Raw genomic sequence first — 70234 nt, forward strand, 5'->3', positions numbered from 1 at the left:
AGAGGAACCAAAATGTTTAGCTTGTTGAAATTATAAACTGTGATGCTAAGCAGGAGTGAATTATATTTTTGTCAAATTTACAAATGAAATTGCAGTGTGTCTGAGAGAGTTATGTTGTTGTCTTATGTTGTATGTTATCTTAGACAAAGTTCTAAGAGCATGAACATAACTCAGTGAATCTTGGGTTTTGCAGTTTTATTTGTCACCACATGGTGTGCCAATAACTGTCACTGTTGCTGCTTTCTGGTGCTTGGTGTTGATGTTGTGCAAAAGGTCTCAACACATCCTGGTCTCTCTCTTCTGTCTCTACCTTGCCTCTCTCTTTCCCTTTTTCCTTCCCCTTTCTGTCCCCCACCTCTTGATTGTCTCCCACTTTTCCTTTCACCCCAACCGGTCGAGGCAGATGCTGCATATCTTTGAGTGATTCTGATGCCTATAGTGCTTACTTATTGCGTGAACTGTTGGGTTTCTCTTCTCTGTATAATATTGTAAAGGTGCTTGTCTTACTATGTGCACGACCTTGAGATAATATAGTGATTTGGTGGATATTTGATGGATTTTTAGGACAAAAACATCTTCCACAGTCTTAAGTATTTAATGTGACCTACTCTTATATTTGAAAAGGAGCATGAGCCTGGCTCTCTTAAGCCTGTGTTTGTCCTACTATTTCATATCAAAAAATATCTGGTCTATTAAGCAATGTTACATACACGTGTTAAACAGATTGAAAGTTTGCTAATGTGACGAGTCCATAAGACTGATTGGCTTTTAGACCAATGGGAAGTCACAGCAGGTGTAGAGAGAGGGTGGAGCAGCAGGAAGAACATGGCAGTGTGTAATTCTGGCATTACATATAAGCTACTGGTTACCGGAATTTTAACTCCATTTCAAGAAGAAAATAAACAAAACCATATTTTTCAGTAGTGCAAACATTGTTTAATACAAATAACAATGCAAACAGGAATGATTTCAAAACACAGAATAAAATATTGTTTAAGTTGTATTCAAATTTGAAAGTTGAACTCTCCCTGCAATTTGCCCTGTAGTTGTGATGTAGTCGTTTTAGTCAGTCTTCCTTCTTCTTCAGAACACCAGGTGATGAGATGATAATGCAGAATGAGACACAACAACAACCGTGACACAACACTTTTAATTTGCAATATTTACTCTTTTCAAAGGCAGTGGTGAACTGATTGTAACTTCACAATTCTGAATTAATAACCAAAGCCTTTGTCCAACCCCATAAACTCCCCTTTCAGTTATAACTTGCCCTTCACTGTTGGCCCAAAGGTCTTCTTCTTGGGTGCAGCAGGACGTTGGGCTTTGTTTTTAGACGCAGACGTGGGCTTTTTGGCTTTAGGCTGAAGGGAAGCGAGGCCCAGGATCTCACAGTACATGTTGCACTGATGCAAAGCTTTGAACTGGTCAATGAAGGAGGTGGAACAATTTCTCATGAAGCCCTTATATCTTCCCCAAAGTGGACCTTTTCAGTGAGGATGCTCACAGGATGGTTATCTCCAAAGTATTGGTCAGATAGGAAATCATCTTTGAACATCAGCCTGGAACAGAGGGCATCCTCTTCCTCACATCCCATCTCCACAGGAGCAGCTGGGAAATAGACAATATTTCATTAGGGTGTGAGACTGCAGACACTGGGTAGTGTTTTGGCAAACAAAGTTACACACTGGAGCTTGAAATATTAAAACTGCAGTACATTTAAATATAACTTTCAAACCATTGTAAGATGAGTTCACACAATACTGTTCCACAAATAATGTTACCTTGTTTCATTGTTCATCAGAACAAATAGAGGCAAACTAATTTGATTCTCCACATCTTATTCTAAGATTGCAACTCACATGGGATTGTGTTTGGAGATGGAGGAATGACGATCTCACTGAGCACTGTGAAAAGATACAGGTTTGTTATTTGATACCTTAAACTGAGTTGAACACACAGTTTCTAAATCCTTTTTTATAGTCAGCAATTGCTATTGTTTTTTTTTTTACCTTCATATGTTAGCAGGTAGTCCAGGGTGACTGATCCGTGTAAGCTGCTGAGGCAACACTGATACTTGCCCAAGTCTTTGTGAGAAGCGTTGGAAATGGTGAGTGACACCCTGCTCTCATCCCCTGTACTTCATAAAAAGACAGTGTCACAAAATGAATAATTCACCAACATGTGTGTCTTTTCAATTTCATTTAATTATTTACATCATGATATACAATTATTTATATAAATGTGCAAGCCAAAATTTGGTACATACTATTTTCATCGCTTCTGGCCAGAGGAAATGTTGTACAAATGTACTAATGAACATTTAGGGGGTCAATGAAGGAGGGGGGTACAGGGTATTCGGATACCAGAAGACCTTACCTTTTTCCTTCTGCTTCAAAACACAAAACACCTGCTGTGGCTGGTTTGTCTGAGCTGGCTGTTGTCTGAGGTACATCCAGTATGAAAGGCTTGTCCTAAGGCTATTGTTATATATGCAATAATGGTAAATGGTCTGTATTTATACAGTGCTTTTCTAGTCTTGATGACCACTCAAAGCTGCTTTACACTACAGTTTTGCCATTCACCCATTTGTGCAAAAGTCAATACCTTCTCTTGATGTCAGCGAGGACAGTGCCCTCTCTGCTCCAAGTTACAGTGTAGTCAGAGAAGACAGCAGCAAACTGACACCACAGGCACAGACTCTGGGGGTCTCCGTTCACCGGCACTGCCTGGATGAGCTGCACCACCTTAGGGTCTGCAGACATTATCATGTGCTTTTCTCATGTGCTGAAGTATTTGTGCGTTCATACTATAGTGTTGACTATGTTGATAGCATGCAGAAGATAACTTGCTCAATGCATGCGCCTTACCTTCCTTCGGTGGTATTTTCTGCTTGACTACTTCACTGTATGCCTTTTTCCGAGTTGCCTCATCCACCTTGGACTCCTCTGTCTTCCCCTTGATTTGAACATCTGGCTTTGGTAGTTTAGACTCCAAAACGTTAAGAATCTTCCCAAACTTCCCAAACTTGTCCTCTGAAATTCGTCGTCTTTTAATAATGTCATCTTTAAGAGGACTGGTAAAGTTTTTTGGCTGTTGGTCTTTATGATCAGTGTGATGCACAGGTTTTTCTGCCTGGGGAGCTTTAGCTTCTAGTTGCCTGTTTCCCCCCCCGGCCACATCTAACGGACTTCTGTCTTTTTGAGTTTTCTCAGCTTTAGAACCCAGTTTAGCCTCAAACATATCAATTCTTCCTTTTGCAGTCTTTGGTTTTGCTCCATTCTCTTCATCAACTAGTAGCGCCCCTACGTTCTTTTGGGCTGTTGCATCCTGCACATGTTTTTTTTTCTTTTTGCCATGAGTTTTGCTTGGAGCTTTCTCTGCTGGCTTACTGGTCTCAGCCCCAAATATAGCTGGAGGGTCTTCACATTCAGCTGGTACGTTCTCAATGACACACTTTTCACCAGTAATAGGAAAAACTTCTTGCTGTTTGCAGGTCTGCTTACCTGAAACATTACATACATTCTCCTGTTTCTTGGAGGCCTGTGCATTATGATGATGACCTGCTGATTTGTCCTTCTTGGAGCGTGTCTTGTTGTCCAAGGTGTGCTTGTGACTTTTGTGAGGCATCTTTTCGGCTATTGTCTGCTTTGGTTGAGGCTCCTCAGATGGAACAGCTGTGACAGGCTTTGCAGGCCTGGAGACAAATGGGTCATTTATGTCTAATGTGATGATTGCAATACGGCTTTTCTCCAAGATGATGGAATGATCAGCAGCAGCAACAGCCAAGTTTGAGATTCCTCTACTGAGAGCATTAATCTCCTCAATTATTGTTTTTCTCTCAGTCAGGAGACACTTTCTGCTCGTATTTCGCAGTAGAGTCTATTGTATTTTCTTTGTTTTGAATCGGCTCCTTGTAACCTTCCGAGGGTGGTTTATCATTAATTCCACCCGAGGTTGGCCAGAGAAGGCAGGGTCGTATGTGATCACAAGTTGGGCCTCTGTTGTCATTGAGAGACCTTTTAGCAAAAATTTGATCGCTTTCCAAACTGCTGCCTTTCTGACATCCAAGAGACGAGCTGGTACTGAGTGGAGCTATGGGCATAATAAACTTGGGACTCCCCCACTGTGGCTCCACCTGGCAAGTTCCATCAAGGTCTGTTAAAGTGTCAGGCAACTCGTGCTTGTGGACATCAACACGCAAGCCAGGTTGTGTGTCTACACCTTGCACGTGTAAGTTTGTCAGAGTGTGCGTGCTAAGGAAACGAGGGTCTGCTGAGGGTACGGTTGTTCCACCATCAACCCTGTTTGATCCACAGCTCCTTTTAGCCTTCTGCTTGTCCACTGAAGCTGGACTGTGTTCATTTGTCACTTCACACAGTCCATCTGCGGAGGTCTGATAATGAAAGAGACAGTTAATTACAGCTTTCAGAGACAATTCACGAACAAGAACTTTGAATGCTTGGATATCAGCCTATTCGAGTTTCAGACTGTAAATGATCTAATAATTCCATACTTACAATACTAATATAATCTACTGTTGTGTCGGTCATGAGTGATTCGTTCGAAAGCACTGAACGATTCGGTGAATGAATCTTTCGAACAAATCATTTAATGAACCGATTCTAGTGATTCAGTACACTCAAATGAACTGCCGATCTCATCACTAATATAATCAACACGAAAACACAACAATTTAAAAGAAATTGCAGTTACAATCCCATGCACTTTTTTAATCTGTCTGGTCAACACATACCTTTCTATACAGCCACGAATCAGATGCCTAAAAAACACCATGCCTCTGTGTCCAATCCCACAGTCCATATGTCCTGCATGCAAATGGCCCTTACAGTGCCACTGTAATAGACAGGATCTCCTGCTTTATTGCGTGCACCAACGCCTATCAAAAGTCATCTCTCTTGGCCTGTGGACCTGTCAGGATCCTGGTGTGGGGTTTTTAAAGGAGATGCAGTGGGGATGGGTGTGTTAAAGGGGGGTGTACAAAAAAAAGAGAGAGAGAGGGGTCATGTTTCAGTCCTCAGCTGTGCTGTCCTCTCACCCCACCACCCATGACATGCCACAGATGCATGCTATTATCATTGAACTCTCAGCTATAATTAGAAGCCATTTCTTTCCATCTGAAGTTCTCCTCTCATGCACCCCTGTTTTCTCCAGCTCACACAGCTGTCAGACTTTTGAGATGGGAGCCAAAGGACTTATCCAGTGATACAGAATCAAGCCTGAGTGGAAGTCCTTGGGTGCAAACTGAGTGGCTCCAATCCAATGCGAGGCGACAATACTCGTGAGTGTCACGTTGTGACTGACATCCCTGTATGTCAATGTACGATGTATTCCATGGACCTTCTGTCTGGCTGTAGGCATCACAACATTGGCAAGGGGAGGAGGAGGAATGTCTCATAACATCCTGGCTGTGTTTTCAAAGAGCTTGGCTCATTCATCTGTTGGTCAGCATCACTGATAAAGGGTGAATCTTCCCACTGCTCTTGTCCACACAAGCATGTAAGACAATGTGTTGTATGTTTTGGAGTGTGTGTGGCGAGGCACATGCAAATGTTAAAATGTTTTTTTTTTTAAAGTTTAAAAAAACATTCCCAAGATTAGTTATGAAATATCCTGCTATTTCAATGTTTTTCCTCACCAAACAGATCACAAGCATCTGCCAAAAGAGTTCATGCAGATGATCTTACCTCTCCTATCACGAGCCATACAGGTGCGTTTTGTTCCTCCAAATCTGAATCCTCTGTTATATTTAGTATGACTGGCTCTTCTTTACTCATGAAAATGTCTGTGTCCAAGTCAACATATCCATCAAAGTGGGGGAGATCTAAGTCAGTACTGTATCCTCCAGGAGATCCCACGGTAGCACTAGATGAACCCAAGGGTGACAGTGGGTGAATGGAATATGTCAAGGATCCAGACTGGCTGTTTTGGATTTCTTCTGCCTTCTTTTCTCCTTCTTGTAGGTGGTCACACAAAGCCTCTGTGCTGTGGGAGCTCACTGTGTCTTGAAGCTCAGGTCCTGTAGCTCTGAGGAGTGAAGAGAAACTGTCCTGTTCAGCGAGGATGGAGCTCTCAGTGACATTTTGTGCTTCTGGAGGCTGATCCAGAATGCCCATGGCGGACTGTGATTGTGACCACTTAGCTGTTTTCTGATTTCGTCCTTCTATAGATGTCTGCTTCTCTGTATCAGTGATAACCTCTGCTAGTGCCTGTGTCAATGCATCAATCTCAGTGCCAAGCTCTGCAAAAGCAGGTGTGATGTCTTCTGATGGAGCCACAATGATTGCGGTCCAGTCTGACAATGCACTTTTCCAGCTGTCCACTGATGGCAGCCTCTCAACCAGTGGCCCACAGCCTCTAGTGTATTCACAGGGCCAGCCAATCCCCTCACAACCTTCAGCTTTGCAACTTGACTCTTGTGTCTCTCCACAAAGGAAAGATAAGTCACTGGTTACTGAGAGTTCTCCTTGCGTCACAGAATGGCTCCTCCTGTCCAAAACATCCACATCTACTGTATCTTCACCTGCCAGATACTGACATGCATCCAGCCAAAGCTCCTCAGGGCTGTCACATGGTCGTACTTGGGGGGAGACAGCTCTGACCTCTGCTTTCCCTCCTCTCTCACCATTTACTGACATCAAGCGCTCACCACAGGCATTTGCAACAGGTGGTCCCAGCCCTGCGCGTTGTCTCAAGTCTGACTCATAGACCGTTGCTTGTTCCTCAGGAAAGTTGTGATGACTCTTTGTCAGGACGTCTGCTGAGTCACTCATCAGGACATTGTGTGAATCACTCTCATGACGTGTCTGTGTTGCTTCTATTTGTGACAATGACTGGAAATCTGGACGTTGAATCTCACGGGGGGCTACATCGAAGTCCTGTGTTTCACTTTCGAAGATGTAAAGGCTCGACACAGGTGCTATAGCTGTGTCACTCTCTGAACTATCTGGGTGAGGTGATGGTGGACGTTCCATTAAATCTGCAGAAATAGATGACTCAGCCCCAAGTGAAGTATTGTCTTGATTGAGAGGAAAGGACAGGGGGGACTTTTGTTTAATGTAAAACTCTGATAAAGTGTCAGCTGGTAGCAAGATAAGGTCATGAGGCTGATGAGGTAAAAGAGGCAATGCAGATTCTGTTGTGCCAGAGCAGGAATAAACACTAAGATTATTATCCGTTGACACAGATTCTGAGCTAAGTGACAAATAATATGACGCACTATGACTGGATGGTGAATGCCTTAAGCAGTCCAAGTTGGTGCTTTTCTCACAAGAGAGACATGTGGAACCATTTATTATAGTGGATTTATCAATGGGGTCTGAGAAAGCTGGCACAGTCCCTGCATCTGCACTGAGAGGAGATGGTATGGTTTCTGCAGGACTGTGTAACACGTGTGTTACACTGTGTGCACGAGTGTCTAGATTCTCTGTCTGACTCTCTGTGAGAGGTGCTGGTGACTGTTTTTGGTCATCTGTGCAAAAGAATGACTGGTCCATTGGGACTTCTTGTTGAAACTGCTCAAGCCAATAGTCAACAGGGTTGCTAAAGATTGTGACTCAGTGTATCTTGCTTCTCAGGTTCCATCACATTTGCTTAGGTGCAGCTGCATCCTGGTGTTTTTTCAGGTTAGTACCTGCAAAATAAAAACACAGTTATATGTTGTATATACGTGTGTGTGTGTGACTAATAAACTGTAAACATTGCCAAATAATCAAATAACCTCAATTCAGAATAAGCAACCTAAGTATTTTAAAGCCTTAAATTAGACCCACTATGCCCCTAGCTCTTACTTAGGTGAGGTTATTATCTTATCTGCGGGGGACGCCCATGTAAATGTCAATATTTACTGAAAAGCCTCCTGTTGTTACTTTACTTAACTGATAAAAGAAAGTCTGGTGTGTTTGATCATCCAAGTAACAGACTCCAGACTAACAGACTTTGGGGTCACTTAAAACTGTCCTTTATTTTATACTATATATAAGACTATAAAATTAAATTAATCAGAAATATACTGTATACATTGTTAATGTGGTAAACGACTATTCTAGCTGCAAACGTCTGGTTTTTAATGGAATATGTACATAGGTGTATAGAGGCCCATTTCCAGCAACCATCTCTCCAGTGTTCTAATGGTACATTGTGTTTGCTAATCGCGTTAGAAGGCTATTGGATGATTAGAAAACCCTTGAAAACCCTTGTGCAGTTATGTTAGCACAGCTGAAATTTTGAAATTATTTCTATATTTTCTATTCATTTTGCAACTCTTTTGATGACTAAAAGTGTGAATTTTAATGGAAAACACAAACAAATAGTATAGGTGACCCTGCATAGGTAACTTTTGAACAGTAGTTTATGCATTTTTTACATTGTCAATACACCGGTGCCTTCTTTCAGCTTTTACATTAACATGTAAACAAATCTGTAACTCGGCCTGAACAATCATTTTTTGTTTATACAATTAGTGATTTTTTATTTGATTTTTTCAAATCAGACTGTCTCAGCTGAAAAAAGGGACATAAGACACTCTTTATTGTAAGTAATGGAAAAAATCTGCCTAAATCCTCTCAGTTCTAAGGTTTACTATCAGCCAAACATTTAGGAAACAACAGTGAAGATGTTTGTATGTGTGTTCTACACACCTGCAAATGCTAATGTGGCTGTTATTGTTATTGTTGTTATTTGTCTTGTCCTCCTCGGACAACATGACATACAGTACTGTACGTACCGATGCCTGAGGTGATGAAGAGTGAGGTTCTAAAACATGCACCCTGATTTGGAAGATTGCAGGAGGGGAGCTGGTGGCACAGACACCGGAAAAATACCAGTTCTTCTTCACCCATGACCTGCATTTGTGACATTCCTGCTGCACTGAAGGACAAGCTGAGTCCACACGCCGGAGATGTTTACAATAGAGCACAGAGCTTTGGTCGTTTGACGAATATTATTAACACAAATATTAACACAATTTTCAAAAAATCCAAATGGAGTCATTACCAAAAAGGTTTTTGAACGTACTTGTATATCAGTTATATCATTTAGACGTTGCAAGCTGGATTCAAACCAGTCTCCTCAGTGTTGTTGATTAGTGAATTCAACCTTCATTTGTTCTGACGCTAAAAACAAAACAAAACAATAAAAGCTGTCAGCATCTGTATGTCCCACAGCAAGTACGTGTAATCTGATTTCATCTGGAATGTATGTGCCAAAATAGATGCATCCTTGGTCACACATTCTCACAAGCGACCGCAAAAATGTGACACTTCCACAACAATGGCGGGTTACAAATTAGACAGAGACTGAAAATTAAAAAATGATATTTAGAAAGCATATCGATTCTGAAGCTTTACATTTATGATGTGTACTACGTTGTTGTTATGTCACTTTAACCGGCACAACTGGCAGCATGAAGCGATCGCAGAGAAAGGTATAAATGAATCGTAATACAAGCTACTTCACTGCAGAGTTGATTTTGATTTACGTACCTTTTTCATAGCAGAGTAGTTGTAGTTGTAAACCTATGATGTAGAACTTCAACATGAGCTCAGGCAGAGCCGACAGTCTCAGGGGGTGTGCTTCTATTTTTCTTCTATCCAATATCTCTATTTACAGCCTCTTCCTGTGATGGCCTGCTGCACAGAATTCTTTTGGTGAAAATGTTTTTGGTGTAGCAGAAATGAGTGGCCTATTAAGAATGACAAGAATATCCAGAAGAATAATTATGGCTCAAATAAGTTTATAGAATATAAAATATTATTTGCGTGCGAATGAAACACACAAAATGTTTCCGAGTCTGATACGTTACATCATGTTGAGCATGTTGTTTTGTGTTGTGGATTGGCAGAGGCCCCCGTGGACCCATGTAGTCATGGAGAGACGTATCATCTTACCAAAGCACGATATATTTTTACACCATGTCGTTGTGCAGTCTGCCTCAGATTGGTACCAGGTGGAGAATGGTGCTGCGCATAAAAGAAGAGTGCGTCACAACCACGTGGTGTTTGTGTAAGCTGAGGAACGCTTATTCAAGGTCTACAGCAGGTGTGTCAGGGGAACACACCGCACATGAATGACGAGACTCATTTTTCCATATTCCGAAGCGCATGGCAGTCTAATTACAAAATAAACCATAATTCAAAGCAAATACTACGATTAGATTGTTGGACTCTTTATTTGATCAGAGACCTTTTAACACTCAAATTCTGTCGGTGAAAACTAAGAAAACTAAAACCCTGGGCAGGAGGATCTGCTGTTCAGGAGACGGGATCCTTACGTCACGACTCCATGCTTTTTCAGACCGCTTGCAGAGCCCAAGAATACAATTAGGGTGACCATATTTTGATTTCCAAAAAGAGGACACTCGGCCCCACCTTGAGACACAAATTCAGACAGGCTTCTCAGAGGTTTATGAACATGCTTTATTATGCCTCAATGGTGCAAAATGAACTTCTGTAATGAAATCAAATCAAATATGTAACTACCTGTAATAACCTGTAACAAAATTATAGCTCTCTTTTCAAATAAATAAATAATATGAAAATATGACCTCTTCTGTGTTAGAAAATCCAGCTTTAAATATCTCTTCAAGGTAATAAGATAAATAATAAATTAAAACAGTCTCACAAAGATACTAACCTAACTCAGTCAACTTTGCAGAAGAACTCTCACCTCGCACAGCTTTTTTATGTTTTTCAGTATCCATGTGAGCTTTGAGATCTCCAGAACCTTTATTAGAAACTGAAACATATGTGCCAGCTTTGCACACAGTGCACTCCCACCGGTCCCGACCGGGACGGTACGTGGGAAAGTTTTTTTGTAGTTCATCTGTGAAGCTGCACTTACGCTTCGGCATTTTGTGTGCAATGCTGCTCCGCTGTCTGCTCTGTTGCCGCTGTCTGTTCTGTTTCCTGTGCATGTGCACGTCGCGGAGCCGCCCACAAAGCAGCCTCTCGGGAATTACGTCACACAACAAAAGAGGTACCGTTGTATTTGTATGCAAAGCGCCGGTCAATTTAAGTACACGCTTGATGGTTCGATGAAAAACAGCGAACCCCGGACATTTTCATGAATTTATAAAACCCCCCCGGATGCCCCGGACAGGACGTAAAAAGTGGACATGTCCGGGCAAAAGAGGACGTTTGGTCACCCTAATACAATACAACCCAGTGTTCTTTAGGGCTTCATAAACAAGGTAATGGCGCAGATACACACCCAAAAAACAGTGTTAATTGGAACTTCCGGTCTATGGAGGAAGAAATGTGACAGAACCGGACTCAAAGATATCCATCCATCTGCCTCGACCGGTTGGGGTGTAAGGAAATATGGGGTAGAGGGAGATGAGGTAGAGACAGAAATAGGAAGGCAATTTATACAGTGTTGTGTAAGTTATTGAAACCCCATACTGCTGATATTGCTGGTCTGTTTAAACAAATAGACTGATATAATTAAATGCTGCCAATATTTTTTTCTGATGTCCACAGTATCTATTTAAAGTTGTATTTTAGGAAGTAGGGCTTCTCAACCAGCACAGTCAGCGCATAGCCAATCAACAGTGACGGCAGTAAGCGGCCAAAGTACAGGACCATCTACCAAGAGAGGATGGAGAAATTCATTAAAACACCACAGATGAACACACAAAATCACTTGATGTCATTGACTGTTTAAAGCACTTACGAAGTTAAAGACTGTGAAGTGAAATTGGGTTTCTTGCACTCCATTATGCACCATTATTAAAATAGGATGGAACAGATAGGCAGCAAAACTAACGTTGGAAATTGGAATCCAGAAACCCAGTGACAAGATGCTCTTGATTAAACCTGCAGCATAAAAATATGACAAAACAAAATTATATTAAACACAGACTTCTGAAATTGAGGATTTTTACCTCCAACACGAGTCACATAACTCTTCAGAAACGTGCATTCGTCCAATGTATTTGTTCTCATTTGTACCATTAAATTACATTACTACATTTGTATAGCTGAATACATTTTATTCAGTTATACAAATGTAGTAATGTAATGTTAAACAGCAAGTTGAGCTCAAAATTAAAATGCTACTTTGGTGTTTTATTCAATTGCATTTTGTGCATATGATATTTTATTATTTTTGACCTAGAAAGACCTCATTGGGGTTGAAAATGTCTTACAATAGGGCCAAGACAGGCAGCAGCAGTGTGCTGTGTAGACTCTGGAACATTTCTGTAATTTACCTCCATATCCCTCCTCACAGGCAACAATGATCCAGATGACAGCCAAAGCCCAGGCTGTTCTGTGCAGTCCCTGATACAGGGCATGCGGCACAGATGGGTAGTCTGGGGTCTCCTTGAGGACAAAGGCCAAACCAAACACCACTGCCATGATGAAAAAACTGCATAACCAACCAAGTGCTGCCTGCCACTGCCAGCAAAAGCAACAGTGAGTACATAAACATCATGTGTTCAATGTCTGGTTCAGATGTATGTTGAAAGACTTAGATGTACTGTATGATGTGATTCTTAGAAAGTCTGAAATCATTCTTACCTTTTTCTTTATGAGCTGATCTTTTTTTGTCACAAAGTGTATTCCAGTCAGGATCCCAAGTAAATATGGGCCATATCTTGTATAAGGTTTATCATAGTACTGCTTCGAATATAGAAACATCATTTGTGGTTTGCTCCTGCGAAAACATTTCATTGTATTTTAATATGCAGTGACAACATATCTATCTATCTATCTATCTATCTATCTATCTATCTATCTATCTATCTATCTATCTATCTATCTATCTATCTATCTATCTCTTCCCAAAATGTCTGTAATTGCACCAGACCACAATCCTTGAATCTTACGGTGGAGGTAGTGAATAGACCGGTAGTGAATAGACCGGCAGGTGCATTAGTGCTGTGAAAATAGCAGCAGCAGCAGTGGTGAGTAGCAACAAACCTCCTACCACAGCTGCAAACACACCTTTGTTCCTGATAAACACAAAGAAGATGTGTGAGATTACATGTGTACATTTGCCAGTGTGTGTAACTCTTTTATGATGGCACATTTAAATTAATTTTTGGAGCAATATGAAAGACATTGAACTTACAGTTTGTAAAGACAGAGCAATACAGGAGTGGTGGCATAAAACTGGAAGTCTAGACCCAAGTACCATGACCAAGATAAACACTGGAGAGAGAATTGGAAATCATACTTAGGTCGAATACAATAGGTCAATACATGTAGATATAGACTATGTCAAAAATATAGCCAGAACAACTATATCGTAGTAGTGAAACTTACCTTCTCATGAAAATGTATAAGATTGTTGAGCAACAGAACATTGGCCCACCAATTTCTCTTACAACTATTTACTTCTGCCCCAAATGTCGAGTAGGGTCCCATATTGACCGAAGAGTACACACCGACAAATAGACACAGACAGAACATATGTAGTGGCTGAACCCTGTTTGAAGTAAAGACAAAGAGAAAGTTTAGAATTTGCGCTGATAATGTGACTAGAACATCACATTTAGTTCCATTCAGATCTGGTATTAGCATCCATCCTGAGTGAAGTACAGATCTGTGTGTCTGTCAGGTACTGTAGATATTTTTGAAGTAATGAACATAAAACACCTCATAATCCTGTTGTAGAAGTAGCTGCCCACCAGAGAGACACTCAGTTTGCCCTCTGCCCTGTTGATGGAGCCTAACAGAGACTTGGCACTAAGCATACCGCTGAACACAAAAGTGCAAAGTTGCAAGTTAGATAACCATTAAAACAATAACAATAATAATCATCAATATTATTATGATACATGGTTTTACGCTCACCCAAGCACTAAGAAGGTGTCTACAGCCAGATAATATGGTCCACTCGTGATAATATGAAAAGGGCTGCTTATTATATATTCATACCATTCTTTAGCATTATCTGCAACACATATAACCACCTTAAATGAATAAAGAAGTAATGGAAATGACGTGCAGTCTAAATAAGCATTCATTAGTAAACCTTGACATACCCAAGATACTCATAGCAGTATATAGGCTATTGTGGCCACATATGATCCATAACAGGGAGAGAGCACGGATTCCATTCAGGGAGGAGTATCCTCCTCTTGATGAGACTGTGCTGAAGACACCACGGCAGGTATTCTGTAGAGAAAATGCCTGCAGCCACCGCTCCAGACAGCGTCGTGAAAAACAGACGGGTGTGTGTTTATCTATAAAGACACAATTCAAAAGAGCAAGCTCTTAGTGTAACGTGTTCCACTAAAAAAAGGTGTCACTACTGCAATAGAGAATTGTTGTACAATTGCCTTCATATCTGGTTTCAAAATGTAGCAACTGGTCTGTGCTTGTATTTAGAGTTAATTTTTGTACAATATCATGAATTCAAACCATTTTGCAGAGCAATCACTTGCACCAAACTTATAATAAATACTGTACGTACTAAACTCCTCTGAAGTATTTCGGTTCATTTCACTGCTGCAGGAGTCATTGGACTTCAAACCCCCATAAGGGTTTAGTCCAGTGTTTGTACAGCTTGCCTCTGGAGATGGACTGACATCCTTGTTCTTTTGCCACCTTATCAAAGCAGTGAACATGGTAGCTACTAGAGGAATTGCAACCATTAAGCAACACACAAACCTGCAAAAGAAGAGGTATAAGTACATCAGGAATGTATGTTTGGTGATTATCCAAGTGATCACATGTATGAATTTGTGAGTAAAAGTGAAGTTTTGCAATTATATATATTGTGTTCTCTTCTCTTAAGGAGAGGAACCTGCTTTTCAACATGCAGTTCAGTGCACAGTTTCAAAACAGTGGGTTAAAAAAATGTTATATACTGACAGACAGGCCACATATCCATGATACGATGCATCTGGAGCAATGTTGTTGGGCAAACATCGTATCCTGATCATCTCCTGAATGGACTGATTGACCAGTATTGGTGAAATATGCAATGTCTGACTATCCTGAAGTCTCTCTGTTAAGAAATTTGACCCAAGTCATATTTAAGACAAATCGTATATAGGACAGAATGTATTGAGAACAATGGAAATATAAAATCACCAACCATGCAGCAGAAGAAAATGTACGTCCTCTTCACTGCAGGAGTCAGGGACACAAACACCCACAACATACTGGACAGTTCCCTTTTGATAGTAAAAACATCTTTATCAAAATCAAGTTTTCTCACCTTTTATTTAGATGCCAAGACTACATTATATTTTCTATTATTGGGTTGTTATTATTATTATGTTTACCTGCAAAAGAAATGCCTGGCAGTACTGTCCAGAGAAAGTAGGGCCATGGGCCGATTGACACTGCTCCAGCAAACCAGTTTGGTTCTTGGCCCCTTCTGTAACATTGCCACCCATCTTTCCAGATGCATTCTGCACTGATAGATATGAATACCAAATTGTCATGTTAGCAAAAAGGTACATTAATTGCTCATTTTCCAGCAAATAGACATGAAGATGGTGTCATCAAGTACCTTCACTTGAACAGTAATACTTCCCCTGTTGCTACAACTGGCAACTATTCAGTGTTTGACAAAAGGAAAATAAAAATCCAATAAACCAAAAGACCAATTAGCAGTGTTGTAATTGTACTTGTGTGCAAAATTCACATATCTGTACTTAACTTTGCTACTTTGTAGCACATTTTACTCCACTACATTTCCCTTAACTATCTTTGTTACTAGCAGAGGAAGAAGAGTTGGTAATGGTCTGTATTCATAAAGTGCTTTTCTAGTCTTGATGAGCTACATTACACTACATTTTCGCCATTCACATGCTTCAACATGAGGTTAAGTGTCTTGGTCAAGGACACATAGACTAGCAGTGTCTTTTTCAGGTTATCTGAAGTATGTTCTTCATCATAACAAAGACAAATAAGCCTTCTCATAAAGCAGCACTACTTACTGAACACAGCATATTCCTTGGGTGTCTCCTGGTTGATTTCCCGGAGAAAAATGTTGGTGTCCTCCTCACATCTTTGAGACACATTCAAGGCCTGTGTATTCTCCAGCCCCAAACTAGTCCCTGCAAACAGAAAGAACCAAACCAAACCCAGCTCCATTTCAGGACTGACTGCAAAGATGAGAAGGGGTAGATTCATGTGACATAGGAACCAGGAGACAAAAGGGGGAGGTCAAGTGAAAGACTACTTTGGCAGTAGTAAACCCTTAAAACAAATATTGACATTGATTGTTTGTATTGAAGATGCTGGAGATGCTTTTGATCTACCTCAGTTGATATTCTAACCACATATGTGTGAAGCCATGGCAAGACCGGTCACAAGTCTACCGAGGGACTTAGGGACATCTTGAGTTATTTACATTCTGAAGGTGTGATTTCTAAGCTTTCCAACAATGTCCAACACATTCAAATCAGATATTATTTGAAGAAGGTTTGGTCATTTAAATGTGGGCACTCCTCACACTGCTTTAGGGAGAATTTTACCCTCAAATATTTACACCTTCTGAGAGCAAAGAGACAGAATCATCACATTTACATAGAACAACCCCCTCCTGGTCTAAGCTGTCAGTAAAACCACACCCTGCTCTTTATGAGCGCAGATGCTGTTGTGAGCTACACTGCTACACAGAACAATACATATACAATAGATGACAAACTGGACATAATATCCTCTTAAGATTTGAAATGAACCTTAAAAAAATATAGGAGGGGGGGCTTATTCTGTTATAATTTCTTGTCCTTACAGTGGTATGCACAAGTTTGGGCACCCCTGTACATTTTCATGATTTTCCTTTATAAATCATTGGTTGTTTGAAAAAGAGTTAAAAATGTCAGTTAACTTTATCATATAAGAGACAATCACAGGGATATTTGAGACATGAAATAAAGTTTATATGATTTACAGAAAGTGTGCAAGAATTATTTAAACAAAATTAGGCATGTTCATAAGCACCACAAAAGAAAACATTTGTGCATCCTCCTTTTGCAGAAATAACAGCCTCTAAACACTTCCTATAGCTTCTAATTAGAGTCTGGTTTCTGGAGGAAGGTATTTTGGACCATTCTTCTTTATGTTAGCTTAAAGGTCACATAGAGTGGTCCTGTTGCACATATATGTTAGTTATGTATATCTACTTACATATATTAACTTATTTTTATGGCCTATTTGCTGTAAACAAGCCGATTGAAATCCTCTTTTCTGACGCTGTTCTTCAGCCGCGATGTTTCAGAGTGAACTTCCACCCCCAGAAGACAAAGTTTTGTGATTGGCCAGTACTATTCAGCACATCCACTCTCAGAAGCGCAGCTCCCCCTTCTGGAACGGTGGATGCACTGCTCCTCATTATCAAAACATTGTTTTAACAGTGTTTAAAAATAGCTTCGTCATGACTCCCAGCCGCAGTCCCTTTTATGACTTTCAGACCCAGAGTCAGAAGACACTGTCGCTCGTGAAACACCTCCACAACGGACGTTATTCTTCTTCTGCGGTTCAATGTACGCAACCGGATGTGCCCGGACTAGTGCCTGGAGCAGGACGATCTGCTGTTCAGGAGAACCGCTGTTTGCGTAACTATTATGGGATTTTCAGAGATCTCACTGAGCCCCGAGATAACAATAAACACAGCATTCTCAGCAATGGCTGAACTGTTTGTTTCGAACCTTCAGGGCTTCATAAACAAGGTAATGATGCAGATACACACTAAAAAACAGCGTTAATAGGAACTTCCGGTCTAGGTCCGCTTTAAAAATATGTGCCACCAGAAACTGGATTTGAATCATTTATATTTGAATTTGAATTGCTAAACTTGAATAATTGCATTAAAAAACTGAATTTGAATCACATCATTTGAATTTGTATTGTTTAATTTGAATTATTGCATTGAAAAACTGAATCTGAATAGTTTAATTTGAAATTGAATTATTCAAATTCAACACTCCATGTGTCTTTGCATTCAGGTTCTCACGATTCAAATTCAGTTCTCACAATTCAGATTCAGTTCTCAAAATTCAGATTCAAATTACTGCGACATACATCCGGTTAGTTCAAGGATGAAGGAAGAGCAATCAAGCGCAGATACAGGATCTGCTGGCTTGGTGTTGTTAACAGCTGCCACGAACGGCTTCCTTAACCACTGGCTGAAGCTCTATCCTACCGGTAAGTTAACGTTAGTTTGTTTACTTGACTGGGTTTGTTTATGTGCTAATGGTTAGCAGATTTTAGGCTGACAAACGCTCATCTCATCTCATTGCTAAGTTAATGTTAGCCTACATTTACATTACCTTAGCTGAAACAGCCAGATAGATCGGAGTTTGTCAGCCTCTCATCTGCTAACCAATAGCTCCTAAAAAAGTCCAGTCAAGTAAACAAACTAACGTAAAGTCAAACTTACCGGTAGGATAGAGCTACAGCCAGTGGTTAATGAAGCCGTTCGTGGCAGCTCTTGTAGTTTGAAATCAAGACGAACACATTATTAATGAATTCGTCTGTTAACCTTTCCTGCTTTATCTCCTGATGGCACACACATGACAGGCCGTATTTAGCTGAAGAGAATTTGGCTTTATTAGCTGATTGCACAGTAGTTAGCACAGAGTTACACATTAGTGTTAAGGCACATCCTACAACACGTCTCCTCAATTGGAACAGCAGCGTAACTTCAGTGTTGTACTGTTTGAATGGCGGGTGGCAGTAGTGATGGGTCGGTCGCGAATGAAACGGCTCTTAGAGCCGGCTCTTTGAAGTGAATGACGGGAGCCGGCTCTTTCTTGGGAGCCGTGTTTTTTTTTTTTGTCACTCTCTCTCTCTCTCTCTCTCTCTCTCACTTTTTTTGTCTTCGCACCGCACGTGATTGGTCAATATGCGTGTGTGCCTTGTGTTTGCGCTGAGCAGCGGGGGGAGTTGCGGTAGTTAAGCCCAATTTATACTTCTGCGTAAAGTGCTCTGCGTAGGCTATGTAGAGACTCTGCGTCGACGCAGAGACTGTCGAAGAGCCTCTGCGTCGTCTCCGTCTGCACGGAATATTTTTTAAGTGTCCGTCACTCCGTCAAGGGACAACGGAGACGGCAAGAGCTGCGATTGGTCCTCAGGACAGGCCGAGCGAAGCTGCTCTGTGCCGGCTCTCAGTGCGCTCCGGGCGTCCTGACAGAGGCGGAGCTGATCCCCGCCGATAACGCCGCTGCCGAACTATAAATACGTCATATCTATACACACACAGCACATGTTTAGACCCTAAATGGCCAATTTCTCGCCTCAAATTATCTTAAAACTGCGTTCCGTCACACAGAAAAGTGAGAAACGGCCACTGTTTCAACAACAACAGTCTTTCGCTCTCTTTCTTTCTCGGACGCCATTGCTCACTGTAGCCAGAAGCACAACAACCTTGCGCAGCGACCCCTACTGATCGGGTGGGAAATTGCAGCGAGTGTCCGTCACCACGACGCAGAAGTATAAATGCTCGAGGCGTCTCCGTGGTGACGCAGACGGATAACGCATACGCAGTCGGAGAAGTATAATGTGGCCTTTACACTCGCAGCAGTAACACACGAACAGAGCAGGAGGGAGAAAGAAGAGACAACATCGACACATTAGAAAAGGTATAGTAGATACCTTTACCATAGTAAGAAAATGAGTGACACCAGGAAAAGAAGCAAAATCTGGAACCATTTCAATTCTGTTGACAACACAGTGGCAGAGTGTAGAGTCTGCAAGAAAAGAATATCCTACAGAGCCGGCTCCACAAACAACCTGGAGACAAAAGGGGGAGGTCAAGTGAAAGACTACTTTGGCAGTAGTAAACCCTTAAAACAAATATTGACATTGATTGTTTGTATTGAAGATGCTGGAGATGCTTTTGATCTACCTCAGTTGATATTCTAACCACATATGTGTGAAGCCATGGCAAGACCGGTCACAAGTCTACCGAGGGACTTAGGGACATCTTGAGTTATTTACATTCTGAAGGTGTGATTTCTAAGCTTTCCAACAATGTCCAACACATTCAAATCAGATATTATTTGAAGAAGGTTTGGTCATTTAAATGTAGGCACTCCTCACACTGCTTTAGGGAGAATTTTACCCTCAAATATTTACACCTTCTGAGCGCAAAGAGACAGAATCATCACATTTACATAGAACAACCCCCTCCTGGTCTAAGCTGTCAGTAAAACCACACCCTGCTCTTTATGAGCGCAGATGCTGTTGTGAGCTACACTGCTACACAGAACAATACATATACAATAGATGACAAACTGGACATAATATCCTCTTAAGATTTGAAATGAACCTTAAAAAAATATAGGAGGGGGGGCTTATTCTGTTATAATTTCTTGTCCTTACAGTGGTATGCACAAGTTTGGGCACCCCTGTACATTTTCATGATTTTCCTTTATAAATCATTGGTTGTTTGAAAAAGAGTTTAAAATGTCAATTAGGCATGTTCATAAGCACCACAAAAGAAAACATTTGTGCATCCTCCTTTTGCAGAAATAACAGCCTCTAAACACTTCCTATAGCTTCTAATTAGAGTCTGGTTTCTGGAGGAAGGTATTTTGGACCATTCTTCTTTATGTTAACTTAAAGGTCACATAGAGTGGTCCTGTTGCACATATATGTTAGTTATGTATATCTACTTACATATATTAACTTATTTTTATGGCCTATTTGCTGTAAACAAGCCGATTGAAATCCTCTTTTCTGACGCTGTTCTTCAGCCGCGATGTTTCAGAGTGAATTTCCACCCCCAGAAGACAAAGTTTTGTGATTGGCCAGTACTATTCAGCACATCCACTCTCAGAAGCGCAGCTCCCCCTTCTGGAACGGTGGATGCACTGCTCCTCATTATCAAAACATTGTTTTAACAGTGTTTAAAAATAGCTTCGTCATGACTCCCAGCCGCAGTCCCTTTTATGACTTTCAGACCCAGAGTCAGAAGACACTGTCGCTCGTGAAACACCTCCACAACGGACGTTATTCTTCTTCTGCGGTTCAATGTACGCAACCGGATGTGCCCGGACTAGTGCCTGGAGCAGGACGATCTGCTGTTCAGGAGAACCGCTGTTTGCGTAACTATTACGGGATTTTCAGAGATCTCACTGAGCCCCGAGATAACAATAAACACAGCATTCTCAGCAATGGCTGAACTGTTTGTTTCGAACCTTCAGGGCTTCATAAACAAGGTAATGATGCAGATACACACTAAAAAACAGCGTTAATAGGAACTTCCGGTCTAGGTCCGCTTTAAAAATATGTGCCACCAGAAACTGGATTTGAATCATTTATATTTGAATTTGAATTGCTAAACTTGAATAATTGCATTAAAAAACTGAATTTGAATCACATCATTTGAATTTGTATTGTTTAATTTGAATTATTGCATTGAAAAACTGAATCTGAATAGTTTAATTTGAAATTGAATTATTCAAATTCAACACTCCATGTGTCTTTGCATTCAGGTTCTCACGATTCAAATTCAGTTCTCACAATTCAGATTCAGTTCTCAAAATTCAGATTCAAATTACTGCGACATACATCCGGTTAGTTCAAGGATGAAGGAAGAGCAATCAAGCGCAGATACAGGATCTGCTGGCTTGGTGTTGTTAACAGCTGCCACGAACGGCTTCCTTAACCACTGGCTGAAGCTCTATCCTACCGGTAAGTTAACGTTAGTTTGTTTACTTGACTGGGTTTGTTTATGTGCTAATGGTTAGCAGATTTTAGGCTGACAAACGCTCATCTCATCTCATTGCTAAGTTAATGTTAGCCTACATTTACGTTACCTTAGCTGAAACAGCCAGATAGATCGGAGTTTGTCAGCCTCTCATCTGCTAACCAATAGCTCCTAAAAAAGTCCAGTCAAGTAAACAAACTAACGTAAAGTCAAACTTACCGGTAGGATAGAGCTACAGCCAGTGGTTAATGAAGCCGTTCGTGGCAGCTCTTGTAGTTTGAAATCAAGACGAACACATTATTAATGAATTCGTCTGTTAACCTTTCCTGCTTTATCTCCTGATGGCACACACATGACAGGCCGTATTTAGCTGAAGAGAATTTGGCTTTATTAGCTGATTGCACAGTAGTTAGCACAGAGTTACACATTAGTGTTAAGGCACATCCTACAACACGTCTCCTCAATTGGAACAGCAGCGTAACTTCAGTGTTGTACTGTTTGAATGGCGGGTGGCAGTAGCGATGGGTCGGTCGCGAATGAAACGGCTCTTAGAGCCGGCTCTTTGAAGTGAACGACGGGAGCCGGCTCTTTCTTGGGAGCCGTGTTTTTTTTTTTTGTCACTCTCTCTCTCTCTCTCTCTCTCTCTCTCTCTCTCTCTCTCTCTCTCTCTCTCTCTCTCTCTCTCACTTTTTTTGTCTTCGCACCGCACGTGATTGGTCAATATGCGTGTGTGCCTTGTGTTTGCGCTGAGCAGCGGGGGGAGTTGCGGTAGTTAAGCCCAATTTATACTTCTGCGTAAAGTGCTCTGCGTAGGCTACGTAGAGACTCTGCGTCGACGCAGAGACTGTCGAAGAGCCTCTGCGTCGTCTCCGTCTGCACGAAATATTTTTTAAGTGTCCGTCACTCCGTCAAGGGACAACGGAGACGGCAAGAGCTGCGATTGGTCCTCAGGACAGGCCGAGCGAAGCTGCTCTGTGCCGGCTCTCAGTGCGCTCCGGGCGTCCTGACAGAGGCGGAGCTGATCCCCGCCGATAACGCCGCTGCCGAACTATAAATACGTCATATCTATACACACACAGCACATGTTTAGACCCTAAATGGCCAATTTCTCGCCTCAAATTATCTTAAAACTGCGTTCCGTCACACAGAAAAGTGAGAAACGGCCACTGTTTCAACAACAACAGTCTTTCGCTCTCTTTCTTTCTCGGACGCCATTGCTCACTGTAGCCAGAAGCACAACAACCTTGCGCAGCGACCCCTACTGATCGGGTGGGAAATTGCAGCGAGTGTCCGTCACCACGACGCAGAAGTATAAATGCTCGAGGCGTCTCCGTGGTGACGCAGACGGATAACGCATACGCAGTCGGAGAAGTATAATGTGGCCTTTACACTCGCAGCAGTAACACACGAACAGAGCAGGAGGGAGAAAGAAGAGACAACATCGACACATTAGAAAAGGTATAGTAGATACCTTTACCATAGTAAGAAAATGAGTGACACCAGGAAAAGAAGCAAAATCTGGAACCATTTCAATTCTGTTGACAACACAGTGGCAGAGTGTAGAGTCTGCAAGAAAAGAATATCCTACAGAGCCGGCTCCACAAACAACCTGCACAGCTGAGGCACTTGGTATTTCTTAATGCCAACCTCGACCTTAATTAAAGATCTGGGTGTTCATTTTTTTTCTTTTTGTTTTGCATATTTTAATCTATATTTTATTATGTTGTGGTTTGCAGTGTTTTGTGTTGTTTCACTTTAAATTTGTTTAAAAGGAAAAAGTTGAAAATTGAAATAGTTAAAAGTTGAATTGTAAATAGTTGTTTTTGTATTTTATAATTTATTTTTTACATTTTATGTGGAGTGTATAAATAAAAGCATATTTATATAATAAACATATATGAATAAAAAGCGCGTTTTTTTACTTAGTAATTAATTTTGAGCATAATTTTTTATTGTTGTTGATAAATTAATGAAAGCAATAAAACAACCTGAGGAGCCGCTTGGGAGCCGAAAGCGCCGGTTCTTTTTAGTGAGCCGAGCCGAAAGAGCCGGTTCTCTAAAAAGAGCCGGAATTCCCATCACTTGGTGGCAGTGCTAAGCTTCATTAAGGGTTGCGGGGGTGCTGTGCCAATCTCAGCTCACATTCAAAGTTAAAATAAATAAAACATTCATACTATACAGACTTTCAAACTGTCAGGTCAAAACGTTTACATTAGAAAAGAAAGTAACGCGTCAACAACATATCTATCGAGCACACCAAATATTTAATGACGGAGCTGTCTGAGCCAGCGGATCGTTTCAACAGGGCAGGCCGAGATAAGGCTGCTCTGTGCCGGGCACTGCACTAACTGAGCGTCCGCTGAGATGGAGCTGATCACCTCCTACAAAGTCGCTGCCAAACTATAAATACATCACATCTTAATACACAAACCACATTTTTGAATTCCAAATTACTAATTTCTCGCCTCCAATGATTGTTGGGGAGGGTTGTTTTCTCTGCTGCTGTGTTCTGGCGAAAAACCAAAGCGATTATTCTGTATCTGCGCTCGATTGTTCTTCCTTCATCCTTGAACTAACTGGATGTCTGTCGCAGTAATTTGAATCTGAATTGTGAGAACTGAATTTGAATCGTGAGAATCGAATGTGAAGAGATATGGAGTGTTGAATTTTAATAATTCAGTTTCAAATTATACTATTCAGATTCAGTTTTTCAATGCAATAATTCAAATTAAACAATACAAATTCAAATTATGTGATTCAAATTCATTTTTTTAATGCAATTATTCAAGTTTAGTGATTCAAATTCAAATATAAATGATTCAATTTTTTTATTTTTTATGTTTTACTCGTTTTGCCTTGGCCCTTGCGCCCCCTTTGTCCATGGCGGGTCACATTGGAAAAGCCTTTGATCAGATTGCCACATTTGAGGGCTACAGACAGCATTTCATGTGTTAACTGAAACTATATCATAAATGATGATGACCATGATTATGGTAATTACGATGCAAGCCTGACAGTTCCTATAAAACCACCAGATCAAGTAACTTTCCCTGGGCCTACACAGTAAACTATGAGAGGCCGTTTGAGAAATAATTCAGTCTTACGCTCACATGTTATATCATGCTCTCTCACAAACACTAGTATAGTCGCGCACACTTACTATCATACTCTCTCACAAACAGTGAGTATGATAGTGTTTGTGAGAGAGTATGGTCATAAATGTATGTGACTATGATATCGTTTGTGAGAGACTATGATAGTGTTTTGTGAGTATGATGTAACATGTGAGTGCAAGACTGATTTATTTCTCAAACGGCCTCTCATAGTAAACAGCCTATTCAGGTTTTCCACTGATGTCTGTGGCAGTCTCTGTTTCTGTTTTTATGTCATGTTTTCAAAAATTCTTTGACCAGGGTTATCTCACTGTATATTATAAAATAAAAACTAATAATTATACAATTTCAACTGTATTGTATTGATTTGTATTGTATTGCATTGCATTGTATTCTATTCTATTCAGCAACACAATAGAGGAACCAAAATGTTTAGCTTGTTGAAATGATAAACTGTGATGCTAAGCAGGAGTGAATTATATTTTTGTCAAATTTACAAATGAAATTGCAGTGTGTCTGAGAGAGTTATGTTGTTGTCTTATGTTGTATGTTATCTTAGACAAAGTTCTAAGAGCATGAACATAACTAAGTGAATCTTGGGTTTTGCAGTTTTATTTGTCACCACATGGTGTGCCAATAACTGTCACTGTTGCTGCTTTCTGGTGCTTGGTGTTGATGTTGTGCAAAAGGTCTCAACACATCCTGGTCTCTCTCTTCTGTCTCTACCTTGCCTCTCTCTTTCCCTTTTTCCTTCCCCTTTCTGTCCCCCACCTCTTGATTGTCTCCCACTTTTCCTTTCACCCCAACCGGTCGAGGCAGATGCTGCATATCTTTGAGTGATTCTGATGCCTATAGTGCTTACTTATTGCGTGAACTGTTGGGTTTCTCTTCTCTGTATAATATTGTAAAGGTGCTTGTCTTACTATGGCCTTGAGATAATATAGTGATTTGGTGGATATTTGATGGATTTTTAGGACAAAAACATCTTCCACAGTCTTAAGTATTTAATGTGACCTACTTGCTTTGAACTGGTCAATGAAGGAGGTGGAACAATTTCTCATGAAGCCCTTATATCTTCCCCAAAGTGGACCTTTTCAGTGAGGATGCTCACAGGATGGGTATCTCCAAAGTATTGGTCAGATAGGAAATCATCTTTGAACATCAGCCTGGAACAGAGGGCATCCTCTTCCTCACATCCCATCTCCACGGGAGCAGCTGGGAAATAGACAATATTTCATTATGGTGTGAGACTGCAGACACTAGGTAGTGTTTTGGAAAACGAAGTTACACACTGGAGCTTGAAATATTAAAACTGCAGTACATTTAAATATAACTTTCAAACCATTGTAAGATGAGTTCACACAATACTGTTCCACAAATAATGTTACCTTGTTTCATTGTTCATCAGAACAAATAGAGGCAAACTAATTTGATTCTCCACATCTTATTCTAAGATTGCAACTCACATGGGATTGTGTTTGGAGATGGAGGAATGACGATCTCACTGAGCACTGTGAAAAGATACAGGTTAGTTATGTGATACCTTAAACTGAGTTGATCACACAGTTTCTAAATCCTTTTTTTATAGTCAGCAATTGCTATTTTTTTTTTTTTTTTACCTTCATATGTTAGCAGGTAGTCCAGGGTGACTGATCCGTGTAAGCTGCTGAGGCAACACTGATACTTGCCAAAGTCTTTGTGAGAAGGGTTGGAAATGGTGAGTGACACCCTGCTCTCATCCCCTGTACTTCATAAAAAGACAGTGTCACAAAATGAATAATGCACCAACATGTGTGTCTTTTCAATTTCATTTAATTATTTACATCATGATATACAATTATTTATATAAATGTGCAAGCCAAAATTTGGTACATACTATTTTCATCGCTTCTGGCCAGAGGAAATGTTGTACAAATGTACTAATGAACATTTAGGGGGTCAATGAAGGAGGGGGGTACAGGGTATTCGGATACCAGAAGACCTTACCTTTTTCCTTCTGCTTCAAAACACAAAACACCTGCTGTGGCTGGTTTGTCTGAGCTGGCTGTTGTCTGAGGTACATCCAGTATGAAAGGCTTGTCCTAAGGCTATTGTTATATATGCAATAATGGTAAATGGTCTGTATTTATACAGTGCTTTTCTAGTCTTGATGACCACTCAAAGCTGCTTTACACTACAGTTTTGCCATTCACCCATTTGTGCAAAAGTCAATACCTTCTCTTGATGTCAGCGAGGACAGTGCCCTCTCTGCTCCAAGTTACAGTGTAGTCAGAGAAGACAGCAGCAAACTGACACCACAGGCACAGACTCTGGGGGTCTCCGTTCACCGGCACTGCCTGGATGAGCTGCACCACCTTAGGGTCTGCAGACATTATCATGTGCTTTTCTCATGTGCTGAAGTATTTGTGCGTTCATACTATAGTGTTGACTATGTTGATAGCATGCAGAAGATAACTTGCTCAATGCATGCGCCTTACCTTCCTTCGGTGGTATTTTCTGCTTGACTACTTCACTGTATGCCTTTTTCCGAGTTGCCTCATCCACCTTGGACTCCTCTGTCTTCCCCTTGATTTGAACATCTGGCTTTGGTAGTTTAGACTCCAAAACGTTAAGAATCTTCCCAAACTTCCCAAACTTGTCCTCTGAAATTCGTCGTCTTTTAATAATGTCATCTTTAAGAGGACTGGTAAAGTTTTTTGGCTGTTGGTCTTTATGATCAGTGTGATGCACAGGTTTTTCTGCCTGGGGAGCTTTAGCTTCTAGTTGCCTGTTTTCCCCCCCGGCCACATCTAACGGACTTCTGTCTTTTTGAGTTTTCTCAGCTTTAGAACCCAGTTTAACCTCAAACATATCAATTCTTCCTTTTGCAGTCTTTGGTTTTGCTCCATTCTCTTCATCAACTAGTAGCGCCCCTACGTTCTTTTGGGCTGTTGCATCCTGCACATGTTTTTTTTCTTTTTGCCATGAGTTTTGCTTGGAGCTTTCTCTGCTGGCTTACTGGTCTCAGCCCCAAATATAGCTGGAGGGTCTTCACATTCAGCTGGTACGTTCTCAATGACACACTTTTCACCAGTAATAGGAAGAACTTCTTGCTGTTTGCAGGTCTGCTTACCTGAAACATTACATACATTCTCCTGTTTCTTGGAGGCCTGTGCATTATGATGATGACCTGCTGATTTGTCCTTCTTGGAGCGTGTCTTGTTGTCCAAGGTGTGCTTGTGACTTTTGTGAGGCATCTTTTTTTCGGCTATTGTCTGCTTTGGTTGAGGCTCCTCAGATGGAACAGCTGTGACAGGCTTTGCAGGCCTGGAGACAAATGGGTCATTTATGTCTAATGTGATGATTGCAATACGGCTTTTCTCCAAGATGATGGAATGATCAGCAGCAGCAACAGCCAAGTTTGAGATTCCTCTACTGAGAGCATTAATCTCCTCAATTATTGTTTTTCTCTCAGTCAGGAGACACTTTCTGCTCGTATTTCGCAGTAGAGTCTATTGTATTTTCTTTGTTTTGAATCGGCTCCTTGTAACCTTCCGAGGGTGGTTTATCATTAATTCCACCCGAGGTTGGCCAGAGAAGGCAGGGTCGTATGTGATCACAAGTTGGGCCTCTGTTGTCATTGAGAGACCTTTTAGCAAAAATTTGATCGCTTTCCAAACTGCTGCCTTTCTGACATCCAAGAGACGAGCTGGTACTGAGTGGAGCTATGGGCATAATAAACTTGGGACTCCCCCACTGTGGCTCCACCTGGCAAGTTCCATCAAGGTCTTTTAAAGTGTCAGGCAACTCGTGCTTGTGGACATCAACACGCAAGCCAGGTTGTGTGTCTACACCTTGCACGTGTAAGTTTGTCAGAGTGTGCGTGCTAAGGAAACCAGGGTCTGCTGAGGGTACGGTTGTTCCACCATCAACCCTGTTTGATCCACAGCTCCTTTTAGCCTTCTGCTTGTCCACTGAAGCTGGACTGTGTTCATTTGTCACTTCACACAGTCCATCTGCGGAGGTCTGATAATGAAAGAGACAGTTAATTACAGCTTTCAGAGACAATTCACGAACAAGAACTTTGAATGATTGGACATCGGCCTGTTCGAGTTTCAGACTGTAAATGATCTAATAATTCCATACTTACAATACTAATATAATCTAGTGTTGTGTCGGTCATGAGTGATTCGTTCGAATGCACTGAACGATTCGGTGAATGAATCTTTCGAACAAATCATTTTAATGAACCGATTCTAGTGATTCAGTACACTCAAATGAACTGCCGATCTCATCACTAATATAATCAACACGAAAACACAACAATTTAAAAGAAATTGCAGTTACAATCCCATGCACTTTTTTAATCTGTCTGGTCAACACATACCTTTCTATACAGCCACGAATCAGATGCCTAAAAAACACCATGCCTCTGTGTCCAATCCCACAGTCCATATGTCCTGCATGCAAATGGCCCTTACAGTGCCACTGTAATAGACATGATCTCCTGCTTTATTGCGTGCACCAACGCCTATCAAAAGTCATCTCTCTTGGCCTGTGGACCTGTCAGGATCCTGGTGTGGGGTTTTTAAAGGAGATGCAGTGGGGATGGGTGTGTTAAAGGGGGGTGTACAAAAAAAAGAGAGAGAGAGGGGTCATGTTTCAGTCCTCAGCTGTGCTGTCCTCTCACCCCACCACCCATGACATGCCACAGATGCATGCTATTATCATTGAACTCTCAGCTATAATTAGAAGCCATTTCTGTCCATCTGAAGTTCTCCTCTCATGCACCCCTGTTTTCTCCAGCTCACACAGCTGTCAGACTTTTGAGATGGGAGCCAAAGGACTTATCCAGTGATACAGAATCAAGCCTGAGTGGAAGTCCTTGGGTGCAAACTGAGTGGCTCCAATCCAATGCGAGGCGACAATACTCGTGAGTGTCACGTTGTGACTGACATCCCTGTATGTCAATGTACGATGTATTCCATGGACCTTCTGTCTGGCTGTAGGCATCACAACATTGGCAAGGGGAGGAGGAGGAATGTCTCATAACATCCTGGCTGTGTTTTCAAAGAGCTTGGCTCATTCATCTGTTGGTCAGCATCACTGATAAAGGGTGAATCTTCCCACTGCTCTTGTCCACACAAGCATGTAAGACAATGTGTTGTATGTTTTGGAGTGTGTGTGGCGAGGCACATGCAAATGTTAAAATGTTTTTTTTTTTAAAGTTTAAAAAAACATTCCCAAGATTAGTTATGAAATATCCTGCTATTTCAATGTTTTTCCTCACCAAACAGATCACAAGCATCTGCCAAAAGAGTTCATGCAGATGATCTTACCTCTCCTATCACGAGCCATACAGGTGCGTTTTGTTCCTCCAAATCTGAATCCTCTGTTATATTTAGTATGACTGGCTCTTCTTTACTCATGAAAATGTCTGTGTCCAAGTCAACATATCCATCAAAGTGGGGGAGATCTAAGTCAGTACTGTATCCTCCAGGAGATCCCACGGTAGCACTAGATGAACCCAAGGGTGACAGTGGGTGAATGGAATATGTCAAGGATCCAGACTGGCTGTTTTGGATTTCTTCTGCCTTCTTTTCTCCTTCTTGTAGGTGGTCACACAAAGCCTCTGTGCTGTGGGAGCTCACTGTGTCTTGAAGCTCAGGTCCTGTAGCTCTGAGGAGTGAAGAGAAACTGTCCTGTTCAGCGAGGATGGAGCTCTCAGTGACATTTTGTGCTTCTGGAGGCTGATCCAGAATGCCCATGGCTGACTGTGATTGTGACCACTTGGCTGTTTTCTGATTTCGTCCTTCTATAGATGTCTGCTTCTCTGTATCAGTGATAACCTCTGCTAGTGCCTGTGTCAATGCATCAATCTCAGTGCCAAGCTCTGCAAAAGCAGGTGTGATGTCTTCTGATGGAGCCACAATGATTGCGGTCCAGTCTGACAATGCACTTTTCCAGCTGTCCACTGATGGCCGCCTCTCAACCAGTGGCCCACAGCCTCTAGTGTATTCACAGGGCCAGCCAATCCCCTCACAACCTTCAGCTTTGCAACTTGACTCTTGTGTCTCTCCACAAAGGAAAGATAAGTCACTGGTTACTGAGAGTTCTCCTTGCGTCACAGAATGGCTCCTCCTGTCCAAAACATCCACATCTACTGTATCTTCACCTGCCAGATACTGACATGCATCCAGCCAAAGCTCCTCAGGGCTGTCACATGGTCGTACTTGGGGGGAGACAGCTCTGACCTCTGCTTTCCCTCCTCTCTCACCATTTACTGACATCAAGCGCTCACCACAGGCATTTGCAACAGGTGGTCCCAGCCCTGCGCGTTGTCTCAAGTCTGACTCATAGACCGTTGCTTGTTCCTCAGGAAAGTTGTGATGACTCTTTGTCAGGACGTCTGCTGAGTCACTCATCAGGACATTGTGTGAATCACTCTCATGACGTGTCTGTGTTGCTTCTATTTGTGACAATGACTGGAAATCTGGACGTTGAATCTCACGGGGGGCTACATCGAAGTCCTGTGTTTCACTTTCGAAGATGTAAAGGCTCGACACAGGTGCTATAGCTGTGTCACTCTCTGAACTATCTGGGTGAGGTGATGGTGGACGTTCCATTAAATCTGCAGAAATAGATGACTCAGCCCCAAGTGAAGTATTGTCTTGATTGAGAGGAAAGGACAGGGGGGACTTTTGTTTAATGTAAAACTCTGATAAAGTGTCAGCTGGTAGCAAGATAAGGTCATGAGGCTGATGAGGTAAAAGAGGCAATGCAGATTCTGTTGTGCCAGAGCAGGAATAAACACTAAGATTATTATCCGTTGACACAGATTCTGAGCTAAGTGACAAATAATATGACGCACTATGACTGGATGGTGAATGCCTTAAGCAGTCCAAGTTGGTGCTTTTCTCACAAGAGAGACATGTGGAACCATTTATTATAGTGGATTTATCAATGGGGTCTGAGAAAGCTGGCACAGTCCCTGCATCTGCACTGAGAGGAGATGGTATGGTTTCTGCAGGACTGTGTTACACTGTGTGCACGAGTGTCTAGATTCTCTGTCTGACTCTCTGTGAGAGGTGCTGGTGACTGTTTTTGGTCATCTGTGCAAAAGAATGACTGGTCCATTGGGACTTCTTGTTGAAACTGCTCAAGCCAATAGTCAACAGGGTTGCTAAAGATTGTGACTCAGTGTATCTTGCTTCTCAGGTTCCATCACATTTGCTTAGGTGCAGCTGCATCCTGGTGTTTTTTCAGGTTAGTACCTGCAAAATAAAAACACAGTTATATGTTGTATATACGTGTGTGTGTGTGACTAATAAACTGTAAACATTGCCAAATAATCAAATAACCTCAATTCAGAATAAGCAACCTAAGTATTTTAAAGCCTTAAATTAGACCCACTATGCCCCTAGCTCTTACTTAGGTGAGGTTATTATCTTATCTGCGGGGGACGCCCATGTAAATGTCAATATTTACTGAAAAGCCTCCTGTTGTTACTTTACTTAACTGATAAAAGAAAGTCTGGTGTGTTTGATCATCCAAGTAACAGACTCCAGACTAACAGACTTTGGGGTCACTTAAAACTGTCCTTTATTTTATACTATATATAAGACTATAACATTAAATTAATCAGAAATATACTGTATACATTGTTAATGTGGTAAATGGCTATTCTAGCTGCAAACGTCTGGTTTTTAATGGAATATGTACATAGGTGTATAGAGGCCCATTTCCAGCAACCATCTCTCCAGTGTTCTAATGGTACATTGTGTTTGCTAATCGCGTTAGAAGGCTATTGGATGATTAGAAAACCCTTGAAAACCCTTGTGCAGTTATGTTAGCACAGCTGAAATTTTGAAATTATTTCTATATTTTCTATTCATTTTGCAACTCTTTTGATGACTAAAAGTGTGAATTTTAATGGAAAACACAAACAAATAGTATAGGTGACCCTGCATAGGTAACTTTTGAACAGTAGTTTATGCATTTTTTACATTGTCAATACACCGGTGCCTTCTTTCAGCTTTTACATTAACATGTAAACAAATCTGTAACTCGGCCTGAACAATCATTTTTTGTTTATACAATTAGTGATTTTTTATTTTATTTTTTCAAATCAGACTGTCTCAGCTGAAAAAAGGGACATAAGACACTCTTTATTGTAAGTAATGGAAAAAATCTGCCTAAATCCTCTCAGTTCTAAGGTTTACTATCAGCCAAACATTTAGGAAACAACAGTGAAGATGTTTGTATGTGTGTTCTACACACCTGCAAATGCTAATGTGGCTGTTATTGTTATTGTTGTTATTTGTCTTGTCCTCGTCGGACAACATGACATACAGTACTGTACGTACCGATGCCTGAGGTGATGAAGAGTGAGGTTCTAAAACATGCACCCTGATTTGGAAGATTGCAGGAGGGGAGCTGGTGGCACAGACACCGGAAAAATACCAGTTCACGCCGGAGATGTTTACAATAGAGCACAGAGCTTTGGTCGTTTGAAGAATATTATTAACACAAATATTAACACAATTTTCAAAAAATCAAAATGGAGTCATTACCAAAAAGGTTTTTGAACGTACTTGTATATCAGTCATATCATTTAGACGTTGCAAGCTGGATTCAAACCAGTCTCCTCAGTGTTGTTGATTAGTGAATTCAACCTTCATTTGTTCTGACGCTAAAAACAAAACAAAACAATAAAAGCTGTCAGCATCTGTATGTCCCACAGCAAGTACGTGTAATCTGATTTCATCTGGAAATCAGATTACACGTACTTGTAAACTTGTAAATATCTCTTCAAGGTAATAAGATAAATAATAAATTAAAACAGTCTCACAAAGATACTAACCTAACTCAGTCAACTTTGCAGAAGAACTCTCACCTCGCACAGCTTTTTTATGTTTTTCAGTATCCATGTGAGCTTTGAGATCTCCAGAACCTTTATTAGAAACTGAAACATATGTGCCAGCTTTGCACACAGTGCACTCCCACCGGTCCCGACCGGGACGGTACGTGGGAAAGTTTTTTTGTAGTTCATCTGTGAAGCTGCACTTACGCTTCGGCATTTTGTGTGCAATGCTGCTCCGCTGTCTGCTCTGTTGCCGCTGTCTGTTCTGTTTCCTGTGCATGTGCACGTCGCGGAGCCGCCCACAAAGCAGCCTCTCGGGAATTACGTCACACAACAAAAGAGGTACCGTTGTATTTGTATGCAAAGCGCCGGTCAATTTAAGTACACGCTTGATGGTTCGATGAAAAACAGCGAACCCCGGACATTTTCATGAATTTATAAAACCCCCCCGGATGCCCCGGACAGGACGTAAAAAGTGGACATGTCCGGGCAAAAGAGGACGTTTGGTCACCCTAATACAATACAACCCAGTGTTCTTTAGGGCTTCATAAACAAGGTAATGGCGCAGATACACACCCAAAAAACAGTGTTAATTGGAACTTCCGGTCTATGGAGGAAGAAATGTGACAGAACCGGACTCAAAGATATCCATCCATCTGCCTCGACCGGTTGGGGTGTAAGGAAATATGGGGTAGAGGGAGATGAGGTAGAGACAGAAATAGGAAGGCAATTTATACAGTGTTGTGTAAGTTATTGAAACCCCATACTGCTGATATTGCTGGTCTGTTTAAACAAATAGACTGATATAATTAAATGCTGCCAATATTTTTTTCTGATGTCCACAGTATCTATTTAAAGTTGTATTTTAGGAAGTAGGGCTTCTCAACCAGCACAGTCAGCGCGTAGCCAATCAACAGTGACGGCAGTAAGCGGCCAAAGTACAGGACCATCTACCAAGAGAGGATGGAGAAATTCATTAAAACACCACAGATGAACACACGAAATCACTTGATGTCATTGACTGTTTAAAGCACTTACGAAGTTAAAGACTGTGAAGTGAAATTGGGTTTCTTGCACTCCATTATGCACCATTATTAAAATAGGATGGAACAGATAGGCAGCAAAACTAACGTTGGAAATTGGAATCCAGAAACCCAGTGACAAGATGCTCTTGATTAAACCTGCAGCATAAAAATATGACAAAACAAAATTATATTAAACACAGACTTCTGAAATTGAGGATTTTTACCTCCAACACGAGTCACATAACTCTTCAGAAACGTGCATTCGTCCAATGTATTTGTTCTCATTTGTACCATTAAATTACATTACTAAATTTGTATAGCTGAATACATTTTATTCAGTTATACAAATGTAGTAATGTAATGTTAAACAGCAAGTTGAGCTCAAAATTAAAATGCTACTTTGGTGTTTTATTCAATTGCATTTTGTGCATATGATATTTTATTATTTTTGACCTAGAAAGACCTCATTGGGATTGAAAATGTCTTACAATAGGGCCAAGACAGGCAGCAGCAGTGTGCTGTGTAGACTCTGGAACATTTCTGTAATTTACCTCCATATCCCTCCTCACAGGCAACAATGATCCAGATGACAGCCAAAGCCCAGGCTGTTCTGTGCAGTCCCTGATACAGGGCATGCGGCACAGATGGGTAGTCTGGGGTCTCCTTGAGGACAAAGGCCAAACCAAACACCACTGCCATGATGAAAAAACTGCATAACCAACCAAGTGCTGCCTGCCACTGCCAGCAAAAGCAACAGTGAGTACATAAACATCATGTGTTCAATGTCTGGTTCAGATGTATGTTGAAAGACTTAGATGTACTGTATGATGTGATTCTTAGAAAGTCTGAAATCATTCTTACCTTTTTCTTTATGAGCTGATCTTTTTTTGTCACAAAGTGTATTCCAGTCAGGATCCCAAGTAAATATGGGCCATATCTTGTATAAGGTTTATCATAGTACTGCTTCGAATATAGAAACATCATTTGTGGTTTGCTCCTGCGAAAACATTTCATTGTATTTTAATATGCAGTGACAACATATCTATCTATCTATCTATCTATCTATCTATCTATCTATCTATCTATCTATCTATCTATCTATCTATCTATCTATCTATCTATCTATCTATCTATCTATCTATCTATCTATCTCTTCCCAAAATGTCTGTAATTGCACCAGACCACAATCCTTGAATCTTACGGTGGAGGTAGTGAATAGACCGGCAGGTGCATTAGTGCTGTGAAAATAGCAGCAGCAGCAGTGGTGAGTAGCAACAAACCTCCTACCACAGCTGCAAACACACCTTTGTTCCTGATAAACACAAAGAAGATGTGTGAGATTAAATGTGTACATTTGCCAGTGTGTGTAACTCTTTTATGATGGCACATTTAAATTAATTTTTGGAGCAATATGAAAGACATTGAACTTACAGTTTGTAAAGACAGAGCAATACAGGAGTGGTGGCATAAAACTGGAAGTCTAGACCCAAGTACCATGACCAAGATAAACACTGGAGAGAGAATTGGAAATCATACTTAGGTCGAATACAATAGGTCAATACATGTAGATATAGACTATGTCAAAAATATAGCCAGAACAACTATATCGTAGTAGTGAAACTTACCTTCTCATGAAAATTTATAAGATTGTTGAGCAACAGAACATTGGCCCACCAATTTCTCTTACAACTATTTACTTCTGCCCCAAATGTCGAGTAGGGTCCCATATTGACCGAAGAGTACACACCGACAAATAGACACAGACAGAACATATGTAGTGGCTGAACCCTGTTTGAAGTAAAGACAAAGAGAAAGTTTAGAATTTGCGCTGATAATGTGACTAGAACATCACATTTAGTTCCATTCAGATCTGGTATTAGCATCCATCCTGAGTGAAGTACAGATCTGTGTGTCTGTCAGGTACTGTAGATATTTTTGAAGTAATGAACATAAAACACCTCATAATCCTGTTGTAGAAGTAGCTGCCCACCAGAGAGACACTCAGTTTGCCCTCTGCCCTGTTGATGGAGCCTAACAGAGACTTGGCACTAAGCATACCGCTGAACACAAAAGTGAAAAGTTGCAAGTTAGATAACCATTAAAACAATAACAATAATAATCATCAATATTATTATGATACATGGTTTTACGCTCACCCAAGCACTAAGAAGGTGTCTACAGCCAGAAAACATGGTCCACTCGTGATAATATGAAAAGGGCTGCTTATCATATATTCATACCATTCTTTAGCATTATCTGCAACACATATAACCACCTTAAATGAATAAAGAAGTAATGGAAATGACGTGCAGTCTAAATAAGCATTCATTAGTAAACCTTGACATACCCAAGATACTCATAGCAGTATATAGGCTATTGTGGCCACATATGATCCATAACAGGGAGAGAGCACGGATTCCATTCAGGGAGGAGTATCCTCCTCTTGATGAGACTGTGCTGAAGACACCACGGCAGGTATTCTGTAGAGAAAATGCCTGCAGCCACCGCTCCAGACAGCGTCGTGAAAAACAGACGGGTGTGTGTTTATCTATAAAGACACAATTCAAAAGAGCAAGCTCTTAGTGTAACGTGTTCCACTAAAAAAAGGTGTCACTACTGCAATAGAGAATTGTTGTACAATTGCCTTCATATCTGGTTTCAAAATGTAGCAACTGGTCTGTGCTTGTATTTAGAGTTAATTTTTGTACAATATCATGAATTCAAACCATTTTGCAGAGCAATCACTTGCACCAAACTTATAATAAATACTGTACGTACTAAACTCCTCTGAAGTATTTTGGTTCATTTCACTGCTGCAGGAGTCATTGGACTTCAAACCCCCATAAGGGTTTAGTCCAGTGTTTGTACAGCTTGCCTCTGGAGATGGACTGACATCCTTGTTCTTTTGCCACCTTATCAAAGCAGTGAACATGGTAGCTACTAGAGGAATTGCAACCATTAAGCAACACACAAACCTGCAAAAGAAGAGGTATAAGTACATCAGGAATGTATGTTTGGTGATTATCCAAGTGATCACATGTATGAATTTGTGAGTAAAAGTGAAGTTTTGCAATTATATATATTGTGTTCTCTTCTCTTAAGGAGAGGAACCTGCTTTTCAACATGCAGTTCAGTGCACAGTTTCAAAACAGTGGGTTAAAAAAATGTTATATACTGACAGACAGGCCACATATCCATGATACGATGCATCTGGAGCAATGTTGTTGGGCAAACATCGTATCCTGATCATCTCCTGAATGGACTGATTGACCAGTATTGGTGAAATATGCAATGTCTGACTATCCTGAAGTCTCTCTGTTAAGAAATTTGACCCAAGTCATATTTAAGACAAATCGTATATAGGACAGAATGTATTGAGAACAATGGAAATATAAAATCACCAACCATGCAGCAGAAGAAAATGTACGTCCTCTTCACTGCAGGAGTCAGGGACACAAACACCCACAACATACTGGACAGTTCCCTTTTGATAGTAAAAACATCTTTATCAAAATCAAGTTTTCTCACCTTTTATTTAGATGCCAAGACTACATTATATTTTCTATTATTGGGTTGTTATTATTATTATGTTTACCTGCAAAAGAAATGCCTGGCAGTACTGTCCAGAGAAAGTAGGGCCATGGGCCGATTGACACTGCTCCAGCAAACCAGTTTGGTTCTTGGCCCCTTCTGTAACATTGCCACCCATCTTTCCAGATGCATTCTGCACTGATAGATATGAATACCAAATTGTCATGTTAGCAAAAAGGTACATTAATTGCTCATTTTCCAGCAAATAGACATGAAGATGGTGTCATCAAGTACCTTCACTTGAACAGTAATACTTCCCCTGTTGCTACAACTGGCAACTATTCAGTGTTTGACAAAAGGAAAATAAAAATCCAATAAACCAAAAGACCAATTAGCAGTGTTGTAATTGTACTTGTGTGCAAAATTCACATATCTGTACTTAACTTTGCTACTTTGTAGCACATTTTACTCCACTACATTTCCCTTAACTATCTTTGTTACTAGCAGAGGAAGAAGAGTTGGTAATGGTCTGTATTCATAAAGTGCTTTTCTAGTCTTGATGAGCTACATTACACTACATTTTCGCCATTCACATGCTTCAACATGAGGTTAAGTGTCTTGGTCAAGGACACATAGACTAGCAGTGTCTTTTTCAGGTTATCTGAAGTATGTTCTTCTGCAAGGAGTTTGCATGTTCTCCCCGTGTGTGCGTGGGTTTTCTCCGGGTTCTCCGGCTTCCTCCCACAGTCCAAAAACATGCGATATGGGGATTAGGTGAATTGGTCACTCTAAATTGACCGTAGGTGTGAGTGTGTGAGTGAATGGTTGTTTGTCTCTATATGTGGCCCTGCGATGGACTGGCGAACTGTCCAGGGTGTACCCCGCCTATCGCCCAATGTCTGCTGAGATAGGCACAGCACCCCCCGTGACCCTCTGGTGGAGGAAAAAGCGGTAGATAATGGATGGATGGATGGATGTTCTTCATCATAACAAAGAAAAATAAGCCTTCTCATAAAGCAGCACTACTTACTGAACACAGCATATTCCTTGGGTGTCTCCTGGTTGATTTCCCGGAGAAAAATGTTGGTGTCCTCCTCACATCTTTGAGACACATTCAAGGCCTGTGTATTCTCCAGCCCCAAACTAGTCCCTGCTAACAGAAAGAACCAAACCAAACCCAGCTCCATTTCAGGACTGACTGCAAAGATGAGAAGGGGTAGATTCATGTGATATAGGAACCAGGAGACAAAAGGGGGAGGTCAAGTGAAAGGCTACTTTGGCAGTAGTAAACCCTTAAAACAAATATTGACATTGATTGTTTGTATTGAAGATGCTGGAGATGCTTTTGATCTACCTCAGTTGATATTCTAACCACATATGTGTGAAGCCATGGCAAGACCGGTCACAAGTCTACCGAGGGACTTAGGGACATCTTGAGTTATTTACATTCTGAAGGTGTGATTTCTAAGCTTTCCAACAATGTCCAACACATTCAAATCAGATATTATTTGAAGAAGGTTTGGTCATTTAAATGTGGGCACTCCTCACACTGCTTTAGGGAGAATTTTACCCTCAAATATTTACACCTTCTGAGAGCAAAGAGACAGAATCATCACATTTACATAGAACAACCCCCTCCTGGTCTAAGCTGTCAGTAAAACCACACCCTGCTCTTTAAGAGCGCAGATGCTGTTGTGAGCTACACTGCTACACAGAACAATACATATACAATAGATGACAAACTGGACATAATATCCTCTTAAGATTTGAAATGAACCTTAAAAAAATATAGGAGGGGGGGCTTATTCTGTTATAATTTCTTGTCCTTACAGTGGTATGCACAAGTTTGGGCACCCCTGTACATTTTCATGATTTTCCTTTATAAATCATTGGTTGTTTGAAAAAGAGTTAAAAATGTCAGTTAACTTTATCATATAAGAGACAATCACAGGGATATTTGAGACATGAAATAAAGTTTATATGATTTACAGAAAGTGTGCAAGAATTATTTAAACAAAATTAGGCATGTTCATAAGCACCACAAAAGAAAACATTTGTGCATCCTCCTTTTGCAGAAATAACAGCCTCTAAACACTTCCTATAGCTTCTAATTAGAGTCTGGTTTCTGGAGGAAGGTATTTTGGACCATTCTTCTTTATGTTAACTTAAAGGTCACATAGAGTGGTCCTGTTGCACATATATGTTAGTTATGTATATCTACTTACATATATTAACTTATTTTTATGGCCTATTTGCTGTAAACAAGCCGATTGAAATCCTCTTTTCTGACGCTGTTCTTCAGCCGCGATGTTTCAGAGTGAATTTCCACCCCCAGAAGACAAAGTTTTGTGATTGGCCAGTACTATTCAGCACATCCACTCTCAGAAGCGCAGCTCCCCCTTCTGGAACGGTGGATGCACTGCTCCTCATTATCAAAACATTGTTTTAACAGTGTTTAAAAATAGCTTCGTCATGACTCCCAGCCGCAGTCCCTTTTATGACTTTCAGACCCAGAGTCAGAAGACACTGTCGCTCGTGAAACACCTCCACAACGGACGTTATTCTTCTTCTGCGGTTCAATGTACGCAACCGGATGTGCCCGGACTAGTGCCTGGAGCAGGACGATCTGCTGTTCAGGAGAACCGCTGTTTGCGTAACTATTACGGGATTTTCAGAGATCTCACTGAGCCCCGAGATAACAATAAACACAGCATTCTCAGCAATGGCTGAACTGTTTGTTTCGAACCTTCAGGGCTTCATAAACAAGGTAATGATGCAGATACACACTAAAAAACAGCGTTAATAGGAACTTCCGGTCTAGGTCCGCTTTAAAAATATGTGCCACCAGAAACTGGATTTGAATCATTTATATTTGTATTTGAATTGCTAAACTTGAATAATTGCATTAAAAAACTGAATTTGAATCACATCATTTGAATTTGTATTGTTTAATTTGAATTATTGCATTGAAAAACTGAATCTGAATAGTTTAATTTGAAATTGAATTATTCAAATTCAACACTCCATGTGTCTTTGCATTCAGGTTCTCACGATTCAAATTCAGTTCTCACAATTCAGATTCAGTTCTCAAAATTCAGATTCAAATTACTGCGACATACATCCGGTTAGTTCAAGGATGAAGGAAGAGCAATCAAGCGCAGATACAGGATCTGCTGGCTTGGTGTTGTTAACAGCTGCCACGAACGGCTTCCTTAACCACTGGCTGAAGCTCTATCCTACCGGTAAGTTAACGTTAGTTTGTTTACTTGACTGGGTTTGTTTATGTGCTAATGGTTAGCAGATTTTAGGCTGACAAACGCTCATCTCATCTCATTGCTAAGTTAATGTTAGCCTACATTTACGTTACCTTAGCTGAAACAGCCAGATAGATCGGAGTTTGTCAGCCTCTCATCTGCTAACCAATAGCTCCTAAAAAAGTCCAGTCAAGTAAACAAACTAACGTAAAGTCAAACTTACCGGTAGGATAGAGCTACAGCCAGTGGTTAATGAAGCCGTTCGTGGCAGCTCTTGTAGTTTGAAATCAAGACGAACACATTATTAATGAATTCGTCTGTTAACCTTTCCTGCTTTATCTCCTGATGGCACACACATGACAGGCCGTATTTAGCTGAAGAGAATTTGGCTTTATTAGCTGATTGCACAGTAGTTAGCACAGAGTTACACATTAGTGTTAAGGCACATCCTACAACACGTCTCCTCAATTGGAACAGCAGCGTAACTTCAGTGTTGTACTGTTTGAATGGCGGGTGGCAGTAGCGATGGGTCGGTCGCGAATGAAACGGCTCTTAGAGCCGGCTCTTTGAAGTGAACGACGGGAGCCGGCTCTTTCTTGGGAGCCGTGTTTTTTTTTTTTGTCACTCTCTCTCTCTCTCTCTCTCTCTCTCTCTCTCTCACTTTTTTTGTCTTCGCACCGCACGTGATTGGTCAATATGCGTGTGTGCCTTGTGTTTGCGCTGAGCAGCGGGGGGAGTTGCGGTAGTTAAGCCCAATTTATACTTCTGCGTAAAGTGCTCTGCGTAGGCTACGTAGAGACTCTGCGTCGACGCAGAGACTGTCGAAGAGCCTCTGCGTCGTCTCCGTCTGCACGAAATATTTTTTAAGTGTCCGTCACTCCGTCAAGGGACAACGGAGACGGCAAGAGCTGCGATTGGTCCTCAGGACAGGCCGAGCGAAGCTGCTCTGTGCCGGCTCTCAGTGCGCTCCGGGCGTCCTGACAGAGGCGGAGCTGATGCCCGCCGATAACGCCGCTGCCGAACTATAAATACGTCATATCTATACACACACAGCACATGTTTAGACCCTAAATGGCCAATTTCTCGCCTCAAATTATCTTAAAACTGCGTTCCGTCACACAGAAAAGTGAGAAACGGCCACTGTTTCAACAACAACAGTCTTTCGCTCTCTTTCTTTCTCGGACGCCATTGCTCACTGTAGCCAGAAGCACAACAACCTTGCGCAGCGACCCCTACTGATCGGGTGGGAAATTGCAGCGAGTGTCCGTCACCACGACGCAGAAGTATAAATGCTCGAGGCGTCTCCGTGGTGACGCAGACGGATAACGCATACGCAGTCGGAGAAGTATAATGTGGCCTTTACACTCGCAGCAGTAACACACGAACAGAGCAGGAGGGAGAAAGAAGAGACAACATCGACACATTAGAAAAGGTATAGTAGATACCTTTACCATAGTAAGAAAATGAGTGACACCAGGAAAAGAAGCAAAATCTGGAACCATTTCAATTCTGTTGACAACACAGTGGCAGAGTGTAGAGTCTGCAAGAAAAGAATATCCTACAGAGCCGGCTCCACAAACAACCTGCACAGCTGAGGCACTTGGTATTTCTTAATGCCAACCTCGACCTTAATTAAAGATCTGGGTGTTCATTTTTTTTCTTTTTGTTTTGCATATTTTAATCTATATTTTATTATGTTGTGGTTTGCAGTGTTTTGTGTTGTTTCACTTTAAATTTGTTTAAAAGGAAAAAGTTGAAAATTGAAATAGTTAAAAGTTGAATTGTAAATAGTTGTTTTTGTATTTTATAATTTATTTTTTACATTTTATGTGGAGTGTATAAATAAAAGCATATTTATATAATAAACATATATGAATAAAAAGCGCGTTTTTTTACTTAGTAATTCATTTTGAGCATAATGTTTTATTGTTGTTGATAAATTAATGAAAGCAATAAAACAACCTGAGGAGCCGCTTGGGAGCCGAAAGCGCCGGTTCTTTTTAGTGAGCCGAGCCGAAAGAGCCGGTTCTCTAAAAAGAGCCGGAATTCCCATCACTAGGTGGCAGTGCTAAGCTTCATTAAGGGTTGCGGGGGTGCTGTGCCAATCTCAGCTCACATTCAAAGTTAAAATAAATAAAACATTCATACTATACAGACTTTCAAACTGTCAGGTCAAAACGTTTATATTAGAAAAGAAAGTAACGCGTCAACAACATATCTATCGAGCACACCAAATATTTAATGACGGAGCTGTCTGAGCCAGCGGATCGTTTCAACAGGGCAGGCCGAGATAAGGCTGCTCTGTGCCGGGCACTGCACTAACTGAGCGTCCGCTGAGATGGAGCTGATCACCTCCTACAAAGTCGCTGCCAAACTATAAATACATCACATCTTAATACACAAACCACATTTTTGAATTCCAAATTACTAATTTCTCGCCTCCAATGATTGTTGGGGAGGGTTGTTTTCTCTGCTGCTGTGTTCTGGCGAAAAACCAAAGTGATTATCCTGTATCTGCACTCGATTGTTCTTCCTTCATCCTTGAACTAACTGGATGTCTGTCGCAGTAATTTGAATCTGAATTGTGAGAACTGAATTTGAATCGTGAGAATCGAATGTGAAGAGATATGGAGTGTTGAATTTGAATAATTCAGTTTCAAATTATACTATTCAGATTTAGTTTTTCAATGCAATAATTCAAATTAAACAATACAAATTCAAATTATGTGATTCAAATTCAGTTTTTTAATGCAATTATTCAAGTTTAGTGATTCAAATTCAAATATAAATGATTCAATTTTTTTATTTTTTATGTTTTACTCGTTTTGCCTTGGCCCTTGTGCCCCCTTTGTCCATGGCGGGTCACATTGGAAAAGCCTTTGATCAGATTGCCACATTTGAGGGCTACAGACAGCATTTCATGTGTTAACTGAAACTATCAGTCATAAATGATGATGACCATGATTATGGTAATTACGATGCAAGCCTGACAGTTCCTATAAAACCACCAGATCAAGTAACTTTCCCTGGGCCTACACAGTAAACTATGAGAGGCCGTTTGAGAAATAATTCAGTCTTACGCTCACATGTTATATCATGCTCTCTCACAAACACTAGTATAGTCGCGCACACTTACTATCATACTCTCTCACAAACAGTGAGTATGATAGTGTTTGTGAGAGAGTATGGTCATAAATGTATGTGACTATGATATCGTTTGTGAGAGACTATGATAGTGTTTTGTGAGTATGATGTAACATGTGAGTGCAAGACTGATTTATTTCTCAAACGGCCTCTCATAGTAAACAGCCTATTCAGGTTTTCCACTGATGTCTGTGGCAGTCTCTGTTTCTGTTTTTATGTCATGTTTTCAAAAATTCTTTGACCAGGGTTATCTCACTGTATATTATAAAATAAAAACTAATAATTATACAATTTCAACTGTATTGTATTGATTTGTATTGTATTGCATTGCATTGTATTCTATTCTATTCAGCAACACAATAGAGGAACCAAAATGTTTAGCTTGTTGAAATGATAAACTGTGATGCTAAGCAGGAGTGAATTATATTTTTGTCAAATTTACAAATGAAATTGCAGTGTGTCTGAGAGAGTTATGTTGTTGTCTTATGTTGTATGTTATCTTAGACAAAGTTCTAAGAGCATGAACATAACTAAGTGAATCTTGGGTTTTGCAGTTTTATTTGTCACCACATGGTGTGCCAATAACTGTCACTGTTGCTGCTTTCTGGTGCTTGGTGTTGATGTTGTGCAAAAGGTCTCAACACATCCTGGTCTCTCTCTTCTGTCTCTACCTTGCCTCTCTCTTTCCCTTTTTCCTTCCCCTTTCTGTCCCCCACCTCTTGATTGTCTCCCACTTTTCCTTTCACCCCAACCGGTCGAGGCAGATGCTGCATATCTTTGAGTGATTCTGATGCCTATAGTGCTTACTTATTGCGTGAACTGTTGGGTTTCTCTTCTCTGTATAATATTGTAAAGGTGCTTGTCTTACTATGGCCTTGAGATAATATAGTGATTTGGTGGATATTTGATGGATTTTTAGGACAAAAACATCTTCCACAGTCTTAAGTATTTAATGTGACCTACTTGCTTTGAACTGGTCAATGAAGGAGGTGGAACAATTTCTCATGAAGCCCTTATATCTTCCCCAAAGTGGACCTTTTCAGTGAGGATGCTCACAGGATGGTTATCTCCAAAGTATTGGTCAGATAGGAAATCATCTTTGAACATCAGCCTGGAACAGAGGGCATCCTCTTCCTCACATCCCATCTCCACAGGAGCAGCTGGGAAATAGACAATATTTCATTATGGTGTGAGACTGCAGACACTAGGTAGTGTTTTGGAAAACGAAGTTACACACTGGAGCTTGAAATATTAAAACTGCAGTACATTTAAATATAACTTTCAAACCATTGTAAGATGAGTTCACACAATACTGTTCCACAAATAATGTTACCTTGTTTCATTGTTCATCAGAACAAATAGAGGCAAACTAATTTGATTCTCCACATCTTATTCTAAGATTGCAACTCACATGGGATTGTGTTTGGAGATGGAGGAATGACGATCTCACTGAGCACTGTTAAAAGATACAGGTTAGTTATGTGATACCTTAAACTGAGTTGAACACACAGTTTCTAAATCCTTTTTTTATAGTCAGCAATTGCTATTTTTTTTTTTTTTTACCTTCATATGTTAGCAGGTAGTCCAGGGTGACTGATCCGTGTAAGCTGCTGAGGCAACACTGATACTTGCCAAAGTCTTTGTGAGAAGGGTTGGAAATGGTGAGTGACACCCTGCTCTCATCCCCTGTACTTCATAAAAAGACAGTGTCACAAAATGAATAATGCACCAACATGTGTGTCTTTTCAATTTCATTTAATTATTTACATCATGATATACAATTATTTATATAAATGTGCAAGCCAAAATTTGGTACATACTATTTTCATCGCTTCTGGCCAGAGGAAATGTTGTACAAATGTACTAATGAACATTTAGGGGGTCAATGAAGGAGGGGGGTACAGGGTATTCGGATACCAGAAGACCTTACCTTTTTCCTTCTGCTTCAAAACACAAAACACCTGCTGTGGCTGGTTTGTCTGAGCTGGCTGTTGTCTGAGGTACATCCAGTATGAAAGGCTTGTCCTAAGGCTATTGTTATATATGCAATAATGGTAAATGGTCTGTATTTATACAGTGCTTTTCTAGTCTTGATGACCACTCAAAGCTGCTTTACACTACAGTTTTGCCATTCACCCATTTGTGCAAAAGTCAATACCTTCTCTTGATGTCAGCGAGGACAGTGCCCTCTCTGCTCCAAGTTACAGTGTAGTCAGAGAAGACAGCAGCAAACTGACACCACAGGCACAGACTCTGGGGGTCTCCGTTCACCGGCACTGCCTGGATGAGCTGCACCACCTTAGGGTCTGCAGACATTATCATGTGCTTTTCTCATGTGCTGAAGTATTTGTGCGTTCATACTATAGTGTTGACTATGTTGATAGCATGCAGAAGATAACTTGCTCAATGCATGCGCCTTACCTTCCTTCGGTGGTATTTTCTGCTTGACTACTTCACTGTATGCCTTTTTCCGAGTTGCCTCATCCACCTTGGACTCCTCTGTCTTCCCCTTGATTTGAACATCTGGCTTTGGTAGTTTAGACTCCAAAACGTTAAGAATCTTCCCAAACTTCCCAAACTTGTCCTCTGAAATTCGTTGAACAGAAGCTGTTCAGAAGAACAGAAGCTGTTCAGAAGAACAGAAGCTGTTCAGAAGAACAGAAGCTGTTCAGCACAATAAATCAACTCATAGAAACAGTTCATTCACCATTTACTCCAACACCATCAGCTTCTATCACTTTATACCAGTCTCTTCAACATCCAAAAACCCCCAACAGCACTCGATTACCAGCCACAATCCAAACACAAACTAACATCCCCTTTTCTCCTGCAACTTCACACAACTTCTTGAAAACCACCACACCCGTCCTTTCTTCTCCTATCCTTTTTTTTCTCACATATCAGCTGCCGGCAGCAGATCAAACATTAAATGAACTAATGCTCTAGACATGGTCTAACTTTTTGTCATAGAGGCATTTCCTCTTTTTCCCCAACTTTCTACAGTCATTCTGGCTCCACAGCCTGCAATGACCCCATGCAACTTTTCCTCCTCACACAAGCTCTGCAGACTGAGCTCAAGTCAACATACACAAAACAACACAAAAAGAGCCACACACATGAAAACATCATAGAGCAAAACAAAACAACACAAGACAACACAAAACAACACTTAGGCCAAATTTTAAATGGTACTTAATCTCAATTTTAATTTAAGTCGACTTTCAAAAACAATATAACTGCTCGGTCTTGAAGCCAAATGAGGTGGTATTTTGCAACCCCCCAAAACTAATTTACCGATGATTTGGCCCTCATTGTCATTGCCTTCAGTTAATTTAGGATTGATCCATTTATATACCATTTTTTCTACTAAATGTATTTGCCTGGCCAGGCTTTTTCACAATTATCCATCCTCTGATAGACTTCTTTAACATGCGTGCACGCTATTACTCTCAACTTCTCAACACTTCTTTTCATCTGCAGTTTCACTTCTTTGATTAAATAAACCCGTGCACGGGATTTCACTCTTTTCCTCTAAATAAACCTGCACACAGGATTTTCCTTTTCTTCTTCTTCTTTCATCAATTTTCACGCTTTCCTCTACTTGACCTGACTTACAGTTAGTTAATTTCTCCTGCAGTGCCCAAATAGTCTAGTCCACGCTACTCATTATTCTCTTGAGCTACTGTTGCCTGCCACTCCACCTGACTTATAGACACTTAATTTCTCTAGCAGTACTAAAATAGTCTGGGTCAACAGCAGTCATTCTACTTAGATTTCCCTACCGTTAACATTTCCCTACAGTATTTGCGCTCAACTTTCTCAAAAGTATTGGTGAATACCATGCCTTACAGTTCAGCGAAGATAGGGGCCCTTCTTCGAGATCTTGCACCGTTTACCAGCTTTACTGTTAGTTACTCATTAGCTCTTTTGCCAAATTACTAACCAAATTTTCTGTCCCAAATTTCTTATTCTCTCTCTTCAAAAATTAATTTTCGTGGGCCCTCTAATTCACACATATTGGTACTTTTATTCCTCTTATATGGCCATTTAGTCTGGCTTACGCTACTCATTATCTAATCATCTACTACTCATTATTCTCTCTAACTTCTACTTTCAACTCTTCATTCTCTTAACTCTTCTTATTTATTCTCTTAACTCTTTATTCCTCAACATAAAAACAAAAAACAAATTTAGACGGAGCTTTCTGCACCATCATCACACCTCAGCCTGCTACCACACAAATGATCCTTTTTAGCATGCTCGTTAGCCCACTGCATTCCAACAGCTAATTCAACAGATCTCCTTTCGCTCCCAAAAAGTGAGAAATCACTCACCTCTATTTTATATGCCGGCAAGAAGCGAGAGCAGATCCATCGAAGAGCCATCGGTGTAGCAGACACAGAGCAAATAGGCCATCCTGTTCGTGACGCCAAAATGTGTCTAATAAACCGCAAACAATGCCAAATAATCAAATAACCTCAAACCAGAACAAGCAACCTAAGTATATTAAAGGTCCCCTATTGTGCAAAATCAACTTTTTAATCTTTTAGTACTTATATTTGGGACTCAGTGGGCCATACCAGTCCCCAAAATGTGAAAAAACAAGACTCAGTCATGTTTTAGTGGTTCCACTTTGTGTAAGTATAGGCGATAAAACACGCAATGTTTACACCTTCCGACCAAGTGATGACAGTGCGGCGATTTCACCGTGAATGTTGGCACCCCACCAGGCAGAGTATTTCACAGCTCCACCGTAGCTCCCCCTTGTCCCTGTGAAATACGAGAGTGCAGGCGAGGGAGGAAGAGTGGCTGCACAGCGGAGCACAGTGTTTTACACAAACTTCCAGCCTCAGAGGATTTTTGTGTCCAGTGGATATATTTTATTTATGAAAAAAATGTTCACAAGCTTCACAAGCCCTTTGTTGTTGATCGTGTGTGTAAATTCCTATGCTGGAGGGAGACCTTGAACGCACCAGTTACGTGCCTGCAGTTAGAGAGTGGCGTGTGTGGATCAGTGATATGAGGAGCACGCGTTTGAAAGCACTGCAGAAAGATGTAGATGTTGTCCTACATTTCTCAACCAAAGGCTGCCTTTCTGTCGCGTTTCCACGTTCTCTCCTCGTGTTGTTGATCCACACACGTCAGTTGGAGCCGCAGTTTCACTGGTGCTTTCAGGGTCTTTTTCTAGCATGGGAATTTACATACACGCCGCGCATTAATCGTTTTTCTTCGATTTTAATGTTTTTATGATCGCGAGAAGCCAAAATCGTGGTCACCCTATGCATTACGGTGAAACTCAGTAACATCGGGTAAACGGACATTACTATGGGGTATATGGAGCGGGGGTTGTGACGACGGTGCATGACAATAGGTGATAAGTGGCGACAGTATGGCTTTGGATAGTAAGTTAGATCGACACTCCCCTGGAAGCAGTGAATGTGTGTTTACCTGGGTCCTATTCACATGTAAATGACCAGGCACAAAATCGAGCGTTCTGAAAAAGGCTGTTTTGGCAGTGTTATTGAACTGCTATTGTGCTTCATCTTTATGATATTTTGACTAAAGCACGACACAGACATGTTCATTAGGGCACCAGGACCTAGTTTAACTTGGGTTAATAGGGTATAATATGGGTCCTTTAAATCCTTAAATTAGACCCACTATGCCCCTAGCTGTTACTTTGGGGGAGGTTATTATCTTATCTGTGGGGGACGCCCATGTAAATGTCAATATTTACTGAAAAGCCTCCTGTTCTTACTTTACTTAACTGATAAAAGAAAGTCTGGTGTGTGTGATCATCCAAGTAACAGACTCCACACTCAACTCTCTTCACAGCTAAAAGACATATACGTACCAGGGGTCGCGTTAACCGAATATTTTCCGTCATTGACCGTTTTTTTAAAACGGCAACGGAAAAATCTGAGGGCCATCCGTCATTTTGACAGATTGCAAATTCACACCCCTGACCACTTGGTGGCGAAGAGCATATTACAGTAATTGGCTCTTGTAGAAGATTCAAGATTCAAGATTCAAGATTCAAGATGCTTTATTTATCCCGAGGGAAATTATTGTGCAACAATTGGGAGGTAAAAGTGTAGATGTACAAGAGTTAAAAGAAACATTAAATAAAATAAAATAAAATAAAAATAATAATAAAAATAAAATAAAATAAAATAAAAATAAAACAAAAAAATAAAATAAAAATAAAAGTAAAATAAACAAATAAGACAATGCAACAAAGTGCCAAACAGAAGGAAAAACAGTAACTTACAACAGTAACTTAAATGCAACAATGCCACAAAAAAGAATCCAAAAAAGAATCACAGTCAACGTAGGTATATATAATATACAGCAGTACGCACGGAAATAAAATAAGTACAACTAAATATGGTGAGCACATGTTGAAAGTGATAAACAGTGATAAGGTGACTAATGATATCAGCATAGTGCAAACAAAGTAAAGTGATGAAGTGATATGGTAAAGTGACATTTTGATCAGGACACAGTGTCTCCACTGTTCCTAATGCGGCCAGAAGTAGCTAAATTAAACAGCCTGATGGCCACAGGAAGAAAAGACTTCCTCTGGCGTTCTGTGTTACACCGGGGGAGAATGAGTCTGTTGCTGAAGGTGCTTCTGCTCGAAGTCAGCAGCTGGTGGAGAGGGTGAGAGTTGTTGTCCAGGATACTGTGCAGTTTACACAGCATCCTCCTCTCAGACACCACCACCAAAGAATCCAGCTGGACCCCCAGGACGGAGCCAGCCTTCCTGATGATCCTGCTGATCTTGTTGGCGTCTGCTGCCCTCAGCCTGCTGCCCCAGCACACAACAGCAAAGAAGATGGCACTGGCTACCATCGACTGGTAGAACATCCTCAGCATGGTGTTACATACGTTGAATGACCGGAGCCTCCTCAGGAAATAGAGACGACTCTGGCCCTTCTTGTACACAGCCTCAGTGTTCTTGGCCCAGTCCAGTTTATTGTCCAGGTATACTCCAAGGTACTTGTAATCCTGGACAACATCAACAGTCACACCGTTGATGGAGATGGGTGTGGGGGTAGATTTCCTCCTGCGGAAATCTACCACTAGCTCCTTAGTCTTGGTGGAGTTGAGAATCAGATGATTAGCTCCACACCAGTCGACGAAGGAGTCCACGACGCCCCTGTACTCCTCCTCCTTCCCCTCACTGACACAGCCAACAATTGCAGAGTCATCAGCAAACTTCTGCAGGTGGCAGGACTCAGAGAGGAACTGAAAGTCTGAGGTGTACAGGGTGAACAGAAAGGGGGAAAGAACAGTTCCCTGTGGAGCCCCAGTGCTGCTGACCACAGTGTCAGACACACCATCCTGCAGTCTGACATACTGTGGTCGACCCGTCAAATAGTCCGTAATCCAGGAAACCAGGGGAGGGTCCACCTGCATCGCCGTCAGCTTACTCCCCAGCAGAGCAGGCCGGATGGTATTGAACGCACTGGAGAAGTCCATGAACATGATTCTCACAGTGCATCCCGGTCTGTCCAGGTGGGCGCAGGCACGGTGGAGCAGGAAGATGATGGCGTCCTCCACACCCAGTCTCGGCTGGTAGGCAAACTGTAGAGGGTCTAGTGATGAGCTGACCAGGGGCCGAAGAAGTGACAGGACCAGCCTCTCCAGGGACTTCATCAAGTGTGACGTCAGCGCCACCGGTCTGTAGTCTTTGGAGGTGCTGGGACGCACCTTCTTCGGTACTGGTACCAGGCAGGATGTCTTCCACAGCACCGGGACCCTCTCCAGACTCATGCTGAGGTTGAAGATGTACTGCAGGACTCCGCTCAGCTGGGTCGCACATGTTTTGAGGACCCTCGGGCTGACACCGTCGGGACCAGCTGCCTTGCCCGGGCGGAGTCTGCAGAGCTCCTTCCTCACCTGCTCTGCAGTGAAGGTCTGTCTGCTGTGTGTGTTGATGGGGGGGGGGGTGGGAAAGGTGATGGCGGGGGGGTGGGGGGGGAAGGTGATGGCGGGGGGGTAGGTGGGACAGGTAGGGTAAAGTCAGGAAGGAGTTGAGGGGGAGGGGTGTCAGCAGGGCTGGAGGTTTGGAGGTGAATGGTTGTGGAGGAGCTGGGGGAGGGGTAGTCCGGAGCCCTTTCATCAAATCTGTTGAAGAACAGATTCAGCTCGTTGGCTCGTTCAGTACCACCTCCTATTGTCTGGCTACCAGATGGTTTGTAGCCAGTGATGCTAGAAAAGTAGAAGAAAAGTAGAAAAGAAGAAAAATGTCACGGCAGTTGAGTGTCAGAAGTTTCTTTAAAAAGCCCAATAACGATGTTTATAAAAGAGGTGAAAAAAGAGGGATAGATGCAGATGAAGATGAAGGACAAACTCAGCCCTTGGCCTCTGCGGAGCGAGGAAGCGGCAGCAAGGAGGTGAGGCGGGAGTACAGGGTTCAGTGGGAGCGGGAGTTCTCCTGGCTGAGGACGGAGGATGGAAAAATCCGGGTGGTGCTGACAGCGCGTTAAAGAGCAATAGACAGGAGGCTTTGGAGCGCGTCTGTGACCCGCTCATATTTCACTATTCATTGTTGATATGTAGCTACTGGTGCAACACAGTCAGATGTTTTTGTTACTGCGGAGAAAAGTAACATATTCTTCATATTCTGCTTGATGTGTGTATCCACGGTGTGGATTCTTTGTACTGCTTTTTTGGACTGAATATTAATTAAAAATGAATTAAAATTAAATGCAATTGAATATTTATTATCATTTAAATTAAATACATTAAAGTGACCGGTAAAAATAGCTTATGACAGGAATTTTATGACCCTGTCAGTAAAAATGACAGACAACAAAAAAGTCTAGCGCAACCTCTGATACGTACACTACCGTTCAAAAGTTTGGGGTCACTTAAAACTGTCCTTATTTTTGAAGGAAGAACACTAAACTATAAGACTATAACATTTTTTTTTTTTTTTAATTAATCAGAAATATACATTGTTAATGTGGTAAACGACTATTCTAGCTGCAAACGTCTGGTTTTTAATGGAATATGTACATAGGTGTATAGAGGCCCATTTCCAGCAACCATCTCTCCAGTGTTCTAATGGTATACATTGTGTTTGCTAATTGTGTTAGAAGGCTATTGGATGATTAGAAAACCCTTGAAAACCCTTGTGCAGTTATGTTAGCACAGCTGAAATTTTGAAATTATTTCTATATTTTCTATTCATTTTGCAACTCTTTTGATGACTAAAAGTGTGAATTTTAATGGAAAACACAAACAAATAGTATAGGTGACCCTGCATAGGTAACTTTTGAACAGTAGTTTATGCATTTTTTACATTGTCAATACACCGGTGCCTTCTTTCAGCTTTTACATTAACATGTAAACAAATCTGTAACTCGGCCTGAACAATCATTTTTTTGTATTCTTCTTCAGGATCTCTGTTATATCTGTCAAACCTGAAAACCTTTCACGCAAAGAGTCCGGTTACACTTTAACCCTTAGTGCTTACCCATGGTAAATTGCCATATACACAACTCCTTATATGGACATCCTGGTCATCAAATTTTTAGCAGTGATATAAAGAAGCAAAGTCACAAAATAGAACAAAATTTCACAATCCAATTTTACACTTTTTTAGTACTTTTTCGCTCAGGAGCGTTTATATAATTTGTGATTTTTTATTTTATTTTTTTAAATCAGATTTTCTCATCTGAAAAAAAGGACATAAGACACTCTTTATTGTAAGTAATGGAAAAAATCTGCCTAAATGCTCTCAGTTCTAAGGTTTACTATCAGCCAAACATTTAGGAAACAACAGTGAAGATGTTTGTATGTGTGTTCTACACACCTGCAAACGCTAATGTGGATGTTATTGTTATTGTTGTTATTTGTCTTGTCCTCCTCGGACAACATGACATACAGTACTGTACGTACCGATGCCTGAGGTGATGAAGAGTGAGGTTCTAAAACATGCACCCTGATTTGGAAGATTGCAGGAGGGGAGCTGGTGGCACAGACACCGGAAAAATACCAGTTCTTCTTCACCCATGACCTGCATTTGTGACATTCCTGCTGCACTGAAGGACAAGCTGAGTCCACACGCCGGAGATGTTTACAATAGAGCACAGAGCTTTGGTCGTTTGACGAATATTAACCCTCAGGAATCCCTTAAAAAAAGTCCCTTAAGTGTTCTTCGTGGCAGAAAACAGCCCCTTGCCAAAAACTGCTGTAAAAATATTATATGTTAATATTTTTTCCACTTTAAATGAGTCAATCTTTTAAAGCTACTTCAGCCTGAAATATACATTATACATAAATATACATACATTTTTATAATATTTTTGAAATTTTAACCCTTTAAAGGCCAGTTTGTTTTCACAACTCCACTGTTTCCTTATTGAAAAAAAAACAAAAAACAACAATAACTTCCATAAAATACATTTCAAGAGGAATTTAATTATACTCACTATTGGGCCTTGAGATCAATGATTGGCAGAAACATTTATTTTGAAGCACTGTTATTTTTTTTGCAGTGCCAGATTTTTCCAAAAAATCCCTAAAGTGTTCTTCGTGGCAGAAAACAGCCACCTTCCCAAAAGCTGCTATAAAACATTGTCTATTAATCTATTTTTTTCCACTTTAAATTGTCAGTCTTTTAAAGCTACTTCAGCCTGACATATTCATGTCAAATATTAATAATATTTTTGAAATTTTAACCCTTTAAAGGTCACTTTGTTTTCACAACTCCACTGTTTTTATTGAAAAACAACAAAAAACAACAATAACTTCCGTAAAAAATACATTTCAAGGAGAATTTGATAATAATTATTATTAGGCCCTGGGATGGGTCATTGATCACCAGAAACATTTATTTTGAAGCACTGTTATTTTTTTTGCAGCGTCAGATTTTTCCCAAAAATCCCTAAAGAGTTCCTTGTGGCAGAAAACAGCCACCTTCCCAAAAGCTGCTATAAAACATTGTCTATTAATATTTGTTTCCACTTTAAATTGTCAGTCTTTTAAAGCTACTTCAGCCTGACATATACATGTCAAATATTAATAATATTTTTGAAATTTTAACCCTTTACAGGTCACTTACAACTCCACTGTTTTTTATTGAAAAACAACAAAAAACAACAATAACTTCCGTAAAATAGATTTCCAGGAGAATTTGATAATAATTATTATTAGAACCTGAGATGAGTCAATGATTAGCAGAAACATTGATTTTGATGCATTATTGTTTTTGCAATGTCAGATTTTTTTTAGAAAAACTATCTTATTCGATCCTAGCAGCAGCAAATAACTTCCCAAAAACTGCTGTAATATTATATATTAATATTTTTTTCCATTTTAAATTAGTCTATCTTTTAAAACCACTTCATCCTGAAATATACATATCAAATATTAATTATATTTTTGGCATTTTAACCCTTTGAAGGCCATTATGTTTATGCAACTCCACTGTTTTTTTAATCAACAAAACCCCCCAAAAACCATACAACTACAGTAATTTCCTATCATTTCCAGTTACAATCATAACATATATTTCAAGGAATATTTGGTTATTATTATTAGTATTATATCCATCATATATCCATATGATGGATTTTGAATCGGTCTCCTGCTACAAGCGAAATGTTTTTTTCCCTGCTAAATAATTATTACCACATGTTGTCTTAAGATAAATAAACAAAGATAATAAGTTGAACCTGAAAAAAACATTTATTTTGCAAAGAAGGACACTGAATGATGAACACTGAAATATGAACATTGAATATGAAACATGGGGCAGTTAGGTGTGTTGTTGGAGATGGGAGAAAGGAAAAGATAGAGATGGCGAGTGAGTCAGTGACTGAGTCAGTGAGTGAGTGAGTGAGTGAGTGAGTGAGTGAGTGAGTGACTGACTGAGTGACTGAGTGAGTGAGTGACTGACTGACTGACTGACTGACTGCAGCATGTGTGAGAGTCCAGCTCAGGTGGAGCAGAGACTCCAAATGTACAGGCTTTGGTCTTTGCACGTAAACTCCCTACATTTGCAGCAGGTGCTGCCAACTCTTGTCTTTCTATCAGTGCAAAAATGACACAGCCTCCTGTCCTCACATTTACTCATGAGAAAAGGGCCTGCAGCATCAGCACCCTGCAGGTATGCAACCATTCCTGCAGCAGCTGATGAGCAGGGAAGCTGCCCTCTCCTCTCGATGTGTGGGGGGTCACCAGCATCTCTCCCACCACAGCATAAAAGTGTTGTACAGCCAAACATCAACCAAGTTGTGGAAAGGGCCAGTTGCTACCTATTTATTCTCCTTCTGCAGGGGTTGGTGCAACAACAACACTTGAAACAACAATATAAACAATTTAAGTATTCTAGTATTCTTTCTCATGATACATATATTATTTATGTTATGCCAAATAAGGACATTTGCAACAAAAAAAATGACATATATTTTAGACAAGAACATTAGAGTAACAATAAATAAATGTGTGAGTAACTGATGCGTAATGGCACGTACCTGATCAAGGTTATTGTCACCTCTTTTGCATCTGTTGTTATATTTCCTTTCTCTCTTCCTTTCCTTTTCATTTTACATTTATTTGTGGAGTAGCACATTCTTGCCTCCTCAGGGGATGGAAGAGACCATTGTGTGTCTTCATAAAAGCATAATCCACCTCCACTTCACTCTCATCTTCAGATCAGTCTTCAGGTGAGTTGGAGTTGGACAACAGCTGGTCTGTTTCTACTTCTGAGGCCTCATCCATGTCGGCCTCTGAATCTTCAGAGTTCATGATCATTTCCAAAGCCTCCTGTGTGGTGTAAAGTCTTTCCATTTCCAAAATGACTGCTGCTGCACTACCGCTCATACTTATAACCATGGCTGCAGTGCACATGCATACTAGAACTATCTCAGCAAGACTCAAAACAAAGTCCAACTTTGTTTTGGTATCATTTTAGTAGCAAGAAATGTGTGCAGAAAACAGTGAAACTTTGCTCCATGCTTTGAATGGCAAAACATAGCGCCACCTGGTGGACAAATATAAAAATATTAAATTTAATGCTAGTAGTCCAACATGAAACCTTAATATCAAGAAATGCATTATTTCATGTTAAGATAAATGTGCAATCAAAAATAGTATTTTCAATGGTTTTCAATGGGGCGATTTCAGGCTCGAAGAACACATTAGGTTAGTTTATTTTAAAAATCTGCTACTGCAGACAAACTAACAATGCAATCAAAATCAATCTTGCTGTCAATCATTGACCCATCTTAGGGCCTTAAAATGATAATAACCTAATATTCCTTGAAATGTATTTTACAGGAATTATTGTAGTTTTTGTGTTTTTTTAGGTAAAAAACCAGTGGAGTTGTGAAAAAAAACGGCCTTTAAAGGGTTAAACTTTTTAAAATATTACTAATATTTGATATATATATTTCAGGCTGAAGTGGCTTTAAAAGAGTGACAATTTAAAGTGGAAAAAAATATTAATATATAATGTTTTTATAGCAGTTTTTGGGAAGGTGGCCATTTTCTGCCACGAAGAACACTTTTGTTAGTTCTCACGCTGCTTAGCCATTTTAGGCTAATTTAAGAAAGTGAGATGACAGTTCTAAAGTTTACCAAAAATGAATAACCATTGGAAAATTTGAGCTATATCCATTCAACACAGACAAAATGGCTTAACAATTAAAAAACAGAAATGTGTGCAGAAAACAGTGAAACTTTGCTCCATGCTTTGAATGGCAAAACATAGCGCCACCTGGTGGACAAATATAAAAATATTAAATTTAATGCTAGTAGTCCAACATGAAACCTTAATATCAAGAAATGCATTATTTCATGTTAAGATAAATGTGCAATCAAAAATAGTATTTTCAATGGTTTTCAATGGGGCGATTTCAGGCTCGAAGAACACATTAGGTTAGTTTATTTTAAAAATCTGCTACTGCAGACAAACTAACAATGCAATCAAAATCAATCTTGCTGTCAATCATTGACCCATCTTAGGGCCTTAAAATGATAATAACCTAATATTCCTTGAAATGTATTTTACAGGAATTATTGTAGTTTTTGTGTTTTTTTAGGTAAAAAACCAGTGGAGTTGTGAAAAAAAACGGCCTTTAAAGGGTTAAACTTTTTAAAATATTACTAATATTTGATATATATATTTCAGGCTGAAGTGGCTTTAAAAGAGTGACAATTTAAAGTGGAAAAAAATATTAATATATAATGTTTTTATAGCAGTTTTTGGGAAGGTGGCCATTTTCTGCCACGAAGAACACTTATGTTAGTTCTCGCGCTGCTTAGCCATTTTAGGCTAATTTAAGAAAGTGAGATGACAGTTCTAAAGTTTACCAAAAATGAATAACCATTGGAAAATTTGAGCTATATCCATTCAACACAGACAAAATGGCTTAACAATTAAAAAACAGAAAGCCACGAAAAGGGCTCAAGGGACCCCTGCAATTTTCAAAATACACCCTGGACAAAATGGAGTCATTAACAAAAAGATTTTTGAACGTACTTGTATATCAGTTATATCATTTAGACGTTGCAAGCTGGATTCAAACCAGTCTCCTCAGTGTTGTTGATTAGTGCATTCAACCTTCATTTGTTCTGACTCTAAAAACAAAACAAAACAATAAAAGCTGTCAGCATCTGTATGTCCCACAGCAAGTACGTGTAATCTGATTTCATCTGGAATGTATGTGCCAAAATAGATGCATCCTTGGTCACACATTCTCCCAAAGGTTCCTGCTGCATCTTTATAGCTTCTGTATGTGCATGTGAGATCAAGGACCTTCTGAGTAAATGTGAACAGTTTTGAAAGTAATACCACAAGCGACCGCAAAAGCTTCCACGACAATGGCGGGTTACAAATTAGCACCGAGACAGAAAATTCCAAAACGATATTTGCATGTGCCGATCTTGAGTATTTACCATCCAATATCTCTTTTTACAGCCTCTTCCTGTGATGGCCTGCTGCACAGAATTATTTTGGTGAAAATGTTTTTGGTGTAGCAGAAATGAGTGGCCTGTTAAGAATGACAAGAATATCCAGGAGAATAATTATGGCTCAAATAAGTTTATAGAATATAAAATATTATTTGCGTGCGAATGAAACACACAAAATGTTTCCGAGTCTGATAAGTTACATCATGTTGAGCATGTTGTTTTGTGTTGTGGATTGGCAGAGGCCCCCGTGGACCCATGTAGTCATGGAGAGACGTATCATCTTAAAAGAAGAGTGCGTCACAACCACGTGGTGTTTGTGTAAGCTGAGGAACGCTTATTCAAGGTCTACAGCAGGTGTGTCAAGGGAACACACCGCACATGAATGACGAGACTCATTTTTCCATATTCCGAAGCGCATGGCAGTCTAATTACAAAATAAACCATAATTCAAAGCAAATACTACGATTAGATTGTTGGACTCTTTATTTGATCAGAGACCTTTTAACACTCAAATTCTGTCAGTGAAAACTAAGAAAACTAAAACCCTGGGCAGGAGGATCTGCTTTTCAGGAGACGGGATCCTTACGTCACGACTCCATGCTTTTTCAGACCGCTTGCAGAGCCCAAGAATACAATACAACCCATTGTTCTTTAGGGCTTCATAAACAAGGTAATGGCGCAGATACACACCCAAAACACAGTGTTAATTGGAACTTCCGGTCTATGGAGGAAGAAATCTGACAGAACCGGACTCAAAGATATCCATCCATCTGCCTCGACCGGTTGGGGTGTAAGGAAATATGGGGTAGAGGGAGATGAGGTAGAGACAGAAATAGGAAGGCAATTTATACAGTGTTGTGTAAGTTATTGAAACCCCATACTGCTGATATTGCTGGTCTGTTTAAACAAATAGACTGATATAATTAAGTGCTGCCAATATTTTTTTCTGATGTCCACAGTATCTATTTAAAGTTGTATTTTAGGAAGTAGGGCTTCTCAACCAGCACAGTCAGCGCGTAGCCAATCAACAGTGACGGCAGTAAGCGGCCAAAGTACAGGACCATCTACCAAGAGAGGATGGAGAAATTCATTAAAACACCACAGATGAACACACGAAATCACTTGATGTCATTGACTGTTTAAAGCACTTACGAAGTTAAAGACTGTGAAGTGAAATTGGGTTTCTTGCACTCCATTATGCACCATTATTAAAATAGGATGGAACAGATAGGCAGCAAAACTAACGTTGGAAATTGGAATCCAGAAACCCAGTGACAAGATGCTCTTGATTAAACCTGCAGCATAAAAATATGACAAAACAAAATTATATTAAACACAGACTTCTGAAATTGAGGATTTTTACCTCCAACACGAGTCACATAACTCTTCAGAAACGTGCATTCGTCCGATGTATTTGTTCTCATTTGTACCATTAAATTACATTACTACATTTGTATAGCTGAATACATTTTATTCAGTTATACAAATGTAGTAATGTAATGTTAAACTGCAAGTTGAGCTCAAAATTAAAATGCTACTTTGGTGTTTTATTCAATTGCATTTTGTGCATATGATATTTTATTATTTTTGACCTAGAAAGACCTCATTGGGATTGAAAATGTCTTACAATAGGGCCAAGACAGGCAGCAGCAGTGTGCTGTTTAGACTCTGGAACATTTCTGTAATTTACCTCCATATCCCTCCTCACAGGCAACAATGATCCAGATGACAGCCAAAGCCCAGGCTGTTCTGTGCAGTCCCTGATACAGGGCATGCGGCACAGATGGGTAGTCTGGGGTCTCCTTGAGGACAAAGGCCAAACCAAACACCACTGCCATGATGAAAAAACTGCATAACCAACCAAGTGCTGCCTGCCACTGCCAGCAAAAGCAACAGTGAGTACATAAACATCATGTGTTCAATGTCTGGTTCAGATTTATGTTGAAAGACTTAGATGTACTGTATGATGTGATTCTTAGAAAGTCTGAAATCATTCTTACCTTTTTCTTTATGAGCTGATCTTTTTTTGTCACAAAGTGTATTCCAGTCAGGATCCCAAGTAAATATGGGCCATATCTTGTATAAGGTTTATTATAGTACTGCGTCAGATGTAGATACGCTGTTTGTGATTTGCTCCTGCGAAAACATTTCATTGTATTTTAATATGCAGTGACAACATATCTATCTATCTATCTATCTATCTATCTATCTATCTATCTATCTATCTATCTATCTATCTATCTATCTATCTATCTATCTATCTATCTATCTATCTATCTCTTCCCAAAATGTCTGTAATTGCACCAGACCACAATCCTTGAATCTTACGGTGGAGGTAGTGAATAGACCGGCAGGTGCATTAGTGCTGTGAAAATAGCAGCAGCAGCAGTGGTGAGTAGCAACAAACCTCCTACCACAGCTGCAAACACACCTTTGTTCCTGATAAACACAAAGAAGATGTGTGAGATTACATGTGTACATTTGCCAATGTGTGTAACTCTTTTATGATGGCACATTTAAATGAATTTTTGGAGCAATATGAAAGACATTGAACTTACAGTTTGTAAAGACAGAGCAATACAGGAGTGGTGGCATAAAACTGGAAGTCTAGACCCAAGTACCATGACCAAGATAAACACTGGAGAGAGAATTGGAAATCATACTTAGGTCGAATACAATAGGTCAATACAATACTATATCGTAGTAGTGAAACTTACTATGCTGTCAGTAGTTATAAGATTGTTGAGCAACAGAACATTGCCCCACCAATTTATCTTACAACTATCTATATCTGTCCCAAATGTCGCGTAGGGTCCCATAGTGACCGAAGAGAACACACCGACAAATAGACACAGACAGAACATATGTAGTGGCTGAACCCTGTTTGAAGTAAAGACAAAGAGAAAGTTTAGAATTTGCGCTGATAATGTGACTTGAACATCACATTTAGTTCCATTCAGATCTGGTATAAGCATCCATCCTGAGTGATCTGTGAGTGGGAGTGTGCACAGCTATAAGTACAGATCTTATCCTTAAGATATTAATGTTGCTTCCACTTTTATCGATACAGTACTTTAATTGTACTGTACTTTTATTGGTTCGTTTTGTTACCTTTTTAGGAGAGAAAAATCTAACAAAATAAGAATATTTTGGTGTACTAACGCAACGGGTAGTGGTAGGAGCTGTTACGGAAATTTTGTATTGATATTGTATAAATGTAAAAGTATGAACTGTAGTGACCTAAGATCAAGGGACCATTTGCTATTTTGTTTAACAGTTGGAGAGACAGGGGTTTGAGTCGTAAACACCCTGTCTTCCTCTTTCCCTATGGGGGGTCTACCTGATTCCCTCTCTTCCCGTAGGAGGGAGGAAACCTTTTGTTCTACTCTGTCTGTGTGAGGGGGGGGGGGGTCATTGACACACCCACAGGTTAACTAGAGAGATTTTCTATTGTCCCAGCAGTCTTCTCAGGGTGACTGAATCTGCAAGTTGCCTTGGGATTGCTCTTTCTATACAGAAATAAACTCTTGTTTGATTCCTGAGCTGGCTCCAACATCCATCTTTTACCAAATTATCCTGACATTTTGGCACCCAACGTGGGGCACCAATACCTGTCCCTCTCTTCACAACGGTGGACCTGAAGACCTTGCAAGGCGGAGAAAAGAAACATTTTTCCAGAAAAGACCTCCACCTCGGGGCTCTTAAAGCTTCGTTTGGTCAGGGAGGCCAGGTCCCCTGAAGAGTGGGACAGTGACGGTGACCAACCAGAGAGGGTGACGGACCAGCCAGGGAGTCAAACAATCAAAAAGGTAAGACACGTGTCGTGTATGTCTTGTGAGGAGCCAAATCGTTGGAAATTTAATTTTGGATTGGTTGAAACAAAAACCGGTTCATTTGGCTTCAAGATCAAACATAGTGAGGGCCAGATCATTGGAGAATTAGTCTCGGGGGGGTTTGAAAAATAACCCTTGTCTGGTACCAAGATTAGAAATATCTCATGAGGACCAAATCATTGGAAACTTAATTTCGGGGGGTTTGAAACAAGAACCCTTGTTTGGCACCAAGATTGAAGATATGCGTGAGAAGCCAAATCATTGGAAACTTAATTTGAGGGGGTTTGAAAAAAAACTCTTGTTTGGCTTCAAGAACGGGTGGTCTGTTTTTGGAAGGACTGCATAGTCTTAAACTAATCCTGAAGTCGACTGCGTCAAAATAAAAAGAGAAGGAAAGAGTCAGGGACTCTATACAATGGATGAGGTTTAGAAGAAGATAAAACTTTGTGGTGACTAGAGCTGAAACGATTAATCGTCAACTATTTTGATAATCGATAATCGGTTTGAAGCTTTTTTCATGATTAAAACAAGATTTCTGATTGTTTTAGCTTCTTAAATGTGAATATTTTCTTTGCTCCTTTGCTCCACATAAACAAAGACATTTTTAAAACTGAATCATTTTGGTTTGTTGACAAAACAAGACATTCGAGAAACATCATCATTTTCAGGTTTGACAGACATTGATCAACGTTTTTTTTTGACATTTTATGAACTAAACGATTCATCGATTAATCGAGAAAATTATCGACAGATTAATCGATTACCAAAATAATCGTTAGTTGCAGCTCTAGTGGTGACTTATTCAGTGTCTTAAATATCCTCTGTGGATATTACAAGGGTGCGTTGCTCGGAACGAATGTGTCGTACAAACCACCTGGCTGAAAAGATTATCCAAAGTTAGTGTATGTTTGATAAAGATCCAAATGTGTGTATGAAAAATCAGCATGTGTGAAACAGGTTGAGTGTGTGAGAATAAGAAAAAACAAAGTTAAGAAAAAGGAAGTTTAAAACCGAAGAAGATAGCCCATTGTAAGTGATATCACACCCATTCGAGGAATGGTAGGTAAAACCGGTAAAATAAAAAAAGCAGGTTAAAAAAAAAAATAAAATAAATAAAAAAGTATAAAAAATGGGAAACTGTAACAGTTATAAATGTTGTGAACCTGACGAGGTTCAACTTAAAAGAGATGTGAAACGGATGAGCTAGAAAGCGGTAGATAATGTGAAAAATATGAAAAAGTGGGAAAAGAAGTATGGTTTTAGAGGAAAACTACTGCTAGAAGAATGCAAAGAATTGGTAGAAAAGATTGAGGCTAAGTCAAAGGGAATTGAGAAAAGACAGGAAGAAGAGATGCAGGATGTTATAAATTTTATTCTGTTTTTTAACTCCAACTGAGATAAACAGGAGGATGACGCCTCTGGGTCTCCATCCCCCGTGCATCAGCACGCAACACCTCCAGCCCAGGCCTCTGCTCCAATCTCTCCCCCTCCTTCTCACTCTGCACCTCCTCTCTCCGTTCCTGCACATACCGGAAGTGTCACAGGAAGTCCGAAAGCGACAAGGTCAGATAAGTGGTATGAAAAGTTGAAAAGTATGCTAATGCATTTTCTGATGTGTATTTCCAAGACAACATCAATCGTGGAGGCAGGAGAGGAGGAGGAAGAGGAGGAGGACGAGGAGGATGGAGAATTGATGGAGATGAGAGCTGCTACAATTGTGGCAAATTTGGACATTGGGCTCGACAATGTAAGGCTCAAAAGGGCAGAGGTCAAGGAGGCTGGAGGGGGGAAGGAGAAAGGAAACCCAGATGAGTTGAGGATTCATCAGAATGACTTGACAATAAACAGGTTACGCACCTACACACACACGTACACACCAGAACCTAGAAGATGAGGAAGTTTTTTAGTGTTTTATTGTGCATGGTAATCATGTGCTTTTGGAGGTTTTGGATGTTGAATAGACTGTTATAAAATGATGAAGTTGTTTGAGAAGCAAGGAAAAGTAAGTTGATTGGAAAAGACTGTGGAAAGTAGTGAAAGTGAAAAGAATAAGTTAAAGTTGTAGTTTAGATTTGTTTAAAATATTGAATAAAATACATACAAATAAAATATAGAAAACAACAGTAACAATAAATTAACACATTAGTTAATTCATTAATTAATTAATGAATTAATTCATTAATTCATTAATTAAATAAATAATAGGAACTGTGTTTTTTGTTATAAAAACTATATATTTCTTGGCTGAGACAAAGAGACAACCAACCATTTACTCTCACCCTCATGGTCAATTTGTCTGTGTCCAATTTGCCTAATCCCCAACTGCATGTTTTTGGACTGGGAGGAAACCAGAGAATCTGGAGAAAACCTGTGCACACACAGGGAGAACATGCAAACTCAAACAAGAAGACCCACAAACTGTCAGGTACTGTAGATCTCACCTCATAATCCTGTTGTAGAAGTAGCTGCCCACCAGAGAGACACTCAGTTTGCCCTCTGCCCTGTTGATGGAGCCTAACAGAGACTTGGCACTAAGCATACCGCTGAACACAAAAGTGCAAAGTGGCAAGTTAGATAACCATTAAAACAATAACAATAATAATAATCATCATTAATGTTATTATGATACATGGTTTTACGCTCACCCAAGCACTAAGAAGGTGTCTACAGCCAGAAAATATGGTCCACTCGTGATAATATGAAAAGGGCTGCTTGTTATAAAATCATACCATTCGTTAGCATTATCTGCAACACATATAACCACCTTAAATGAATAAAGAAGTAATGGAAATGACGTGCAGTCTAAATAAGCATTCATAAGTAAACCTTGACATACCCAAGTAATTCATAGTCATTAGGCTATTGTGGGTACATATGATCCATAACAGGGAGAGAGCACGGATTCCATTCAGGGAGGAGTATCCTCCTCTTGATGAGACTGTGCTGAAGACACCACGGCAGGTATTCTGTAGAGAAAATGCCTGCAGCCACCGCTCCAGACAGCGTCGTGAAAAACAGACGAGTGTGTGTTTATCTATAAAGACACAATTCAAAAGAGCAAGCTCTTAGTGTAACGTGTTCCACTAAAAAAAGGTGTCACTACTGCAATAGAGAATTGTTGTACAATTGCCTTCATATCTGGTTTCAAAATGTAGCAACTGGTCTGTGCTTGTATTTTGCAGAGCAATCACTTGCACCAAACTTATAATAAATACTGTACGTACTAAACTCCTCTGAAGTATTTCGGTTCATTTCACTGCTGCAGGAGTCATTGGACTTCAAACCCCCATAAGGGTTTAGTCCAGTGTTTGTACAGCTTGCCTCTGGAGATGGACTGACATCCTTGTTCTTTTGCCACCTTATCAAAGCAGTGAACATGGTAGCTACTAGAGGAATTGCAACCATTAAGCAACACACAAACCTGCAAAAGAAGAGGTATAAGTACATCAGGAATGTATGTTTGGTGATTATCCAAGTGATCACATGTATGAATTTGTGAGTAAAAGTGAAGTTTTGCAATTATATATATTGTGTTCTCTTCTCTTAAGGAGAGGAACCTGCTTTTCAACATGCAGTTCAGTGCACAGTTTCAAAACAGTGGGTTAAAAAAATGTTATATACTGACAGACAGGCCACATATCCATGATACGATGCATCTGGAGCAATGTTGTTGGGCAAACATCGTATCCTGATCATCTCCTGAATGGACTGATTGACCAGTATTGGTGAAATATGCAATGTCTGACTATCCTGAAGTCTCTCTGTTAAGAAATTTGACCCAAGTCATATTTAAGACAAAAATTGTATATAGGACAGAATGTATTGAGAACAATGGAAATATAAAATCACCAACCATGCAGCAGAAGAAAATGTACGTCCTCTTCACTGCAGGAGTCAGGGACACAAACACCCACAACATACTGGACAGTTCCCTTTTGATAGTAAAAACATCTTTATCAAAATCAAGTTTTCTCACCTTTTATTTAGATGCCAAGACAACATTATATTTTCTATTATTGGGTTGTTATTATAATTATTTTTACCTGCAAAAGAAATGCCTGGCAGTACTGTCCAGAGAAAGTAGGGCCATGGGCCGATTGACACTGCTCCAGCAAACCAGTTTGGTTCTTGGCCCCTTCTGTAACATTGCCACCCATCTTTCCAGATGCATTCTGCACTGATAGATATGAATACCAAATTGTCATGTTAGCAAAAAGGTACATTAATTGCTCATTTTCCAGCGAATAGACATGAAGATGGTGTCATCAAGTACCTACTTCCCCTGTTGCTACAACTGGCAACTATTCAGTGTTTGACAAAAGGAAAATAAAAATCCAATAAACCAAAAGACCAATTAGCAGTGTTGTAATTGTACTTGTGTGCAAAATTCACATATCTGTACTTAACTTTGCTACTTTGTAGCACATTTTACTCCACTACATTTCCCTTAACTATCTTTGTTACTAGCAGAGGAAGAAGAGTTGGTAATGGTCTGTATTTATAAAGTGCTTTTCTAGTCTTGGTGACATACTTGACATTACACTACTTTTTTGCCATTCACATGCTTCAACATGAGGTTAAGTGTCTTGCTCAAGGACACATAGACTAGCAGTGCCAAGATTTGAAACCACAGCTTTCCAGTTGAAAGACAACTGACCCTACCCCTGAGCTATTGTAGAACTTTCTAGCAGTTGCCCAGCGCGTACAGTGCGAAATCAAAGGGCGATTGTCATCAAAGCAGTTGTCATCAAAGCTTTGATGACCAAAGTGCTTCTTGTATATAGCAAACAGTGTTGCCAGGTGTACGATAATTATCGTATTTGTACGATAATTTTGCCCTCTGTACGATGTACGATCAATAATCCCAAAAAAGACCAAATATACGATAATTTGACCATTCCGTGAATGTGTGGTTGTAATTGGTTGTAATCAGCGTCAATCAACTGTCTGTCGGAGTTTTTTTGTGAACCCTGAAGGTATCTGTTTCCATGTGACAAGTTTCAAGCCAATCGTGCTTTTCTAAATGTGAGCTACGAGTGACGTGCATTCGTTTGCCTCAGAACAACGGCCATGATTGGCTGAATAGTCCGCTGCGCCCGCCCCATGAGTGAGGAAAAGAAGAAAAAAAAAGAAATGAAGAAGAGGCAGAGTTGGTCTGGAAGAGGCGTGGAAAATGAGAGAACCTGTGGAAGGGGGAGGAGGAGGTGGAGAGGTTGTGAAGACGGCGGGGCAGAGTCGAAGTAGGTTACATATGCACTTTATTTTAAGTTATAACCTGGTAGCAGGCACTTTTAAATTTGCATAAGTGCTGTTTTTTTTATTAGTTGTTGTCATTTTTGAGGACAGAGACATGTTGTTGCTCTGAAAATAATATGTTAATATGTGAAGCCAGATCTTTACTTTCTTGTCAGTTATCATGAATACTGTTTCTCTTTGTCAAAAAAGTAAACCTGGTGCTATGTCTATTTCCTAACAGTAGGTGGCCTCCACCTCATGATTTGGTTTTATTAGTTTATGGGGGACACTTGAGCCTAACGCAACTGTGGGGCTGCTGATGAATCCATTCTGTACTGACGCCACAAAGCTGTGAGTGCCTGTTAGACGCTATTCAACACTAGAGTGACTCTAACGCATCAATAGATTTGTTATTTTGGTTATGAAGGGTGTACGATAATTTCCCTCAAAATACGATAATTTTATGTCTCTGGTACGATAATCCTACATTTCTCACCTGGCAACACTGATAGCAAACCCCTTGTTTGTTTGTCATCATCTGTAAATGATCATCAGAACCTGTATGATTTGCCGGTTTACAACCTATTAAGTAGTGTATTAAGTTGTGTTTGGAATAAAACCTCTGAAAGACACTCGAGTTGTCCGCCATACTTGTTCTGGTCGCCCTTTCCAGAGGGTAGTTTATTGAGCTGTAAGGAGCGGCTGGTAAAAAACTGGACAGCTATCATGGCTCAATCCTAAATCCTGACGCATTTAAGTACATTTTAAATCAGAAAAATACTTTTTGACACTTATGTACAGTAAAGTACATATAGTTTAAGATTTGTCATTTACTGTACTTAAGTATTTCAATTCTGTTCATGGCCCAAAAAGAAGAAATATGTAAATGCTATGTATCTTTTTCAGGTTATCTGAAGTATGTTCATCATAACAAAGACAAATAAGCCTTCTCATAAAGCAGCACTACTTACTGAACACAGCATATTCCTTGGGTGTCTCCTGGTTGATTTCCCGGAGAAAAATGTTGGTGTCCTCCTCACATCTTTGAGACACATTCAAGGCCTGTGTATTCTCCAGCCCCAAACTAGTCCCTCCAAACAGAAAGAACCAAACCAAACCCAGCTCCATTTCAGGACTGACTGCAAAGATGAGAAGGGGTAGATTCATGTGACAGGAACGAGGAGACAAAAGAGGGAAGTATGGTGAAAGACTACTATAGTAGTAGTAGTGCAGTAGTATACCGCTGGGTTTCCTCAATACAAATAATTAAAACAAACAGTTTAATTATTTGTATTGAGGAAACCCACGACACGCCACTTTTTTCCACTCTTGTGAAACACTACCCTGTGGCTAGCTTGTCATTTCCTTTGAAACAAGCACCACCAGATTCAGTAACTGTACCTGGGCCTTAACGTGAACAAACACTTACAGTAAACAGCCTATTCAGGTTTTCCACTGATGTCTGTGGCAGTCTCTGTTTCTGTTTTTATGTCATGTTTTCAAAAATTATTTGACCAGGGTTATCTCACTGTATATTAGAAATAAAAACTAATAATTATAAAATGTCAATTGTATTGTATTGTATTGTATTGCATTGTATTCTATTCAGCAACACAATAGAGGAGCCAACAGTTTTAGCTTGTTGGAATGATAAACTGTGATGCTAAGCAGGAGTGAATTTGCAAATAAAATC

The 70234-nt window shown here is 40.3% G+C and overlaps 7 protein-coding genes and 1 long non-coding RNA gene across 13 annotated transcripts; all 8 read right to left on the reverse strand.

The window, feature by feature from the left end:
* Positions 1–919: 919 nt before the first annotated feature.
* Positions 920–3837, reverse strand: LOC310933219 (alpha-protein kinase 2-like). The gene is made up of 5 exons (XM_083896653.1): positions 2868–3837; positions 2605–2752; positions 2010–2137; positions 1860–1904; positions 920–1608 (listed from the first exon to the last, which is right to left on the reverse strand). Exons 1-5 carry the CDS (start codon positions 3625–3627, stop codon positions 1451–1453), a joined length of 1239 nt encoding a protein of 412 aa, XP_083752779.1. The 5' UTR covers positions 3628–3837; the 3' UTR covers positions 920–1450.
* LOC310933174 (uncharacterized protein) lies at positions 3837–10273 on the reverse strand. Of its 4 annotated transcripts, none has more exons than XM_083896597.1 (3): positions 9501–10273; positions 5706–7651; positions 3837–4393 (listed from the first exon to the last, which is right to left on the reverse strand). In XM_083896597.1, exons 2-3 carry the CDS (start codon positions 7512–7514, stop codon positions 3839–3841), a joined length of 2364 nt encoding a protein of 787 aa, XP_083752723.1. In that variant the 5' UTR covers positions 7515–7651; positions 9501–10273; the 3' UTR covers positions 3837–3838. The 4 variants fall into 4 exon arrangements, 3 of the variants coding, with proteins under 3 accessions (XP_083752723.1, XP_083752724.1, XP_083752722.1); XM_083896598.1 differs by having other exon boundaries at positions 5706–9131; XR_014592946.1 differs by adding an exon at positions 4754–4940 and having other exon boundaries at positions 4254–4393; positions 5706–10273.
* A 142-nt stretch (positions 10274–10415) lies between these two features.
* On the reverse strand, positions 10416–25894 carry LOC310933199 (O-acyltransferase like protein-like). Of its 3 annotated transcripts, XM_083896627.1 has the most exons (16): positions 25765–25894; positions 15914–16033; positions 15254–15387; positions 15064–15142; positions 14838–14973; positions 14437–14633; positions 14006–14206; positions 13815–13914; positions 13617–13718; positions 13284–13446; positions 13090–13169; positions 12845–12970; positions 12537–12672; positions 12227–12413; positions 11689–11831; positions 10416–11600 (listed from the first exon to the last, which is right to left on the reverse strand). In XM_083896627.1, the coding sequence occupies exons 1-16, from the start codon at positions 25805–25807 to the stop codon at positions 11499–11501; spliced, it is 2049 nt and encodes a 682-aa protein (XP_083752753.1). In that variant the 5' UTR covers positions 25808–25894; the 3' UTR covers positions 10416–11498. The 3 variants fall into 3 exon arrangements, with proteins under 3 accessions (XP_083752753.1, XP_083752754.1, XP_083752752.1); XM_083896628.1 differs by lacking the exon at positions 25765–25894 and having other exon boundaries at positions 15254–15382; positions 15914–17507; XM_083896626.1 differs by lacking the exon at positions 25765–25894 and having other exon boundaries at positions 15914–17507.
* Positions 25895–26160: 266 nt separating this feature from the next.
* On the reverse strand, positions 26161–30707 carry LOC310933229 (alpha-protein kinase 2-like). The gene is made up of 6 exons (XM_083896664.1): positions 30065–30707; positions 29113–29299; positions 27224–28751; positions 26961–27108; positions 26366–26493; positions 26161–26257 (listed from the first exon to the last, which is right to left on the reverse strand). The coding sequence occupies exons 3-6, from the start codon at positions 27594–27596 to the stop codon at positions 26196–26198; spliced, it is 711 nt and encodes a 236-aa protein (XP_083752790.1). The 5' UTR covers positions 27597–28751; positions 29113–29299; positions 30065–30707; the 3' UTR covers positions 26161–26195.
* Positions 30708–33622: 2915 nt separating this feature from the next.
* LOC310938095 (O-acyltransferase like protein-like) lies at positions 33623–36855 on the reverse strand. The gene is made up of 9 exons (XM_083902522.1): positions 36770–36855; positions 36572–36673; positions 36239–36401; positions 36045–36124; positions 35815–35925; positions 35475–35610; positions 35165–35351; positions 34627–34769; positions 33623–34538 (listed from the first exon to the last, which is right to left on the reverse strand). Exons 1-9 carry the CDS (start codon positions 36841–36843, stop codon positions 34437–34439), a joined length of 1098 nt encoding a protein of 365 aa, XP_083758648.1. The 5' UTR covers positions 36844–36855; the 3' UTR covers positions 33623–34436.
* A 114-nt stretch (positions 36856–36969) lies between these two features.
* LOC310928389 lies at positions 36970–38812 on the reverse strand. The gene is made up of 4 exons (XR_014592855.1): positions 38209–38812; positions 38019–38097; positions 37793–37928; positions 36970–37588 (listed from the first exon to the last, which is right to left on the reverse strand). It is a non-coding gene; the product is annotated as an uncharacterized lncRNA (long non-coding RNA).
* A 6552-nt stretch (positions 38813–45364) lies between these two features.
* Positions 45365–52321, reverse strand: LOC310938182 (uncharacterized protein; the record flags this gene model as incomplete). Its single annotated transcript, XM_083902644.1, has 6 exons — positions 45365–45702; positions 45954–45998; positions 46106–46233; positions 46701–46848; positions 46964–47149; positions 51886–52321. The coding sequence occupies 6 exons, from the start codon at positions 52319–52321 to the stop codon at positions 45545–45547; spliced, it is 1101 nt and encodes a 366-aa protein (XP_083758770.1). The 3' UTR covers positions 45365–45544.
* A 7905-nt stretch (positions 52322–60226) lies between these two features.
* On the reverse strand, positions 60227–66155 carry LOC310938275 (O-acyltransferase like protein-like; the record flags this gene model as incomplete). Its single annotated transcript, XM_083902765.1, has 8 exons — positions 60227–60537; positions 60626–60768; positions 61164–61350; positions 61474–61609; positions 61802–61912; positions 65748–65849; positions 65952–66051; positions 66143–66155. 8 exons carry the CDS (start codon positions 66153–66155, stop codon positions 60436–60438), a joined length of 894 nt encoding a protein of 297 aa, XP_083758891.1. The 3' UTR covers positions 60227–60435.
* Between the last annotated feature and the right edge of the window lie 4079 nt (positions 66156–70234).

Source organism: Microchirus variegatus, assembly GCF_963457635.1.
Source record: "Microchirus variegatus genome assembly, chromosome: 1".
Taxonomy (NCBI): domain Eukaryota; kingdom Metazoa; phylum Chordata; class Actinopteri; order Pleuronectiformes; family Soleidae; genus Microchirus; species Microchirus variegatus.

Bases quoted from the DNA above. Each gene is read 5' to 3' on its own strand.
- LOC310933219 (XM_083896653.1), bottom strand. From the start codon at position 3,627: ATGCCTCACAAAAGTCACAAGCACACCTTGGACAACAAGACACGCTCC. The intron at 1,905-2,009 runs GTAAAAAAAAAA...ATCTTTTCACAG, and splicing joins CTACCTGCTAACATATGAAG to TGCTCAGTGAGATCGTCATT. The intron at 1,609-1,859 runs GTGAGTTGCAAT...TCTATTTCCCAG, and splicing joins ATCTCCAAACACAATCCCAT to CTGCTCCTGTGGAGATGGGA.
- LOC310933174 (XM_083896597.1), bottom strand. From the start codon at position 7,514: ATGGACCAGTCATTCTTTTGCACAGATGACCAAAAACAGTCACCAGCA. The intron at 4,394-5,705 runs GTAAGATCATCT...TTTCATTATCAG, and splicing joins TATGGCTCGTGATAGGAGAG to ACCTCCGCAGATGGACTGTG.
- LOC310933199 (XM_083896626.1), bottom strand. From the start codon at position 16,109: ATGAATCTACCCCTTCTCATCTTTGCAGTCAGTCCTGAAATGGAGCTG. The intron at 14,634-14,837 runs GTCAGTATATAA...CTTCTTTTGCAG, and splicing joins CATGGATATGTGGCCTGTCT to GTTTGTGTGTTGCTTAATGG. The intron at 13,170-13,283 runs GTAAGTTTCACT...TTCTCTCTCCAG, and splicing joins TTATACATTTTCATGAGAAG to TGTTTATCTTGGTCATGGTA.
- LOC310933229 (XM_083896664.1), bottom strand. From the start codon at position 27,596: ATGTTTGAGGTTAAACTGGGTTCTAAAGCTGAGAAAACTCAAAAAGAC. The intron at 26,494-26,960 runs GTATTGACTTTT...CTTTTTATGAAG, and splicing joins CTCGCTGACATCAAGAGAAG to TACAGGGGATGAGAGCAGGG. The intron at 26,258-26,365 runs GTAAAAAAAAAA...ATCTTTTCACAG, and splicing joins CTACCTGCTAACATATGAAG to TGCTCAGTGAGATCGTCATT.
- LOC310938095 (XM_083902522.1), bottom strand. From the start codon at position 36,843: ATGATAAGCAGCCCTTTTCATATTATCACGAGTGGACCATGTTTTCTG. The intron at 36,674-36,769 runs GTGAGCGTAAAA...TTTTGTGTTCAG, and splicing joins GACACCTTCTTAGTGCTTGG to CGGTATGCTTAGTGCCAAGT. The intron at 34,539-34,626 runs GTAAGTGCTTTA...CTCTCTTGGTAG, and splicing joins ACTTCACAGTCTTTAACTTC to ATGGTCCTGTACTTTGGCCG.